We start from the raw sequence: 72,089 nt of genomic DNA on the forward strand, positions 1-72,089 counted from the left end.
CACCCTAACCAGCACATCCCTGAACACTGTGGGTAATTTAGCATGGCCAATCCACCCTAACCTACACATCCCTGAACACTGTGGGTAATTTAGCATGGCCAATCCACCCTAACCAGCACATCCCTGAACACTGTGGGTAATTTAGCATGGTCAATCCACCCTAACCAGCACATCCCTGAACACTGTGGGTAATTTCCCATGGTCAATCCACCATAACCTGCACATCCCTGAATACAGTGGGTAATTTCCAATGGCCAATCCACCCTAACCTGCACATCCCTGAACACTGTGGGTAATTTCCAATGGCCAATCCACCCTAACCTGCACATCCCTGAACACTGTGGGTAATTTCCCATGGCCAATCCACCCTAACCAGCACATCCCTGAACACTGTGGGTAATTTAGCATGGTCAATCCACCCTAACCTGCACATCCTTGAACACTGTAGGTAATTTCCCATGGCCAATCCACCCTAACCTGCACATCCCTGAACACTGTGGGTAATTTAGCATGGTCAATCCACACTAACCTACACATCCCTGAACACTGTCGTTAATTTCCCATGGCCAGTCCACCCTAACCTGCACATCCCTGAACACTGAGGGTAATTTCCCATGGTCAATCCACCCTAACCTACAAATCCCTGAACACTGTGGATAATTTAGCAAGGCTAATCCACCCTAACCTGCACATCCCTGAACCCTGTGGGAAATTTTCCAAGGTCACTCCACCCTAACCTGCACATCCCTGAACGCTGTGGGTAATTTCCCATGGTCAATCCACCCTAACCTGCACATCCCTGAGCACTGTGGGTAATTTCCCATGGCCAACCCACCCTGACCTGCACATTCCTGAACACAGTGTGTAATTTAGCATGGCCAATCCACCCTAACCTGCACATGCCTGAACACTGAGGATAATTTAGCATGGTAAATCCACACTAACCTACACATCCCTGAACACTGTCGTTAATTTCCCATGGCCAATCCACCCTAACCTGCACATCCCTGAACACTGTGGGTAATTTAGCATGGCCAATCCACCCTAACCTGCACATGCCTGAACACTGTGGGTAATTGAGCATGGCCAATTCACCCGAACCTGCGCATCCCTGAACACTGTGGGTAATTTAGCATGGTCAATCCTCCCTAACCTGCACATCCCTGAACACTGTAGGTAATTTATCATAGTCAATCCACCCTAACCTGCACATCCCTGAACACTGTGGGTAATTTAGCATTGTCAATCCACCCTAACCTGCACATCCCTGAACACTGAGGGTAATATAGCATGGTCAATCCACCCTAACCTGCATATCCCTGAACAATGTAGGTAATTTCCCATGGCCAATCCACCCTAACCTGCGCATCCCTGAGCACTATGGGGAGTTTAGCATGGCCAATCCACGTTAACCTGCACATTGCTGAATATTATGGATAATTTTGCATCGTCAATCCACCCTAACCGACACATCCCTGAACACTGTGGGTAATTTCCAATGGCCAATCCAACCAAACCTGCAAATCCCTGAGCACTCTGGGTAATTTAGCATGGCCAATAACCCTAACCTGAACATCCCTGAACACTGTCGGTAATTTAGCATGGCCAATCCACGGTAACGTGCACATCCCTGAACACTGTGGGTAATTTAGCATGGTCAATCCACCCTAACCTGCACATCCCTGAACACTGCAGGTAATTTAGCATGGTCAATCCACAATAACCTGCATATCCCCTGAACACTGTGGGTAATATAACATGGTCAATCCACCCTAACCTGCACATCCCTGAATACTGTGGGTAATTTAGCATGACCGATCCACCCTAACCAACACATCCCTGAACACTGTGGGTAATTTCCCATGGCCAATCCACCCTAACCTGCACATCCCTGACCACTGACGGTAATATAGCATGGTCAATCCAACCTAACCTGCACATCCCTGAACACTGTCGGTAATTTACCACAGTAAATCCACCCTAACCTGCACATCCCTGAACACAGTGGGTAATTTCCCATGGCCAATCCACCCGACCCTGCATATCCCTGAACACTGTGGGAAATTTAGCACGGCCAATCCACCCGACCCTGCATATCCCTGAACACTGTGGGAAATTTAGCATGGCCAATCCACCCTAACCTGCACATCCCTGAACACTGTAGGTAATTTAGCATGGCCAGTCCACCCTAACCTGCACATCCCTGAACACTGAGGGTAATATAGCACAGTCAATCCACCCTAACCTGCACATCCCTGAACACTGAGGGTAATTTATCATGGCCAATCCACCCTAACCGACACATCCCTGAACACTGTGGGTAATTTTGCATCGCCAATCCACCCTAACCGACACATCCCTGAACACTGTGGGTAATTTACCACAGTCAATCCACCCTAACCTGCACATCCCTGAACACTGTGGGTAATTTAGCATGGCCAATCCACCCTAACCTGCACATCCCTGAGCACTGTGGGTAATTTATCATGGCCAATCCACCCTAACCAGCACATCCCTGAACACTGTAGGTAATTTAGCATGGCCAATCCATCCTAACCAGCACATCCCTGCGCACTGTGGGTAATTTAAAATGGCCAATCCACCCTAATCTGCACATCCCTGAACACTGTAGGTAATTTCCCATGGCCAATCCATCCTAACCTACACATCCCTGAACACTGTGGATAATTTAGCATGTTCAATCCACCCACACCTGCACATCCCTGAGCACTGTGGGTAATTTCCCATGGCCAATCCACCCTAACCTACACATCCCTGAACACTTTGGGTAATTTCCCATGGTCAATCCACCCAAACCTGCAAATCCCTGAACACTGTGGGTAATTTCCCATGGCCAATCCATCCTAACATACACATCCCTGAACACTGTGGATAATTTCCCATGGTCAATCCACCCAAACCTGCACATACCTGAACACTATGGGTAATTTAGCACGGCCAATCCACCCTAACCTGCACATCCCTGAACACTGTGGGTAATTTCCCATGGCCAATCCACCCTAACCTGCACATCCCTGAACACTGTGGATAATTTCCCATGGCCAATCCACCCTAACCTGCACATCCCTGAACACTGTGGGTAATTTCCCATGGCCAATCCACCCTAACCTGCACATCCCTGAACACTATGGGTAATTTCCCATGGCCAATCCACCCTAACCTGCACATGCCTGAACACTGTGGGTAATTGAGCATGGCCAATTAACCCGAACCTGCACATCCCTGAACACTGTGGGTAATTTAGCATGGTCAATCCACCCTAACCTGCGCATCCCTGAGCACTATGGGGAGTTTAGCATGGCCAATCCACGTTAACCTGCACATCGCTGAACATTATGGATAATTTTGCATCGCCAATCCACCCTAACCGACACATCCCTGAACACTGTGGGTAATTTCCAATGGCCAATCCAACCAAACCTGCAAATCCCTGAGCACTCTGGGTAATTTAGCATGGCCAATCACCCTAACCTGAACATCCCTGAACACTGTCGGTAATTTAGCATGGCCAATCCACGGTAACGTGCACATCCCTGAACACTGTGGGTAATTTAGCATGGTCAATCCACCCTAACCTGCACATCCCTGAACACTGCAGGTAATTTAGCATGGCTAACCCACCCTAACCTGCACATCCCTGAACACTGTAGGTAATTTAGCATGGTCAATCCACAATAACCTGCACATCCCCTCAACACTGTGGGTAATTTAGCATGGCCAATCCACCCTAACCTGCACATCCCTGAATACTGTGGGTAATTTAGCATTGTCAATCCACCCTAACCTGCACATACCTGAACACTGAGGGTAATATAGCATGGTCAATCCACCCTAACCTGCACATCCCTGAACACTGTGGGTAATTTCCCATGGCCAATCCACCCTAACCTGCACATCCCTGAGCACTATGGGGAAGTTAGCATGGCCAATCCACGTTAACCTGCATATCGCTGAACATTGTGGATAATTTTGCATCGCCAATCCACCCTAACCTGCACATCCCTGAACACTGTGGGTAATTTAGCACAGTCAATCTACACTAACCTGCACATCCCTGAACACTGTAGGCAATTTAGCAGCGCCAATCCACCCTAACCTGCACATCCCTGAACTCTGTGGGTAATTTCCCATGGTCAATCCAGAATAACCTGCACATCCCCTGAACACTGTGGGTAATTTAGCATGGCCAATCCACCATAACCTGCACATCCCTGAACACTGTGGGTAATTTCCCATGGCCAATTCACTCTAACCGACACATCCCTGAACACTGTGGGTAATTTAGCATGGTCAATCCTCCCTAACCTGCACATCCCTGAACACTGTAGGTAATTTAGCATGGTCAATCCACCCTAACCTGCACATCCCTGAACACTGAGGGTAATTTAGCATGGTCAATCCACCCTAACCTGCACATCCCTGAACACTGAGGGTAATATAGCATGGCCAATCCACCCTAACCTGCACATCCCTGAACACTCTAGGTAATTTACCACAGTCAATCCACCCTAACCTGCACATTCCTGAACACAGTGTGTAATTTAGCACAGTCAATCCACCCAAACCTACACATCCCTGATCACAGAGAGTAATTTCCCATGGCCAATCCACCCTAACCTGCACATCCCTGAACACTGTGGGTAATTTCCCATGGCCACTCCACCCTAACCTGCACATCCCTGAACACTGTGGGTAATTTCCCATGGCCAATCCACCCTTACCTGCACATCCCTGAACACTGTGGGTAATTTCCCATGGCCAATCCACCCTAACCTACACATCCCTGAACACTGTGGGTAATTTCCCATGGCCAATCCACCCTAACCTGCACATCCCTGAACACTGTGGGTAATTTCCCATGGCCAATCCACCCTAACCTGCACATCCCTGAACATAGAACATAGAACATAGAAGAATACAGCGCAGTACAGGCCCTTCAGCCCTCGATGTTGCGCCGATCAAAGCCCACCTAACCTACACTAACCCACTATCCTCCATATACCTATCCAATGCCCGCTTAAATACCCATAAAGAGGGAGAGTCCACTACTGCTACTGGCAGGGCATTCCATGAACTTACGACTCGCTGAGTGAAGAACCTACCCCTAACATCAGTCCTATATCTACCCCCCCTTAATTTAAAGCTATGCCCCCTTGTAATAGCTGACTCCATACGTGGAAAAAGGTTCTCACTGTCAACCCTATCTAACCCCCTAATCATCTTGTACACCTCTATCAAATCACCCCTAAACCTTCTTTTCTCCAATGAAAACAACCCCAAGTGCCTCAGCCTTTCCTCATAGGATTTTCCTACCATACCAGGCAACATCCTGGTAAACTTCCTCTGCACCCGTTCCAGTGCCTCCACATCCTTCCTATAGTATGGCGACCAAAACTGCACACAATATTCCAGATGCGGCCGCACCAGAGTCTTATACAACTGCAGCATGACCTCAGGACTCCGGAACTCAATTCCTCTACCAATAAAAGCCAGTACGCCATATGCCTTCTTCACTGCACTATTTACCTGGGTGGCAACTTTCAGAGATCTGTGTACATGGACACCAAGATCCCTCTGCTCTTCCACACTACCAAGTAGTCTACCATTAGCCCAGTAATCCATCTTTTTATTACTCTTACCAAAGTGAATCACTTCACACTTAGCTACATTGAACTCCATTTGCCACCTTTCTGCCCAGCTCTGCAGCTTCTCTATATCCCGCTGTAACCTGCCACATCCTTCCTCACTGTCTACAACTCCTCCGACTTTCGTATCATCCGCAAACTTGCTCACCCAACCTTCTAACCCCTCCTCCAGGTCATTTATAAAAATGACAAACAGCAATGGTCCGAAAACAGATCCTTGCGGAACACCGCTAGTGACGGCACTCCAAGATGAACCTTTACCATCAACTACTACCCTCTGTCTTCTTCCAGCCAGCCAATTCCTAATCCAAACCTCCAACTCACCCTCTATGCCATATCTCCGTATTTTTTGCAGTAGCCTACCATGGGGAACCTTATCAAACGCCTTACTAAAATCCATATACACCACATCTACCGCTTTCCCCTCATCTACCTCCTTAGTCACCTTCTCAAAGAATTCAATAAGGTTTGTGAGGCACGACCTGCCCTTCACAAAACCATGCTGACTATCCTTGATCACACTGTGGGTAATTTCCCATGGTCAATCCACCCTAACCTGCACATCCCTGAACACTGTAGGTAATTTAGCATGGTCAATCCACAATAACCTGCACATCCCCTGAACACTGTGGGTAACATAACATGGTCAATCCACCCTAACCTGCACATCCCTGAAAACTGTGGGTAATTTCCCATGGTCAATCCACCCTAACCTGCACATCCCTGAACACTGTAGGTAAGTTAGCATGGTCAATCCACAATAACCTGCACATCCCCTGAACACTGTGGGTAACATAACATGGTCAATCCACCCTAACCTACACATCCCTGAACACTGTGGGTAATTTAGCATGGCCAATCCACCTGAACCTGCACATCCCTGAGCACTGTGGGTAATTTCCCATGGTCAATCCACAATAACCTGCACATCCCCTGAACACTGTGGGTAATATAACATGGTTAATGCACCCTAAGCTGCACATCCCTGAACACTGTGGGTAATTTAGCATGGTCAATCCACCCTAACCTGCACATCCCTGAACACTGAGGGTAATATAGCATGGCCAATCCACCCTAACCTGCACATCCCTGAGCACTGTGGGTAATTTCCCATGGCCAATCCACCCTAACCTGCACATCCCTGAACACTGTGGGCAATTTAGCACGGCCAATCCACCCTAACCAGCACATCCCTGAGCACTGTGGGTAATTTAAAGTGGCCAATCCACCCTAACTGCACATCAGTGGACAGTGTGGGAAATTTAGCACGGCCAATCCATCCTAACCTACACATCCCTGAACACTGTGAGTAATTTCCCATGGCCAATCCACCCTAACCTGCACATCCCTGAACACAGTGGGTAATTTAGCATGGTCAATCCACCCTAACCTGCACATACCTGAAGACTGTAGGTAATTTAGCATGGCTAATCCACCCTTACCTACACATCCCTGAACACTGTGGATAATTTCCCATGGCCAATCCACCCTAACCTGCACATCCCTGAACACTGTCGGTAATTTAGCATGGCCAATTCACCCTAACCTGCACATCCCTGAACACTGTCGGTAATTTAGCACAGTCAATCCACCCTAACCTGAACATCCCTGAACCCTGTGGGAAATTTCCCATGGCCAATCCACCCTAACCTGCACATCCCTGAACATTGTCGGTAATTTAGCATGGCCAATTCACCCTAACCTGCACATCCCTGAAGACTGTAGGTAATTTCCCATGGCCAATCCACCCTAACCTTCACATCCCTGAACACTGTGGGTAATTTCCCATGGCCAATCCACCCTAACCTTCACATCCCTGAACACTGTGGATAATTTCCCATGGCCAATCCACCCTAACCTGCACATCCCTGAACACAGTGTGTAATTTAGCACAGCCAATCCACCCAAACCTACACATCCCTGATCACAGAGAGTAATTTCCCATGGCCAATCCACCCTAACCTGCACATCCCTGAACACTGTGGGTAATTTCCCATGGCCAATCCACCCTAACCTGCACATCCCTGAACACTGTGGGTAATTTCCCATGGCCAATCCACCCTAACCTGCACATCCCTGAACACTGTGGGTAATTTAGCATGGCCAATCCACCCTAACCCGCACATCCCTGAACACTGTGGGTAATTTCCCATGGCCAATCCACCCTAACCTGCACATGCCTGAACACTGTGGGTAATTGAGCATGGCCAATTCACCCGAACCTGCACATCCCTGAACACTGTGGGTAATTTAGCATGGTCAATCCTCCCTAACCTGCACATCCCTGAACACTGTAGGTAATTTATCATAGTAAATCCACCCTAACCTGCACATCCCTGAACACTGTGGGTAATTTAGCATGGTCAATCCACCCTAACCTGCACATCCCTGAACACTGAGGGTAATATAGCATGGTCAATCCACCCTAACCTGCGCATCCCTGAGCACTATGGGGAGTTTAGCATTGCCAATCCACGTTAACCTGCACATCGCTGAACATTATGGATAATTTTGCATCGCCAATCCACCCTAACCGACACATCCCTGAACACTGTGGGTAATTTCCAATGGCCAATCCAACCAAACCTGCAAATCCCTGAGCACTCGTGGTAATTTAGCATGGCCAATCACCCTAACCTGAACATCCCTGAACACTGTCGGTAACTTAGCATGGCCAATCCACGTTAACGTGCACATCCCTGAACACTGTGGATAATTTAGCATGGTCAATCCACCCTAACCTGCACATCCCTGAACACTGTGGGTAATTTAGCATGGTCAATCCACGATAACCTGCACATCCCCTGAACACTGTGGGTAATTTAGCATGGCCAATCCACCCTAACCTGCACATCCCTGAATACTGTGGGTAATTTAGCATTGTCAATCCACCCTAACCTGCACATACCTGAACACTGAGGGTAATATAGCATGGTCAATCCACCCTAACCTGCACATCCCTGAACACTGTGGGTAATTTCCCATGGCCAATCCACCCTAACCTGCACATCCCTGAGCACTATGGGGAAGTTAGCATGGCCAATCCACGTTAACCTGCATATCGCTGAACATTGTGGATAATTTTGCATCGCCAATCCACCCTAACCTGCACATCCCTGAACACTGTGGGTAATTTAGCACAGTCAATCCACACTAAACTGCACATCCCTGAACACTGTGGGAAATTTAGCAGCGCCAATCCACCCTAACCTGCACATCCCTGAACTCTGTGGGTAATTTCCCATAGTCAATCCAGAATAACCTGCACATCCCTGAACACTGTGGGTAATTTAGCATGGCCAATTCACCCTAACCGACATATCCCTGAACACTGTGGGTAATTTAGCATGGTCAATCCTCCCTAACTTGCACATCCCTGAACACTGTAGGTAATTTAGCATGGTCAATCCACCCTAACCTGCACATCCCTGAACACTGAGGGTAATTTAGCATGGCCAATCCACCCTGACCTGCACATCCCTGAACACTGAGGGTAATATAGCATGGCCAATCCACCCTAACCTGCACATCCCTGAACACTGTAGGTAATTTACCACAGTCAATCCACCCTAACCTACACATCCCTGAACACTGTGGGTAATTTCCCATGGCCAATCCACCCAAACCTGCACATCCCTGAGCACTGTGGGTAATTTCCCATGGCCAATCCACCCTAACCTGCACATCCCTGAACACTGTAGGTAATTTACCACAGTCAATCCACCCTAACCTACACATCCCTGAACACTGTGGGTAATTTCCCATGGCCAATCCACCCTAACCTGCACATCCCTGAACACTGTAGGTAATTAGCATGACCAATCCACCCTAACCTGCACATCCCTGAACAGTGTGGGTAATTTCCCATGGCCAATCCACCCTAACCGACACATCCCTGAACACTGTGGGTAATTTAGCATGGTCAATCCACAATAACCTGCACATTCCTGAACACTGTGGGTAATTTAGCATGGTCAATCCTCAATAACCTGCACATCCCTGAACACTGTGGGTAATTTCCCATGGCCAATCCACCCTAACCTGCACATCCCTGAACACTGTGGGTAATTTAGCATGGTCAGTCCACCCTAACCTGCACATCCCTGAACACTTAGGGTAATATCGCATGGTCAATCCACCCTAACCTGCGCATCCCTGAACCCTGTGGGCAATTTCCCATGGCGAATACACCCTAACCTGCACATCCCTGAACACTGTGGGTAATTTAGCACGGCCAATCCACCCTAATCTACACATCCCTGAACACTGTGGGCAATTTAGCAGCGCCAATCCACCCTAACCTGCACATCCCTGAACTCTGTGGGTAATTTCCCATGGTCAATCCAGAATAACCTGCACATCCCCTGAACACTGTGGGTAATTTAGCATGGCCAATCCACCCTAACCTGCACATCCCTGAACACTGTGGGTAATTTAGCATGGCCAATTCACCCTAACCGACACATCCCTGAACACTGTGGGTAATTTAGCATGGTCAATCGTCCCTAACCTGCACATCCCTGAACACTGTAGGTAATTTAGCATGGTCAATCCACCCTAACCTGCACATCCCTGAACACTGAGGGTAATATAGCATGGCCAATCCACCCTAACCTGCACATCCCTGAACACTGTGGGTAATTTAGCATGGCCAATCCACACTAACCTGCACATCCCTGAACACTGTATGTAATTTAGCATGGTCAATCCACCCTAACCTGCACATCCCTGAACACTGTGGGTAATTTCCCATGGCCAATCCACCCTAACCTGCACATCCCTGAACACTGTAGGTAATTTACCACAGTCAATCCACCCTTACCTACACATCCCTGAACACTGTGGGTAATTTAGCATGGTCAATCCACCCTAACCTGCACATCCCTGAACACTGAGGGTAATACAGCATGGCCAATCCACACTAACCTGCACATCCCTGAACACTGTAGGTAATTTCCCATGGCCAATCCACCCTAACCTGCACATCCCTGAACACTGTGGGCAATTTAGCATGGCCAATCCACCCTAACCAGCACATTCCTGAGCACTGTGGGTAATTTAAAGTGGCCAATCCACCCTAACTGCACATCAGTGGACAGTGTGGGAAATTTAGCACGGCCAATCCACCCTAACCTGCACATCCCTGAACACTGTGGGTAATTTCCCATGGCCAATCCACCCGAACCTGCACATCCCTGAACACTGTGTGTTATTTAGCATGGTCAATCCACCCTAACCTGCACATACCTGAAGACTGTAGGTAATTTAGCATGGCTAACCCACCCTTACCTACACATCCCTGAACACTGTGGATAATTTCCCATGGCCAATCCACCCTAACCTGCACATCCCTGAACACTGTCGGTAATTTAGCACAGTCAATCCACCCTAACCTGAACATCCCTGAACCCTGTGGGAAATTTCCCATGGCCAATTCACCCTAACCAGCACATCCCTGAGCACTGTGGGTAATTTAGCATGGTCAATCCACCCTAACCTACACATCCCTGAACACTGTGGGTAATTTCCCATGGTCAATCCACCCTAACCTGCCCATCCCTGAACACTGTGGGTAATTTAGCATGGCCAATCCACCCTAACCAGCACATCCCTGAACACTGTGAGTAATTTCCCATGGGCAATCCACCCTAACCTGCCCATCCCTGAACACTGTGGGTAATTTAGCATGGCAAATCCACCCTAACCTGCACATCCCTGAACACAGTGGGTCATTTCCCATGGCCAATCCACCCTTACCTACACATCCCTGAACACTGTGGATAATTTCCCATGGCCAATCCACCCTAACCTGCACATCCCTGAACACTGTCGGTAATTTAGCATGGCCAATTCACCCTAACCTGCACATCCCTGAACACTGTCGGTAATTTAGCACAGTCAATCCACCCTAACCTGAACATCCCTGAACCCTGTGGGAAATTTCCCATGGCCAATCCACCCTAACCTGCACATCCCTGAACATTGTCGGTAATTTAGCATGGCCAATTCACCCTAACCTGCACATCCCTGAAGACTGTAGGTAATTTCCCATGGCCAATCCACCCTAACCTTCACATCCCTGAACACTGTGGGTAATTTCCCATGGCCAATCCACCCTAACCTTCACATCCCTGAACACTGTGGATAATTTCCCATGGCCAATCCACCCTAACCTGCACATCCCTGAACACAGTGTGTAATTTAGCACAGCCAATCCACCCAAACCTACACATCCCTGATCACAGAGAGTAATTTCCCATGGCCAATCCACCCTAACCTGCACATCCCTGAACACTGTGGGTAATTTCCCATGGCCAATCCACCCTAACCTGCACATCCCTGAACACTGTGGGTAATTTCCCATGGCCAATCCACCCTAACCTGCACATCCCTGAACACTGTGGGTAATTTAGCATGGCCAATCCACCCTAACCCGCACATCCCTGAACACTGTGGGTAATTTCCCATGGCCAATCCACCCTAACCTGCACATGCCTGAACACTGTGGGTAATTGAGCATGGCCAATTCACCCGAACCTGCACATCCCTGAACACTGTGGGTAATTTAGCATGGTCAATCCTCCCTAACCTGCACATCCCTGAACACTGTAGGTAATTTATCATAGTAAATCCACCCTAACCTGCACATCCCTGAACACTGTGGGTAATTTAGCATGGTCAATCCACCCTAACCTGCACATCCCTGAACACTGAGGGTAATATAGCATGGTCAATCCACCCTAACCTGCGCATCCCTGAGCACTATGGGGAGTTTAGCATGGCCAATCCACGTTAACCTGCACATCGCTGAACATTATGGATAATTTTGCATCGCCAATCCACCCTAACCGACACATCCCTGAACACTGTGGGTAATTTCCAATGGCCAATCCAACCAAACCTGCAAATCCCTGAGCACTCGTGGTAATTTAGCATGGCCAATCACCCTAACCTGAACATCCCTGAACACTGTCGGTAACTTAGCATGGCCAATCCACGTTAACGTGCACATCCCTGAACACTGTGGATAATTTACCACAGTCAATCCACCCTAACCTGCACATTCCTGAACACAGTGTGTAATTTAGCACAGTCAATCCACCCAAACCTACACATCCCTGATCACAGAGAGTAATTTCCCATGGCCAATCCACCCTAACCTGCACATCCCTGAACACTGTGGGTAATTTCCCATGGCCACTCCACCCTAACCTGCACATCCCTGAACACTGTGGGTAATTTCCCATGGCCAATCCACCCTTACCTGCACATCCCTGAACACTGTGGGTAATTTCCCATGGCCAATCCACCCTAACCTACACATCCCTGAACACTGTGGGTAATTTCCCATGGCCAATCCACCCTAACCTGCACATCCCTGAACACTGTGGGTAATTTCCCATGGCCAATCCACCCTAACCTGCACATCCCTGAACATAGAACATAGAACATAGAAGAATACAGCGCAGTACAGGCCCTTCAGCCCTCGATGTTGCGCCGATCAAAGCCCACCTAACCTACACTAACCCACTATCCTCCATATACCTATCCAATGCCCGCTTAAATACCCATAAAGAGGGAGAGTCCACTACTGCTACTGGCAGGGCATTCCATGAACTTACGACTCGCTGAGTGAAGAACCTACCCCTAACATCAGTCCTATATCTACCCCCCCTTAATTTAAAGCTATGCCCCCTTGTAATAGCTGACTCCATACGTGGAAAAAGGTTCTCACTGTCAACCCTATCTAACCCCCTAATCATCTTGTACACCTCTATCAAATCACCCCTAAACCTTCTTTTCTCCAATGAAAACAACCCCAAGTGCCTCAGCCTATCCTCATAGGATTTTCCTACCATACCAGGCAACATCCTGGTAAACTTCCTCTGCACCCGTTCCAGTGCCTCCACATCCTTCCTATAGTATGGCGACCAAAACTGCACACAATATTCCAGATGCGGCCGCACCAGAGTCTTATACAACTGCAGCATGACCTCAGGACTCCGGAACTCAATTCCTCTACCAATAAAAGCCAGTACGCCATATGCCTTCTTCACTGCACTATTTACCTGGGTGGCAACTTTCAGAGATCTGTGTACATGGACACCAAGATCCCTCTGCTCTTCCACACTACCAAGTAGTCTACCATTAGCCCAGTAATCCATCTTTTTATTACTCTTACCAAAGTGAATCACTTCACACTTAGCTACATTGAACTCCATTTGCCACCTTTCTGCCCAGCTCTGCAGCTTCTCTATATCCCGCTGTAACCTGCCACATCCTTCCTCACTGTCTACAACTCCTCCGACTTTCGTATCATCCGCAAACTTGCTCACCCAACCTTCTAACCCCTCCTCCAGGTCATTTATAAAAATGACAAACAGCAATGGTCCGAAAACAGATCCTTGCGGAACACCGCTAGTGACGGCACTCCAAGATGAACCTTTACCATCAACTACTACCCTCTGTCTTCTTCCAGCCAGCCAATTCCTAATCCAAACCTCCAACTCACCCTCTATGCCATATCTCCGTATTTTTTGCAGTAGCCTACCATGGGGAACCTTATCAAACGCCTTACTAAAATCCATATACACCACATCTACCGCTTTCCCCTCATCTACCTCCTTAGTCACCTTCTCAAAGAATTCAATAAGGTTTGTGAGGCACGACCTGCCCTTCACAAAACCATGCTGACTATCCTTGATCACACTGTGGGTAATTTCCCATGGTCAATCCACCCTAACCTGCACATCCCTGAACACTGTAGGTAATTTAGCATGGTCAATCCACAATAACCTGCACATCCCCTGAACACTGTGGGTAACATAACATGGTCAATCCACCCTAACCTGCACATCCCTGAACACTGTGGGTAATTTCCCATGGTCAATCCACCCTAACCTGCACATCCCTGAACACTGTAGGTAAGTTAGCATGGTCAATCCACAATAACCTGCACATCCCCTGAACACTGTGGGTAACATAACATGGTCAATCCACCCTAACCTACACATCCCTGAACACTGTGGGTAATTTAGCATGGCCAATCCACCCGAACCTGCACATCCCTGAGCACTGTGGGTAATTTCCCATGGTCAATCCACAATAACCTGCACATCCCCTGAACACTGTGGGTAATATAACATGGTTAATGCACCCTAAGCTGCACATCCCTGAACACTGTGGGTAATTTAGCATGGTCAATCCACCCTAACCTGCACATCCCTGAACACTGAGGGTAATATAGCATGGCCAATCCACCCTAACCTGCACATCCCTGAGCACTGTGGGTAATTTCCCATGGCCAATCCACCCTAACCTGCACATCCCTGAACACTGTGGGCAATTTAGCACGGCCAATCCACCCTAACCAGCACATCCCTGAGCACTGTGGGTAATTTAAAGTGGCCAATCCACCCTAACTGCACATCAGTGGACAGTGTGGGAAATTTAGCACGGCCAATCCATCCTAACCTACACATCCCTGAACACTGTGAGTAATTTCCCATGGCCAATCCACCCTAACCTGCACATCCCTGAACACAGTGGGTAATTTAGCATGGTCAATCCACCCTAACCTGCACATACCTGAAGACTGTAGGTAATTTAGCATGGCTAATCCACCCTTACCTACACATCCCTGAACACTGTGGATAATTTCCCATGGCCAATCCACCCTAACCTGCACATCCCTGAACACTGTCGGTAATTTAGCATGGCCAATTCACCCTAACCTGCACATCCCTGAACACTGTCGGTAATTTAGCACAGTCAATCCACCCTAACCTGAACATCCCTGAACCCTGTGGGAAATTTCCCATGGCCAATCCACCCTAACCTGCACATCCCTGAACATTGTCGGTAATTTAGCATGGCCAATTCACCCTAACCTGCACATCCCTGAAGACTGTAGGTAATTTCCCATGGCCAATCCACCCTAACCTTCACATCCCTGAACACTGTGGGTAATTTCCCATGGCCAATCCACCCTAACCTTCACATCCCTGAACACTGTGGATAATTTCCCATGGCCAATCCACCCTAACCTGCACATCCCTGAACACAGTGTGTAATTTAGCACAGCCAATCCACCCAAACCTACACATCCCTGATCACAGAGAGTAATTTCCCATGGCCAATCCACCCTAACCTGCACATCCCTGAACACTGTGGGTAATTTCCCATGGCCAATCCACCCTAACCTGCACATCCCTGAACACTGTGGGTAATTTCCCATGGCCAATCCACCCTAACCTGCACATCCCTGAACACTGTGGGTAATTTAGCATGGCCAATCCACCCTAACCCGCACATCCCTGAACACTGTGGGTAATTTCCCATGGCCAATCCACCCTAACCTGCACATGCCTGAACACTGTGGGTAATTGAGCATGGCCAATTCACCCGAACCTGCACATCCCTGAACACTGTGGGTAATTTAGCATGGTCAATCCTCCCTAACCTGCACATCCCTGAACACTGTAGGTAATTTATCATAGTAAATCCACCCTAACCTGCACATCCCTGAACACTGTGGGTAATTTAGCATGGTCAATCCACCCTAACCTGCACATCCCTGAACACTGAGGGTAATATAGCATGGTCAATCCACCCTAACCTGCGCATCCCTGAGCACTATGGGGAGTTTAGCATGGCCAATCCACGTTAACCTGCACATCGCTGAACATTATGGATAATTTTGCATCGCCAATCCACCCTAACCGACACATCCCTGAACACTGTGGGTAATTTCCAATGGCCAATCCAACCAAACCTGCAAATCCCTGAGCACTCGTGGTAATTTAGCATGGCCAATCACCCTAACCTGAACATCCCTGAACACTGTCGGTAACTTAGCATGGCCAATCCACGTTAACGTGCACATCCCTGAACACTGTGGATAATTTAGCATGGTCAATCCACCCTAACCTGCACATCCCTGAACACTGTGGGTAATTTAGCATGGCCAATCCACCCTAACCTGCACATCCCTGAACACTGTAGGTAATTTAGCATGGTCAATCCACGATAACCTGCACATCCCCTGAACACTGTGGGTAATTTAGCATGGCCAATCCACCCTAACCTGCACATCCCTGAATACTGTGGGTAATTTAGCATTGTCAATCCACCCTAACCTGCACATACCTGAACACTGAGGGTAATATAGCATGGTCAATCCACCCTAACCTGCACATCCCTGAACACTGTGGGTAATTTCCCATGGCCAATCCACCCTAACCTGCACATCCCTGAGCACTATGGGGAAGTTAGCATGGCCAATCCACGTTAACCTGCATATCGCTGAACATTGTGGATAATTTTGCATCGCCAATCCACCCTAACCTGCACATCCCTGAACACTGTGGGTAATTTAGCACAGTCAATCCACACTAAACTGCACATCCCTGAACACTGTGGGAAATTTAGCAGCGCCAATCCACCCTAACCTGCACATCCCTGAACTCTGTGGGTAATTTCCCATAGTCAATCCAGAATAACCTGCACATCCCTGAACACTGTGGGTAATTTAGCATGGCCAATTCACCCTAACCGACATATCCCTGAACACTGTGGGTAATTTAGCATGGTCAATCCTCCCTAACCTGCACATCCCTGAACACTGTAGGTAATTTAGCATGGTCAATCCACCCTAACCTGCACATCCCTGAACACTGAGGGTAATTTAGCATGGCCAATCCACCCTGACCTGCACATCCCTGAACACTGAGGGTAATATAGCATGGCCAATCCACCCTAACCTGCACATCCCTGAACACTGTAGGTAATTTACCACAGTCAATCCACCCTAACCTACACATCCCTGAACACTGTGGGTAATTTCCCATGGCCAATCCACCCAAACCTGCACATCCCTGAGCACTGTGGGTAATTTCCCATGGCCAATCCACCCTAACCTGCACATCCCTGAACACTGTAGGTAATTTACCACAGTCAATCCACCCTAACCTACACATCCCTGAACACTGTGGGTAATTTCCCATGGCCAATCCACCCTAACCTGCACATCCCTGAACACTGTAGGTAATTAGCATGACCAATCCACCCTAACCTGCACATCCCTGAACAGTGTGGGTAATTTCCCATGGCCAATCCACCCTAACCGACACATCCCTGAACACTGTGGGTAATTTAGCATGGTCAATCCACAATAACCTGCACATTCCTGAACACTGTGGGTAATTTAGCATGGTCAATCCTCAATAACCTGCACATCCCTGAACACTGTGGGTAATTTCCCATGGCCAATCCACCCTAACCTGCACATCCCTGAACACTGTGGGTAATTTAGCATGGTCAGTCCACCCTAACCTGCACATCCCTGAACACTTAGGGTAATATCGCATGGTCAATCCACCCTAACCTGCGCATCCCTGAACCCTGTGGGCAATTTCCCATGGCGAATACACCCTAACCTGCACATCCCTGAACACTGTGGGTAATTTAGCACGGCCAATCCACCCTAATCTACACATCCCTGAACACTGTGGGCAATTTAGCAGCGCCAATCCACCCTAACCTGCACATCCCTGAACTCTGTGGGTAATTTCCCATGGTCAATCCAGAATAACCTGCACATCCCCTGAACTCTGTGGGTAATTTAGCATGGTCAATCCAGAATAACCTGCACATCCCCTGAACACTGTGGGTAATTTAGCATGGCCAATCCACCCTAACCTGCACATCCCTGAACACTGTGGGTAATTTAGCATGGCCAATTCACCCTAACCGACACATCCCTGAACACTGTGGGTAATTTAGCATGGTCAATCGTCCCTAACCTGCACATCCCTGAACACTGTAGGTAATTTAGCATGGTCAATCCACCCTAACCTGCACATCCCTGAACACTGAGGGTAATATAGCATGGCCAATCCACCCTAACCTGCACATCCCTGAACACTGTGGGTAATTTAGCATGGCCAATCCACACTAACCTGCACATCCCTGAACACTGTATGTAATTTAGCATGGTCAATCCACCCTAACCTGCACATCCCTGAACACTGTGGGTAATTTCCCATGGCCAATCCACCCTAACCTGCACATCCCTGAACACTGTAGGTAATTTACCACAGTCAATCCACCCTTACCTACACATCCCTGAACACTGTGGGTAATTTAGCATGGTCAATCCACCCTAACCTGCACATCCCTGAACACTGAGGGTAATACAGCATGGCCAATCCACACTAACCTGCACATCCCTGAACACTGTAGGTAATTTCCCATGGCCAATCCACCCTAACCTGCACATCCCTGAACACTGTGGGCAATTTAGCATGGCCAATCCACCCTAACCAGCACATTCCTGAGCACTGTGGGTAATTTAAAGTGGCCAATCCACCCTAACTGCACATCAGTGGACAGTGTGGGAAATTTAGCACGGCCAATCCACCCTAACCTGCACATCCCTGAACACTGTGGGTAATTTCCCATGGCCAATCCACCCGAACCTGCACATCCCTGAACACTGTGTGTTATTTAGCATGGTCAATCCACCCTAACCTGCACATACCTGAAGACTGTAGGTAATTTAGCATGGCTAACCCACCCTTACCTACACATCCCTGAACACTGTGGATAATTTCCCATGGCCAATCCACCCTAACCTGCACATCCCTGAACACTGTCGGTAATTTAGCACAGTCAATCCACCCTAACCTGAACATCCCTGAACCCTGTGGGAAATTTCCCATGGCCAATTCACCCTAACCAGCACATCCCTGAGCACTGTGGGTAATTTAGCATGGTCAATCCACCCTAACCTACACATCCCTGAACACTGTGGGTAATTTCCCATGGTCAATCCACCCTAACCTGCCCATCCCTGAACACTGTGGGTAATTTAGCATGGCCAATCCACCCTAACCAGCACATCCCTGAACACTGTGAGTAATTTCCCATGGGCAATCCACCCTAACCTGCCCATCCCTGAACACTGTGGGTAATTTAGCATGGCAAATCCACCCTAACCTGCACATCCCTGAACACAGTGGGTCATTTCCCATGGCCAATCCACCCTAACCTGCACATCCCTGAACACAATGTGTAATTTAGCATGGCCAATCTACCCTAACCTGCACATCCCTGAACACAGTGTGTAATTTCCCATGGCCAATCTACCCTAACCTGCACATCCCTGAACACTGTGCGTAATTTCCCATGCCCAATCCACCATAACCTGCACATCCCTGAACACTGTAGGTAATTTCCCATGGCCAATCCACCCTAACCTGCACATCCCTGATCACTGTGGGTAATTTCCCATGGCCAATCCACCCTAACCAGCACATCCCTGAGCACTGTGGGTAATTTAAAATGGCCAATCCACCCTAACTGCACATCAGTGGACAGTGTGTAATTTCCCATGGCCAATCTACCCTAACCTGCACATCCCTGAACACTGTGCGTAATTTCCCATGCCCAATCCACCATAACCTGCACATCCCTGAACACTGTAGGTAATTTCCCATGGCCAATCCACCCTAACCTGCACATCCCTGAACACTGTGGGTAATTTCGCATGGCCAATCCACCGTAACCTGCACGTCCCTGAGCACTCTGGGTAATTTAGCATGGCCAATCCACCCTAACCTGCACATCCCTGAACACTGTGGGTATTTTAGCATGGCCAATCCACCCTAACCTGCACATCCCTGAACACTGTGGGTAATTTCCCATGGCCAATCCACTCTAACCAGCACATCCCTGAACACTGTGGGTAATTTCCCATGGTCAATCAACCCTAACCTGCACATCCCTGAACACTGTAGGTAATTTAGCATGGTCAATCCACAATAACCTGCACATCCCTGAACACTGTGGGTAACATCACATGGTCAATCCACCCTAACCTGCACATCCCTGAACACTGTAGGTAATTTCCCATGCCCAATCCACCCTAACCTGCACATCCCTGAGCACTGTGGGTAATTTCCCATGGTCAATCCACAATAACCTGCACATCCCCTGAACACTGTGGGTAATATAACATGGTTAATGCACCCTAAACTGCACATCCCTGAACACTGTGGGTAATTTCCCATGGCCAATCCACACTAACCTGCACATCCCTGAACACTGTGGGTAATTTAGCATGGTCAATCCACCCTAACCTGCACATCCCTGAACACTGTGGGCAATTTAGCATGGCCAATCCACCCGAACCAGCACATCCCTGAGCACTGTGGGTAATTTAAAATGGCCAATCCACCCCAACTGCACATCAGTGGACAGTGTGTGAAATTTAGCACGACCAATCCATCATAACCTACACATCCCTGAACACTGTGGGAAATTTAGCATGGTCTATCCACCCTAACCTGCACATCCCTAAACACTGTGGTTAATTTCCCATGGCCAATCCACCCTAACCTGCACATCCATGAACACTGTGGGTAATTTCCCATGGTGAATCCACCCTAACCTACACATCCCTGAACACTGTGGGTAATTTCCCATGGTCAATCCACCCTAACCTACACATCCCTGAACACTGTGGGTAATTTCCCATGGCCAATCCACCATAACCTGCACATCCCTGAACACTGTGGGTAATTTAGCATGGTCAATCCACCCTAACCTGCACATTCCTGAACACTGTGGGTAATTTAGCATTGTCAATCCACCCTAGACTACACATCCCTGAACACTGAGGGTAATATAGCATGGTCAATCCACCCTAACCTGCACATCCCTGAACACTGTGGGTAATTTCCCATGGCCAATCCAACCTAACCTGCACATCCCTGAGCACTATGGGGAAGTTAGCATGGCCAATCCACGTTAACCTGCACATCGCTGAACATTGTGGATAATTTTGCATCGCCAATCCACCCTAACCTGCACATCCCTGAACACGGTGGGGAATTTAGCATGGTCAATCCACCCGAACCTGCACATCGCTGAACATTGTGGATAATTTTGCATCGCCAATCCACCCTAACCGACACTTCCCTGAGCACTGTGGGTAATTTTGCACAGTCAATCCACACTAACCTGCACATCCCTGAACACTGTGGGCAATTTAGCAGCGCCAATCCACCCTAACCTGCACATCCCTGAACACTGTGGGGAATTTCACATGGTCAATCCACAATAACTGCACATCCCCTGAACAACGTGGGTAATTTATCATGGCCAATCCACCCTAACCTGCACATCCCTGAACACTGTGGGTAATTTATCATGGCCAATCCACCCTAACCTGCACATCCCTGAACACTGGGTAATTTATCATGGCCAATTCACCCTAACCGACACATCCCTGAACACTGTGGGTAATTTAGCATGGTCAATCCACACTAACCTGCACATCCCTGAACACTGTGGGTAATTTAGCACAGTCAATTGACCCTAACCTGTACATCCCTGAACACTGTGGGTAATTTAGCATGGTCAATCCACCCTAACCTGCACATCCCTGAACACTGAGGGTAATATAGCATGGTCAATCCACCCTAACCTGCACATCCCTGAACACTGTGGGTAATTTCCCATGGTCAATCCACCCTAACCTGCGCATCCCTGAACACTGTGGTTAATTTCCCATGGCCAATCCACCCTAACCTGCACATCTCTGAACACTGTGGGTAATTTCCCATGGCCAATCCACCCTAACCTGCACATCCCTGAACACTGTGGGTAATTTAGAACGGCCAATCCACCCTAACCAGCACATCCCTGAGCACTGTGGGTTATTTAAAATGGCCAATCCACCCTAACTGCATATCACTGGGCAGTGTGGGAAATTTAGCACGGCCAATCCATCCGAACCTACACATCCCTGAACACTGTGGATATTTTTGCATGGTCAATCCACCCTATCCTGCACATCCCTGAACACTGTGGGTAATTTCCCATGGTCAATCCACCCTAAGCTTCACATCCCTGAACACTGTGGGTAATTTCCCATGGCTAATCCACCCTTACCTACACATCCCTGAACACTGTGGATAATTTCCCATGGCCAATCCACGCTAACCTGCACTTCCCTGAACACTGAGTGTTATTTAGCATGGTCAATCCACCCTAACCTGCACATCCCTGAACCCTGTGGGAAATTTCACATGGCCAATCCACCCTAACCTGCAGATCCCTGAACACTGTGGGTAATTTAGCATGGCCAATCCACCCTAACCTGCACATCCCTGAACACTGTAGGTAATTTCCCATGGCCAATCCACCCTAACCTGCACATCCCTGAACACTGTGGGTAATTTAGCACGGCCAAAACACCCTATCCTGCACGTCCCTGAACACTGAGGGTAATTTCCCATGGTCAATCCACCCTCACCTACACATCCCTGAACACTGTGGGTAATTTCCCATGGCCAATCCACCCTAACCTGCACATCCCTGAACACTGTGGGTAATTTCCCATGGCGAATCCACCCTAACCTGCACATCCCTAAGCACTCTGGCTAATTTCCAATGGCCAATCCACCCTAACCTGCACATCCCTGAACACTGTGGGTAATTTAGCATGGTCAATCCACCCTAACCTGCGCATCCCTGAACACTGAGGGTAATATAGCACGGTCAATCCACCCTAACCTGCGCATCCCTGAACACTGTGGGCAATTTAGCACGGCCAATCCACCCTAACCAGCATAACCCTGAGCATTGTGGGTAATTTAAAATGGCCAATCCACCCTAACCTACACATCCCTGAACACTGTGGGTAATTTCCCATGGTCAATCCACCCAAACCTGCACATCCCTGAACACTGTGGGTAATTTCCCTTGGGCAATCCACCCTAACCTGCGCATCCCTGAACACTGTGGGTAATTTCCCATGGCCAATCCACCCTAACCTGCACATCCCTGAACACTGTGGGCTATTTCCCATGGCAAATCCACCCTAACCTGCACATCCCTGAACACTGTGTGTAATTTAGCATGGCCAATCCATCCTAACCTGCACATCCCTGAACACTGTCGGTCATTTAGCATGACCAATCCACCCTAAACTTCACATCCCTGAACACTGTGGGTAATTTAGCACAGTCAGTCCACCCTAACCTGTCCATCCCTGAACACTGTGGGTAATTTAACATGGTCATCCACCCTAACCTGCACATCCCTGAACACAGTGGATAATTTAGCATGGCCATTCCACCCTATTCTGCACATCCCTGAACACTGTGGATAATTTTGCATCGCCAATCCACCCTAACCGACACATCCCTGAACACTGTGGGTAATTTAGAACAGTCAATCCACACTAACTTGCACATCCCTGAACACTGTGGGCAGTTTAGCAGCGCCAATCCACCCTAACCTGCACATCCCTGAACACTGTGGGGAATTTCCCATGGTCAATCCACAATAACCTGCACATCCCCTGAACACCGTGGGTAATTTAGCATGGCCAATCCACCCTAACCTGCACATCCCTGAACACTGTGGGTAATTTAGCATGGCCAATTCACCCTAACCGACACATCCCTGAACACTGTGGGTAATTTAGCACAGTCAGTCCTCCCTAACCTGCACATCCCTGAACACTGTGGGTAATTTAGCACAGTCAATCCACCCTAACCTGCACATCCCTGAACACTGTGGGTAATTTAGCATGGTCAATCCACCCTAACCTGCACATCCCTGAACACTGAGGGTAATATAGCATGGTCAATCCACCCTAACCTGCACGTCCCTGAACACTCTGGGTAATTTAAAATTGCCAATCCACGCTAACCTGCATATCCCTGAACAGTGTGGGTAATTTAGCATGGTCAATCCACCCTAACCTGCATATCCCTGAACACTGTGGGTAATTTAGCATGGTCAATCCACCCTAACCTGCACATCCCTGAACACTGAGGGTAATATAGCATGGTCAATCCACCCTAACCTGCACATCCCTGAACACTCTGGGTAATTTAAAATTGCCAATCCACGTTAACCTGCACATCGCTGAACATTGTGGCTAATTTTGCATCGCCAATCCACCCTAACCTGCACATCCCTGAACAAGGGGGGGAATTTAGCATGGCCAATCCACCCGAACCTGCACATTGCTGAACATTGTGGATAATTTTGCATCGCCAATCCACCCTAACCGACACATCCCTGAACACTGTGGGTAATTTGGCACAGTCAATCCACACTAACCTGCACATCCCTGAACACTGTAGGAAATTTAGCATGGTCAATCCACCCTAACCTGCGCATCCCTGAACACTGTGGGCAATTTACCACGGCCAATCGACCCTAACCAGCACATCCCTGAGCACTGTGGGTAATTTGTCATGGTCAATACACCCTAACTTGCACAGCCCTGAACACTGTGGGTAATTTAGCTTGGCCAATCCATCCTAACCTGCACATCCCTGAACACAGTCGGTCATTTAACATGAACAATCCACCCTAAACTTCACATCCCTGAACACTGTGGGTAATTTAGCACAGTCAGTCCACCCTAACCAGCACATCCCTGAACACTGTGGGTAATTTCCCATGGTCAATCCACCCTAACCTGCACATCCCTGAACACTGTAGGTAATTTAGCATGGTCAATCCACAATAACCTGCACATCCCTGAACTCTGTGGGTAACATAACATGGTCAATCAACCCTAACCTGCACATCCCTGAACACTGTAGGTAATTTCCCATGGCCAATCCACCCTAACCTGCACATCCCTGAGCACTGTGGGTAATTTCCCATGGTCAATCCACAATAATCTGCACATCCCCTGAACACTGTGGGTAATATAACATGGTTAATGCACCCTAAACTGCACATCCCTGAACACTGTGGGTAATTTCCCATGACCAATCCACACTAACCTGCACATCCCTGAACACTGTGGGTAATTTAGCATGGTCAATCCACCCTAACCTGCACATCCCTGAACACTGTGGGCAATTTAACATGGCCAATCCACCCGAACCAGCACATCCCTGAGCACTGTGGGTAATTTAAAATGGCCAATCCACCCCAACTGCACATCAGTGGACAGTGTGTGAAATTTAGCACGACCAATCCATCATAACCTACACATCCCTGAACACTGTGGGTAATTTAGCATGGTCTATCCACCCTAACCTGCACATCCCTAAACACTGTGGTTAATTTCCCATGGCCAATCCACCCTAACCTGCACATCCATGAACACTGTGGGTAATTTCCCATGGTCAATCCACCCTAACCTACACATCCCTGAACACTGTGGGTAATTTCCCATGGTCAATCCACCCTAACCTACACATCCCTGAACACTGTAGGTAATTTCCCATGGCCAATCCACCATAACCTGCACATCCCTGAACACTGTGGGTAATTTAGCATGGTCAATCCACCCTAACCTGCACATCCCTGAACACTGTGGGTAATTTAGCATTGTCAATCCACCCTAAACTACACATCCCTGAACACTGAGGGTAATATAGCATGGTCAATCCACCCTAACCTGCACATCCCTGAACACTGTCGGTAATTTCCCTTGGCCAATCCAACCTAACCTGCACATCCCTGAGCACTATGGGGAAGTTAGCATGGCCAATCCACGTTAACCTGCACATCGCTGAACATTGTGGATAATTTTGCATCGCCAATCCACCCTAACCTGCACATCCCTGAACACGGTGGGGAATTTAGCATGGCCAATCCACCCGAACCTGCACATCGCTGAACATTGTGGATAATTTTGCATCGCCAATCCACCCTAACCGACACTTCCCTGAGCACTGTGGGTAATTTTGCACAGTCAATCCACACTTACCTGCACATCCCTGAACACTGTGGGCAATTTAGCAGCGCCAATCCACCCTAACCTGCACATCCCTGAACACTGTGGGGAATTTCACATGGTCAATCCACAATAACTGCACATCCCCTGAACAACGTGGGTAATTTATCATGGCCAATCCACCCTAACCTGCACATCCCTGAACACTGGGTAATTTATCATGGCCAATTCACCCTAACCGACACATCCCTGAACACTGTGGGTAATTTTGCATGGTCAATCCACACTAACCTGCACATCCCTGAACACTGTGGGTAATTTAGCACAGTCAATTGACCCTAACCTGTACATCCCTGAACACTGTGGGTAATTTAGCATGGTCAATCCACCCTAACCTGCACATCCCTGAACACTGAGGGTAATATAGCATGGTCAATCCACCCTAACCCGCACATCCCTGAACACTGTGGTTAATTTCCCATGGCCAATCCACCCGAACCTGCACATCTCTGAACACTGTGGTTAATTTCCCATGGCCAATCCACCCTAACCTGCACATCTCTGAACACTGTGGGTAATTTCCCATGGCCAATCCATCCGAACCTACACATCCCTGAACACTGTGAGTAATTTCCCATGGTCAATCCACCCTAAGCTTCACATCCCTGAACACTGTGGGGAATTTTTCATGGCCAATCCACCCTAACCTCCACATCCCTGAACACTGTGGGTAATTTAGCATGGCCAATCCACGCTAACCTGCACATCCCTGAACACTGTGGGTAATTTAGCATGGTCAATCCACCCTCACCTACACATCCCTGAACACTGTGGATAATTTCCCATGGCCAATCCACCCTAACCTGCACATCCCTGAACACTGTGGGTAATTTCCCATGGCGAATCCACCCTAACCTGCACATCCCTAAGCACTCTGGCTAATTTCCAATGGCCAATCCACCCTAACCTGCACATCCCTGAACACTGTGGGTAATTTAGCATGGTCAATCCACCCTAACCTGCACATCCCTGAACACTGAGGGTAATATAGCACGGTCAATCCACCCTAACCTGCGCATCCCTGAACACTGTGGGCAATTTAGCACGGCCAATCCACCCTAACCTGCGCATCCCTGAACACTGTGGGCAATTTAGCACGGCCAATCCACCCTAACCAGCATAACCCTGAGCATTGTGGGTAATTTAAAATGGCCAATCCACCCGAACCTACACATCCCTGAGCACTGTGGGTAATTTCCCATGGCCAATCCACCCTAACCTGCACATCCCTGAGCACTGTGGGTAATTTCCCATGGCCAATCCACCCTAACCTGTGCATCCCTGAACACTGTGGGTAATTTCCCATGGCCAATCCACCCTAACCTGCACATCCCTGAACACTGTGGGTAATTTCCCTTGGGCAATCCACCCTAACCTGTGCATCCCTGAACACTGTGGGTAATTTCCCATGGCCAATCCACCCTAACCTGCACATCCCTGAACACTGTGGGCTATTTCCCATGGCAAATCCACCCTAACCTGCACATCCCTGAACACTGTGTGTAATTTAGCATGGCCAATCCATCCTAACCTGCACATCCCTGAACACTGTCGGTCATTTAGCATGACCAATCCACCCTAAACTTCACATCCCTGAACACTGTGGGTAATTTAGCACAGTCAGTCCACCCTAACCTGTCCATCCCTGAACACTGTGGGTAATTTAACATGGTCATCCACCCTAACCTGCACATCCCTGAACACAGTGGATAATTTAGCATGGCCATTCCACCCTATTCTGCACATCCCTGAACACTGTGGATAATTTTGCATGGCCAATCCACCCTTACCTACACATCCCTGAACACTGTGGGTAATTTAGCATGGCCAATCCACCCTAACCTGCACTTCCCTGAACATTGTGGTTAATTTTGCATGGCCAATCCACCCTAACCTACACATCCCTGAACACTGTGTGTAGTTTCCCATGATCAATCCACCCTAACATGTACATCCCTGAACACTGTGGGCAATTTCCCATTGCCAATCCACCTTAACCTGCACATCCCTAAACGCTGTGGATAGTTTTGCATGGACAATCAACACTATCCTACACATCCCAGAACACTGTGGGTAATTTCCCATGGTCAGTCCACCCTAACCTGAACATCCCAGTGCACTGTGGGTAATTTCCCATTGTCCATCCAACAAAACATCCACATCCCTGAACACTGTGGGTAATTTCCCATGGCCAATCCACCCTAACCTGCACATCCCTGAACATTGTGTGTAATTTCCCATGGCCAATCCACCCTAACCTGCACATCCCTGAGCACTATGGGGAAGTTAGCATGGCCAATCCACGTTAACCTGCACATCGCTGAACATTGTGGATAATTTTGCATCGCCAATCCACCCTAACCTGCACATCCCTGAACATTGTGGATAATTTTGCATCACCAATCCACCCTAACCTGCACATCCCTGAACACGGTGGGTAATTTATCATGGCCAATCCACCCGAACCTGCACATCGCTGAACATTGTGGATAATTTTGCATCGCCAATCCACCCTAACCGACACATCCCTGAACACTGTGGGTAATTTAGAACAGTCAATCCACACTAACTTGCACATCCCTGAACACTGTGGGCACTTTAGCAGCGCCAATCCACCCTAACCTGCACATCCCTGAACACTGTGGGGAATTTCCCATGGTCAATCCACAATAACCTGCACATCCCCTGAACACCGTGGGTAATTTAGCATGGCCAATCCACCCTAACCTGCACATCCCTGAACACTGTGGGTAATTTCCCAAGGCCAATCCACCCTAACCTGCACATCCCTGAACACTGTGGGTAATTTAGCATGGCCAATTCACCCTAACCGACACATCCCTGAACACTGTGGGTAATTTAGCATGGTCAGTCCTCCCTAACCTGCACATCCCTGAACACTGTGGGTAATTTAGCACAGTCAATCCACCCTAACCTGCACATCCCTGAACACTGTGGGTAATTTAGCATGGTCAATCCACCCTAACCTGCACATCCCTGAACACTGAGGGTAATATAGCATGGTCAATCCACCCTAACCTGCACGTCCCTGAACACTCTGGGTAATTTAAAATTGCCAATCCACGCTAACCTGCATATCCCTGAACACTGTGGGTAATTTAGCATGGTCAATCCACCCTAACCTGCATATCCCTGAACACTGTGGGTAATTTAGCATGGTCAATCCACCCTAACCTGCATATCCCTGAACACTGAGGGTAATATAGCATGGTCAATCCACCCTAACCTGCACATCCCTGAACACTCTGGGTAATTTAAAATTGCCAATCCACGTTAACCTGCACATCGCTGAACATTGTGGCTAATTTTGCATCGCCAATCCACCCTAACCTGCACATCCCTGAACACGGTGGGGAATTTAGCATGGCCAATCCACCCGAACCTGCACATCGCTGAACATTGTGGATAATTTTGCATCGCCAATCTACCCTAACCGACACATCCCTGAACACTGTGGGTAATTTGGCACAGTCAATCCACACTAACCTGCACATCCCTGAACACTGTGGGTAATTTAGCATGGTCAATCCACCCTAACCTGCGCATCCCTGAACACTGAGGGTAATATAGCATGGTCAATCCACCCTAACCTGCGCATCCCTGAACACTGTGGTTAATTTCCCATGGCCAATCCACCCTAACCTGCACATCCCTGAACACTGTGGGCAATTTAGCACGGCCAATCGACCCTAACCAGCACATCCCTGAGCACTGTGGGTAATTTGTCATGGTCAATACACCCTAACGTGCACAGCCCTGAACACTGTGGGTAATTTAGCTTGGCCAATCCATCCTAACCTGCACATCCCTGAACACTGTGGGCAATTTCCCATGGCCAATTCACCATAACCTGCACATCCCTGAACACTGTGGGTAATTTCCCATTTCCAATCCACCCTTACCTGCACATCCCTGAACACTGTGGGTAATTTAGCACAGTCAATCCACCCTAACCTGCACGTCCCTGAACACTCTGGGTAATTTAAAATTGCCAATCCACGCTAACCTGCATATCCCTGAACACTGTGGGTAATTTAGCATGGTCAATCCACCCTAACCTGCATATCCCTGAACACTGTGGGTAATTTAGCATGGTCAATCCACCCTAACCTGCATATCCCTGAACACTGAGGGTAATATAGCATGGTCAATCCACCCTAACCTGCACATCCCTGAACACTCTGGGTAATTTAAAATTGCCAATCCACGTTAACCTGCACATCGCTGAACATCGTGGCTAATTTTGCATCGCCAATCCACCCTAACCTGCACATCCCTGAACAAGGGGGGGAATTTAGCATGGCCAATCCACCCGAACCTGCACATCGCTGAACATTGTGGATAATTTTGCATCGCCAATCTACCCTAACCGACACATCCCTGAACACTGTGGGTAATTTGGCACAGTCAATCCACACTAACCTGCACATCCCTGAACACTGTGGGTAATTTAGCATGGTCAATCCACCCTAACCTGCGCATCCCTGAACACTGAGGGTAATATAGCATGGTCAATCCACCCTAACCTGCGCATCCCTGAACACTGTGGTTAATTTCCCATGGCCAATCCACCCTAACCTGCACATCCCTGAACACTGTGGGCAATTTAGCACGGCCAATCGACCCTAACCAGCACATCCCTGAGCACTGTGGGTAATTTGTCATGGTCAATACACCCTAACGTGCACAGCCCTGAACACTGTGGGTAATTTAGCTTGGCCAATCCATCCTAACCTGCACATCCCTGAACACTGTGGGCAATTTCCCATGGCCAATTCACCATAACCTGCACATCCCTGAACACTGTGGGTAATTTCCCATTTCCAATCCACCCTTACCTGCACATCCCTGAACACTGTGGGTAATTTAGCACAGTCAATCCACCCTAACCTGCACGTCCCTGAACACTCTGGGTAATTTAAAATTGCCAATCCACGCTAACCTACACATCCCTGAACACTGTGGGCAAGTTCCCATGGTCAATCCTCCCTAACCTGCACATCCCTGAGCACTGTAGGTAATTTAGCACAGTCAATCCACACTAACCTGCACATCCCTGAACACTGTGGGTAATTTAGCATGGTCAATCCACCCTAACCTGCACATCCCTGAACACTGAGGGTAATATAGCATGGTCAATCCACCCTAACCTGCACATCCCTGAACACTGTGGGTAATTTAAAATTGCCAATCCACGCTAACCTGCATATCCCTGAACACTGTGGGTAATTTAGCATGGTCAATCCACCCTAACCTGCACATCCCTGAACACTGTAGGTAATTTCCCATGGCCAATCCACCCTAACCTGCACATCCCTGAGCACTATGGGGAAGTTAGCATGGCCAATCCACGTTAACCTGCATATCGCTGAACATTGTGGGTAATTTTGCATGGCCAATCCACCCTAACCGACACATCCCTGAACACTGTCGGTCATTTAGCACAGTCAATCCACCCTAACCTACACATCCCTGCGCAATGTGGGACATTTCCCATGGCCAATCCACCATAACCTGCACATCCCTGAACACTGTGGATAATTTTTAATGGCCAATCCAGCCTAAACTGCACATCCCTGAACACTGTGGGTAATTTCCCATGGCCAATTCACCCTAACCTGCACTTCCCTGAACACTGTGGGTAATTTCCCATGGTTAATCCACCCTAACCTACACATCCCTGAGCACTGTGGGACATTTCCCATGGCCAATCCACCATAACCTGCACATCCCTGAACACTGTGGGAAATTTAACATGGTCAGTCCTCCCTAACCTGCACATCCCTGAACACTGTAGGTAATTTAGCACAGTCAATCCACCCTAACCTGCACATCCCTGAACACTGTGGGTAATTTAGCATGGTCAATCCACCCTAACCTGCACATCCCTGAACACTGTGGGTAATTTAGCATGGTCAATCCACCCTAACCTGCACATCCCTGAACACTCTGGGTAATTTAAAATTGCAAATCCACGCTAACCTGCATATCCCTGAACACTGTGGGTAATTTAGCATGGTCAATCCACCCTAACCTGCACATCCCTGAACACTGTAGGTAATTTCCCATGGCCAATCCACCCTAACCTGCACATCCCTGAGCACTATGGGGAAGTTAGCATGGCCAATCCACGTTAACCTGCACATCGCTGAACATTGTGGCTAATTTTGCATCGCCAATCCACCCTAACCTGCACAGCCCTGAACACGGTGGGGAATTTAGCATGGCCAATCCACCCGAACCTGCACATCGCTGAACATTGTGGATAATTTTGCATCGCCAATCCACCCTAACCGACACATCCCTGAACACTGTGGGTAATTTGGCACAGTCAATCCACACTAACCTGCACATCCCTGAACACTGTGGGTAATTTAGCATGGCCAATCCACCCTAACCAGCACATCCCTGAACACTGTGGGTAATTTAGCATGGTCAATCCACCCTAACCTACACAACCCTTAACACTGTGGGTAATTTTGCATGGCCAATCCACCCTAACCGACACATCCCTGAACACTGTGGGTAATTTATCATGGCCAATCCACCCTAACCTGCACATCCCTGAACACTGTGGGCAAGTTCCCATGGTCAATCCACCATAACCTGCACATCCCTGAACACTGTGGTAAATTTAACATGGTCAATCCACCCTAACCTGCACATCCCTGAACTGTGGATAATTTTTAATGGCCAATCCAGCCTAAACTGCACATCCCTGAACACTGTCGGTCATTTAGCACAGTCAATCCTCCCTAACCTGCACATCCCTGAACACTGTAGGTAATTTAGCACTGTCAATCCACCCTAACCTGCACATCCCTGAACACTGTGGGTAATTTAGCATGGTCAATCCACCCTAACCTGCACATCCCTGAACACTGTGGGTAATATAGCATGGTCAATCCACCCTAACCTGCACATCCCTGAACACTCTGGGTAATTTAAAATTGCCAATCCACGCTAACCTGCATATCCCTGAACACTGTGGGTAATTTAGCATGGTCAATCCACCCTAACCTGCATATCCCTGAACACTGTGGGTAATTTAGCATGGTCAATCCACCCTAACCTGCACATCCCAGAACACTCTGGGTAATTTAAAATTGCCAATCCACGTTAACCTGCACATCGCTGAACATTGTGGCTAATTTTGCATCGCCAATCCACCCTAACCTGCACATCCCTGAACACTGTGGGCAATTTAGCACGGCCAATCCAACCGAACCAGCATAACCCTGAGCACTGTGGGTAATTTAAAATGGCCAATCCACCCTAACCTACACATCCCTGAACACTGTGGGTAATTTCCCATGGTCAATCCACCCAAACCTACACATCCCTGAACACTGTGCGTAATTTCCCTTGGGCAATCCACCCTAACCTGCGCATCCCTGAACACTGTGGGTAATTTCCCATGGCCAATCCACCCTAACCTGCACATCCCTGAACACTGTGGGCTATTTCCCATGGCAAATCCACCCTAACCTGCACATCCCTGAACACTGTGTGTAATTTGGCATGGCCAATCCATCCTAACCTGCACATCCCTGAACACTGTCGGTAATTTAGCATGACCAATCCACCCTAAACTTCACATCCCCGAACACTGTGGGTAATTTAGCACAGTCAGTCCACCCTAACCTGTCCATCCCTGAACACTGTGGGTAATTTAACATGGTCATCCACCCTAACCTGCACATCCCTGAACACAGTGGATAATTTAGCATGGCCATTCCACCCTATTCTGCACATCCCTGAACACTGTGGATAATTTTGCATGGCCAATCCACCCTTACCTACACATCCCTGAACACTGTGGGTAATTTAGCATGGCCAATCCACCCTAACCTGCACTTCCCTGAACATTGTGGTTAATTTTGCATGGCCAATCCACCCTAACATGTACATCCCTGAACACTGTGGGCAATTTCCCATTGCCAATCCACCTTAACCTGCACATCCCTAAACGCTGTGGATAGTTTTGCATGGACAATCAACACTATCCTACACATCCCAGAACACTGTGGGTAATTTCCCATGGTCAGTCCACCCTAACCTGAACATCCCAGTGCACTGTGGGTAATTTCCCATGGTCCATCCAACAAAACCTCCACATCCCTGAACACTGTGGGTAATTTAGCATGGTCAATCCACCCTAACCTGCACATCCCTGAACACTCTGGGTAATTTAGCATGGTCAATCCACCCTAACCTGCACATCCCTGAACACTCTGGGTAATTTAAAATTGCCAATCCACGCTAACCTGCATATCCCTGAACACTGTGGGTAATTTAGAATGGTCAATCCACCCTAACCTGCACATCCCTGAACACTGAGGGTAATATAGCATGGTCAATCCACCCTAACCTGCACATCCCTGAGCACTATGGGGAGTTTAGCATGGCCAATCCACCCGAACCTGCACATCGCTGAACATTGTGGATAATTTTGCATTGCCAATCCACCCTAACCGACACATCCCTGAACACTGTGGGACATTTCCCATGGCCAATCCACCATAACCTGCACATCCCTGAACACTGTGGGAAATTTAACATGGTCAATCCACCCTAACCTGCACATCCCTGAACACTGTGGATAATTTTTAATGGCCAATCCAGCCTAAACTGCACATCCCTGAACACTGTGGGTAATTTCCCATGGCCAATTCACCCTAACCTGCACGTCCCTGAGCACTGAGGGTAATTTAGCGCGGTCAATCCACCCTAACCTGCACATCCCTGAGCAATGTGGGTAATTTCCCATGGCCAATCGACCCTAACCTACACATCCCTGAACACTGTGGGTAATGTAGCATGGTCAATCCACCCTAACCGGCACATCCCTGAACACTGTGGGTAATTTCCTATGGCCAATCCACCCAAACCTGCACATCCCTGAACACTGTGGTAATTTAGCACAGTCAATCCACCCTAACCAGCACATACCTCAACACTGAGGGTAAATTAGCATGGCCAATCCACGCTAACCTGCACATCCCTGAACACTGTGGGTAATTTAGCGCGGCTAATCCACCCTAACCGGCACATCCCTAAACACTGTGGGTAATTTCCCATGGCCAATCCACCCTAAACTGCACATCCCTAAACTCTGTGGGTAATTTAGCATGGTCAATCCACCCTAACCTACACGACCCTTAACACTGTGGGTAATTTCCCATGACCAATCCACCCTAACCTGCACATCTCTGAACACTGTGGGTAATTTCCCATGGCCAATCCACTCTAACCTGCACATCCGTGAACACTATGGGTAATTTCCCATGGCCAATCCAGCCTAACCTACACATCCCTGAACACTGTAGGTAATTTCCCATGGCCAATCCACATAAGCTGCACATCCCTGAACTCTGTGGGTTATTTCCAATGGTCAATCCACGCTAACCAACACATCCCTTAACACTGGAGGTAATTTAGCATGGCCAATCCACCCTAACCTGCACATCCCTGAACACTGTGGGTAATTTAGCATGGCCAATCCACCCTTACCTGCACATCCCTGAACACTGTGGGTGATATAGCATGGCCAATCCACCCTAAACTGCAAATCCCTGAACATTGTGGGTAATTTGGCATGGCCAATCCAACCTAACCTTCACATCCCTGAACACTGTGGGTAATTTATCATGGCCAATCCAACCTAACCTGCACATCACTGAACACTGTGGGTAATTTAGCACAGTCAATCCACCCTAACCTGCACATCACTGAACACTGGGGGTAATTAAGCCCGGTCAATCCACCCTAACCTGCACATCCGTGAACACTGTGGGTAATTTATCATGACGAATCCACCCTAACCTGCACATCCCTGAACACTGTGGGTAATTTAGCATGGCCAATCCACCCTAACCTGCAGATCCCTGAACACTGTGGGTAATTTCCCATAGTCAATCCACCCTAACCTGCACATCCCTGAACACTGTGGGGAATTTATCATGGCCAATCCACCCTAACCTCCACATCCCTGAACACTGTGGGTAATTTAGCACAGTGAATCTATCCTCACCTGCACATCCGTGAACACTGTGGGTAATTTATTATGGCCAATCCAACCTAACCTGCACATTCCTGAACATTGTAGGTAATTTAGCATCGCCAATTCACCCTAACCTACACATCCCTGAACACTATGGGCAATTCCCCATGGCCAATCCACCCTAACCTGCACATCCCTGAACACTGTGGGTAATTTATTATGGCCAATCCACCCTAACCTGCACATCCCTGAACACTGTGGGTAATTTCCCACAGTCAATCCACCCTAACCTGCACATCCCTGAACACTGTGGGTAATTTCCCATGGCCAATCCACCCTAACCTGCACATCCCTGAACACTGTAGGTAATTTCCCATGGTTAATCCACCCTAACCTACACATCCCTGAGCACTGTGGGACATTTCCCATGGCCAATCCACCATAACCTGAACATCCCTGAACACTGTGGGAAATTTAGCATGGTCAGTCCTCCCTAACCTGCACATCCCTGAACACTGTACGTAATTTAGCACAGTCAATCCATCCCAACCTGCACATCCCTGAACACTGTGGGTAATTTAGCATGGTCAATCCACCCTAACCTGCACATCCCTGAACACTGAGGGTAATATAGCATGGTCAATCCACCCTAACCTGCACATCCCTGAACACTCTGGGTAATTTAAAATTGCCAATCCACGCTAACCTGCATATCCCTGAACACTGTGGGTAATTTAGCACAGTCAATCCATCCCAACCTGCACATCCCTGAACACTGTGGGTAATTTCCCATGGCCAATCCACCCTAACCTGCACATCCCTGAACACTGTAGGTAATTTCCCATGGCCAATCCACCCTAACCTGCACATCCCTGAGCACTATGGGGAAGTTAGCATGGCCAATCCACGTGAACCTGCACATCGCTGAACATTGTGGCTAATTTTGCATTGCCAATCCACCCTAACCTGCACATCCCTGAACACGGTGGGGAATTTAGCATGGCCAATACACCCGAACCTGCACATCGCTGAACATTGTGGATAATTTTGCATCGCCATTCCACCCTAACCGACACATCCCTGAACACTGTGGGTAATTTGGCACAGTCAATCCACACTAACCTGCACATCCCTGAACACTCTGGGTAATTTAGCATGGCCAATCCACCCTAACCAGCACATCCCTGAACACTGTGGGTAATTTAGCACAGTCAATCCACCCGAACCTGCACATCCCTGAACACTGTGGGTAATTTAGCATGGTCAATCCACCCTAACCTGCACATCCCTGAACACTCTGGGTAATTTAGCATGGTCAATCCACAATAGCCTGCACATCCCTGAACACTGTGTGTAATTTAGCATGGTCAATCCACCCTAACCTGCACATCCCTGAACACTGTGGGTAATTTATCATGGTCAATCCACCCTAACCTGCACATCCCTGATCACTCGGGGTAATTTAAAATTGCCAATCCACGCTAACCTGCATATCCCTGAACACTGTGGGTAATTTAGCATGGTCAATCCACCCTAACCTGCACATCCCTGAACACTGTAGGTAATTTCCCATGGCCAATCCACCCTAACCTGCACATCCCTGAGCACTATGGGGAAGTTAGCATGGCCCATCCACGTTAACCTGCACATCGCTGAACATTGTGGCTAATTTTGCATCGCCAATCCACCCTAACCGACACATCCCTGAACACTGTGGGTAATTTGGCACAGTCAATCCACACTAACCTGCACATCCCTGAACACTGTGGGTAATTTATCATGGCCAATCCACCCTAACCTGCACATCCCTGAACACTGTGGGCAAGTTCCCATGGTCAATCCACCCTAACCTGCACATCCCTGAACACTATGGGTAATTTCCCATGGTCAATCCACCCTAACCTGCACATCCCTGAATACAGTGGGTAATTTCCCATGCCCAATCCACCCTAACCTGCACATCCCTGAACACTGTGGGTAATTTATCATGGCCAATCCAACCTAATCTGCACATCCCTGAACACTGTGGGTAATTTAGCATGGTCAATCCACCAGAACCTGCACATCCCTGAATACAGTGGGTAATTTCCCATGGTCAATCCACCCTAATCTGCACATCACTGAACACTGTGGGTAATTTCCCATGCCCAATCCACCCTAACCTGCACATCCCTGAATACTGTGGGTCATTTATCATGGCGAATCCAACCTAACCTGCACTTCCCTGAACACTGTGGGTAATTTAGCATGGTCACTCCACCATAACCTGCACATCCCTGAACACTGTGGGTAATTTATCATGGCCAATCCACCCTAACCTGCAGATCCCTGAACACTGTGGGTAATTTCCCATAGTCAATCCACCCTAACCTGCACATCCCTGAACACTGTGGGTAATTTAGCACGGTCAATCCACCCTAACCTGCACACCCCTGAGCACTGTGGGTAATTTCCCATGGCCAATCCACCCTAACCTGCACATCCCTGAACACTGTGGGTAATTTATTATGGCCAATCCAACCTAACCTGCACATCCCTGAACATTGTAGGTAATTTAGCATGGCCAATTCACCCTAACCTGCTCATACCTGAACATTATGGGCAATTTCCCATTGCCAATCCACCCTAACCTGCACATCCCTGAACACTGAGGGTAATTTAGCACGGTCAATCCACCCTAACCTACACATCCCTCAGCACTGTGGGTAATTTATCACGGCCAATCCACCCTAACCTCCACATCCCTTAACACTGTGGGTAATTTGGCATTGCCAATCCACCCTAACCTGCACACCCCTGAACATTGTAGGTAATTTAGCATGGTCAATCCACCCTAACCTGCTCATACCTGAACACTATGGGCAATTTCACATGTCAATCCACCATAACCTGCACATCCCTGAACACTGTGGGTAATTTCCCATAGTCAATCCACCCTAACCTGCACATCCCTGAAAACTGTGGGCATTTAAGCCCGGCAAATCCACCCTAAACTGCACATCCCTGAACACTGAAGGTAATTTAGCACGGCCAATCCACAATAACCTGCACATCCCTGAACACTGTGGGTAATTTAGCATGGCCAAACCACCCTAAACTGCACATCCCTGAACACTGTGGGTAATTTCCCATGGCCAATCCACCCTAACCTGCACATCCCTGAACACTGTGGGTAATTTCCCATGGCCAATCCACCCTAACCTGCACATCCCTGAACACTGTGGGTAATTTAGCATGGTCAATCCACGCTAACCTGCACATCCCTGAACACTGTGGGTAATTTTGCACAGTCAATCCACAATACCCTACACATCCCTGAACACTGTGGGTAATTTAGCAAGGCCAATCCACCCTAACCTGCACATCCCTGAACACTGTGGGTAATTTATCACAGTCAATCCACCCTAACTTGCACAACCCTGAACACTGTGGGTAATTTCCCATGGTCAATCCACCCTAACCTGCACATCCCTGAACACTGAGGGAAATTTAACATGGTCAATCCACCCGAACCTGCACATCCCTGAACACTGTGGGTAATTTCCCATGGCCAATCCACCCAAACCTGCACATCCTGAACACTGTGGGTAATTTCCCATGGCCAATCCACCCAAACCTGCACATCCCTGAACACTGTGGTAATTTAGCACAGTCAATCCACCCTAACCAGCACATACCTCAACACTGAGGGTAAATTAGCGCGGCTAATCCACCCTAACCGGCACATCCCTGAACACTGTGGGTAATTTCCCATGGCCAATCCACCCTAAACTGCACATCCCTAAACACTGTGGGTAATTTAGCACAGTCAATCCACCCTAACCTGCACATCCCTGAACACTGAGGATAATTTAGCATGGCCAATCCAACCTACCCTGCACATTCCTGAACACTGTGGGTAAATTAGCGCGTCCAATCCACCCTAACCTGCACATCCCCGAACACTGTGGGTAATTTAGCATGGTCAATCCACCCTAACCTACACAACCCTTAACACTGTGGGTAATTTTGCATGGCCAATCCACCCTAACCGACACATCCCTGAACACTGTGGGTAATTTCCCATGGCCAATCCACCCGAACGTACACATCCCTTAACACTGTGGGTAATTTCCCATGGCCAATCCACCCTAACCTACACATCCCTGAACACTGCAGGTAATTTCCCATGGCCAATCCACCCGAACCTGCACATCCCTGAACACTGTGGGTAATTTCCCATGGCCAATCCACCCTATCCTGCACATCCCTGAGCACTGTGGGTAATTTAGCACGGCCAATCCATCCTAACCAGCACATCCCTGAGCACTGTGGGTAATTTTAAATGGCCAATCCACCCTAATTTGCACATCCCTGAACACTGCAGGTAATTTCCCATGGCCAAACCATCCTAACCTACACATCCCTGAACACTGTGGATTATTTCCCATGGTCATTCCACCCAAACCTGCACATCCCTGAACACTGTGGGTAATTTAGCATGGTCAATCCACCCTAACCTACACATCCCTGAACACTGTGGATAATTTAGCAAGGCTAATCCACCCTAACCTGCACATCCCTGAACCCTGTGGGAAATTTTCCAAGGTCACTCCACCCTAACCTGCACATCCCTGAACACTGTGGGTAATTTAGCACAGTCAATCCACCCTAACCTGCACATCCCTGAAGACTGTGGGTAATTTCCCATGGCCAATATACCCTAACCTGTACATCCCTGAACACTGTGGGTAATTTCCCATGGCCAATCCACCCTAACCTGCACATCCCTGAACACTGTGGGTAATTTAGCACGGCCAATCGACCCTAACCTGCACATCCCTGAACACTGAGGGTAATATAGCACGGTCAATCCACCCTAACCTGCGCATCCCTGAACACTGTGGGCAATTTAGCACGGCCAATCCACCCTAACCTGCGCATCCCTGAACACTGTGGGCAATTTAGCACGGCCAATCCACCCTAACCAGCATAACCCTGAGCATTGTGGGTAATTTAAAATGGCCAATCCACCCTAACCTACACAGCCCTGAACACTGTGGGTAATTTCCCATGGTCAATCCACCCAAACCTGCACATCCCTGAACACTGTGGGTAATTTCCCTTGGGCAATCCACCCTAACCTGCGCATCCCTGAACACTGTGGGTAATTTCCCATGGCCAATCCACCCTAACCTGCACATCCCTGAACACTGTGGGCTATTTCCCATGGCAAATCCACCCTAACCTGCACATCCCTGAACACTGTGTGTAATTTAGCATGGCCAATCCATCCTAACCTGCACATCCCTGAACACTGTCGGTCATTTAGCATGACCAATCCACCCTAAACTTCACATCCCTGAACACTGTGGGTAATTTAGCACAGTCAGTCCACCCTAACCTGTCCATCCCTGAACACTGTGGGTAATTTAACATGGTCATCCACCCTAACCTGCACATCCCTGAACACAGTGGATAATTTAGCATGGCCATTCCACCCTATTCTGCACATCCCTGAACACTGTGGATAATTTTGCATGGCCAATCCACCCTTACCTACACATCCCTGAACACTGTGGGTAATTTAGCATGGCCAATCCACCCTAACCTGCACTTCCCTGAACATTGTGGTTAATTTTGCATGGCCAATCCACCCTAACCTACACATCCCTGAACACTGTGTGTAGTTTCCCATGATCAATCCACCCTAACATGTACATCCCTGAACACTGTGGGCAATTTCCCATTGCCAATCCACCTTAACCTGCACATCCCTAAACGCTGTGGATAGTTTTGCATGGACAATCAACACTATCCTACACATCCCAGAACACTGTGGGTAATTTCCCATGGTCAGTCCACCCTAACCTGAACATCCCAGTGCACTGTGGGTAATTTCCCATTGTCCATCCAACAAAACATCCACATCCCTGAACACTGTGGGTAATTTATCATGGCCAATCCACCCTAACCTGCACATCCCTGAACATTGTGTGTAATTTAGCATGGCCAATCCACCCTAATCTGCACATCCCTGAACACTGTAGGTAATTTCCCATGGCCAATCCACCCTAACCTGCACATCCCTGAGCACTATGGGGAAGTTAGCATGGCCAATCCACGTTAACCTGCACATCGCTGAACATTGTGGATAATTTTGCATCGCCAATCCACCCTAACCTGCACATCCCTGAACATTGTGGATAATTTTGCATCACCAATCCACCCTAACCTGCACATCCCTGAACACGGTGGGTAATTTATCATGGCCAATCCACCCGAACCTGCACATCGCTGAACATTGTGGATAATTTTGCATCGCCAATCCACCCTAACCGACACATCCCTGAACACTGTGGGTAATTTAGAACAGTCAATCCACACTAACTTGCACATCCCTGAACACTGTGGGCACTTTAGCAGCGCCAATCCACCCTAACCTGCACATCCCTGAACACTGTGGGGAATTTCCCATGGTCAATCCACAATAACCTGCAAATCCCCTGAACACCGTGGGTAATTTAGCATGGCCAATCCACCCTAACCTGCACATCCCTGAACACTGTGGGTAATTTCCCAAGGCCAATCCACCCTAACCTGCACATCCCTGAACACTGTGGGTAATTTAGCATGGCCAATTCACCCTAACCGACACATCCCTGAACACTGTGGGTAATTTAGCATGGTCAGTCCTCCCTAACCTGCACATCCCTGAACACTGTGGGTAATTTAGCACAGTCAATCCACCCTAACCTGCACATCCCTGAACACTGTGGGTAATTTAGCATGGTCAATCCACCCTAACCTGCACATCCCTGAACACTGAGGGTAATATAGCATGGTCAATCCACCCTAACCTGCACGTCCCTGAACACTCTGGGTAATTTAAAATTGCCAATCCACGCTAACCTGCATATCCCTGAACACTGTGGGTAATTTAGCATGGTCAATCCACCCTAACCTGCATATCCCTGAACACTGTGGGTAATTTAGCATGGTCAATCCACCCTAACCTGCACATCCCTGAACACTGAGGGTAATATAGCATGGTCAATCCACCCTAACCTGCACATCCCTGAACACTCTGGGTAATTTAAAATTGCCAATCCACGTTAACCTGCACATCGCTGAACATTGTGGCTAATTTTGCATCGCCAATCCACCCTAACCTGCACATCCCTGAACAAGGGGGGGAATTTAGCATGGCCAATCCACCCGAACCTGCACATCGCTGAACATTGTGGATAATTTTGCATCGCCAATCTACCCTAACCGACACATCCCTGAACACTGTGGGTAATTTGGCACAGTCAATCCACACTAACCTGCACATCCCTGAACACTGTGGGTAATTTAGCATGGTCAATCCACCCTAACCTGCGCATCCCTGAACACTGAGGGTAATATAGCATGGTCAATCCACCCTAACCTGCGCATCCCTGAACACTGTGGTTAATTTCCCATGGCCAATCCACCCTAACCTGCACATCCCTGAACACTGTGGGCAATTTAGCACGGCCAATCGACCCTAACCAGCACATCCCTGAGCACTGTGGGTAATTTGTCATGGTCAATACACCCTAACTTGCACAGCCCTGAACACTGTGGGTAATTTAGCTTGGCCAATCCATCCTAACCTGCACATCCCTGAACACTGTGGGCAATTTCCCATGGCCAATTCACCATAACCTGCACATCCCTGAACACTGTGGGTAATTTCCCATTTCCAATCCACCCTTACCTGCACATCCCTGAACACTGTGGGTAATTTAGCACAGTCAATCCACCCTAACCTGCACATCCCTGAACACTGTGGGTAATTTCCCATGGTCAATCCACCATAACCTGCACATCCCTGAACACTGTGGGTAATTTCCCATGGTAATCCACCCTAACCTACACATCCCTGAGCACTGTGGGAAATTTCCCATGGCCAATCCACCATAACCTGAACATCCCTGAACACTGTGGGAAATTTAGCATGGTCAGTCCTCCCTAACCTGCACATCCCTGAGCACTGTAGGTAATTTAGCACAGTCAATCCACACTAACCTGCACATCCCTGAACACTGTGGGTAATTTAGCATGGTCAATCCACCCTAACCTGCACATCCCTGAACACTGAGGGTAATATAGCATGGTCAATCCACCCTAACCTGCACATCCCTGAACACTCTGGGTAATTTAAAATTGCCAATCCACGCTAACCTGCATATCCCTGAACACTGTGGGTAATTTAGCACAGTCAATCCACCCTAACCTGCACATTCCTGAACACTGTGGGTAATTTTTAATGGCCAATCCAGCCTAAACTGCACATCCCTGAACACTGTGGATAATTTTTAATGGCCAATCCAGCCTAAACTGCACATCCCTGAACACTGTGGGTAATTTCCCATGGCCAGTCCACCCTAACCGACACATCCCTGAACACTGTCGGTCATTTAGCACAGTCAATCCACCCTAACCTACACATCCCTGAACACTGTGGATAATTTTTAATGGCCAATCCAGCCTAAACTGCACATCCCTGAACACTGTGGGTAATTTCCCATGGCCAATTCACCCTAACCTGCACTTCCCTGAACACTGTGGGTAATTTCCCATGGTTAATCCACCCTAACCTACACATCCCTGAGCACTGTGGGACATTTCCCATGGCCAATCCACCATAACCTGCACATCCCTGAACACTGTGGGAAATTTAACATGGTCAGTCCTCCCTAACCTGCACATCCCTGAACACTGTAGGTAATTTAGCACAGTCAATCCACCCTAACCTGCACATCCCTGAACACTGTGGGTAATTTAGCATGGTCAATCCACCCTAACCTGCACATCCCTGAACACTGTGGGTAATTTAGCATGGTCAATCCACCCTAACCTGCACATCCCTGAACACTCTGAGTAATTTAAAATTGCAAATCCACGCTAACCTGCATATCCCTGAACACTGTGGGTAATTTAGCATGGTCAATCCACCCTAACCTGCACATCCCTGAACACTGTAGGTAATTTCCCATGGCCAATCCACCCTAACCTGCACATCCCTGAGCACTATGGGGAAGTTAGCATGGCCAATCCACGTTAACCTGCACATCGCTGAACATTGTGGCTAATTTTGCATCGCCAATCCACCCTAACCTGCACAGCCCTGAACACGGTGGGGAATTTAGCATGGCCAATCCACCCGAACCTGCACATCGCTGAACATTGTGGATAATTTTGCATCGCCAATCCACCCTAACCGACACATCCCTGAACACTGTGGGTAATTTGGCACAGTCAATCCACACTAACCTGCACATCCCTGAACACTGTGGGTAATTTAGCATGGCCAATCCACCCTAACCAGCACATCCCTGAACACTGTGGGTAATTTAGCATGGTCAATCCACCCTAACCTACACAACCCTTAACACTGTGGGTAATTTTGCATGGCCAATCCACCCTAACCGACACATCCCTGAACACTGTGGGTAATTTATCATGGCCAATCCACCCTAACCTGCACATCCCTGAACACTGTGGGCAAGTTCCCATGGTCAATCCACCATAACCTGCACATCCCTGAACACTGTGGTAAATTTAACATGGTCAATCCACCCTAACCTGCACATCCCTGAACTGTGGATAATTTTTAATGGCCAATCCAGCCTAAACTGCACATCCCTGAACACTGTCGGTCATTTAGCACAGTCAATCCTCCCTAACCTGCACATCCCTGAACACTGTAGGTAATTTAGCACAGTCAATCCACCCTAACCTGCACATCCCTGAACACTGTGGGTAATTTAGCATGGTCAATCCACCCTAACCTGCACATCCCTGAACACTGTGGGTAATATAGCATGGTCAATCCACCCTAACCTGCACATCCCTGAACACTCTGGGTAATTTAAAATTGCCAATCCACGCTAACCTGCATATCCCTGAACACTGTGGGTAATTTAGCATGGTCAATCCACCCTAACCTGCATATCCCTGAACACTGTGGGTAATTTAGCATGGTCAATCCACCCTAACCTGCACATCCCAGAACACTCTGGGTAATTTAAAATTGCCAATCCACGTTAACCTGCACATCGCTGAACATTGTGGCTAATTTTGCATCGCCAATCCACCCTAACCTGCACATCCCTGAACACTGTGGGCAATTTAGCACGGCCAATCCAACCGAACCAGCATAACCCTGAGCACTGTGGGTAATTTAAAATGGCCAATCCACCCTAACCTACACATCCCTGAACACTGTGGGTAATTTCCCATGGTCAATCCACCCAAACCTACACATCCCTGAACACTGTGCGTAATTTCCCTTGGGCAATCCACCCTAACCTGCGCATCCCTGAACACTGTGGGTAATTTATTATGGCCAATCCACCCTAACCTGCACACCCCTGAGCGCTCTGGGTAATTTATCATGGCCAATCCACCCTAACCTGCACATCCCTGAACAGTGTGGGTAATTTAGCACAGTCAATCCATTCTAACCTGCACATCCCTGAACACAGTGTGTAATTTATTATGGCCACTCCACCCTAACCAGCACATCCCTGAACACTGAGGGTAATTTAGCACGGCCAATCCACCCGAACCTGCACATCCCTGAACACTGTGTGCAATTTCCCATGGTCAATCCACCATAACCTGCACATCCCTGAACACTGTGGGTAATTTCCCATCGTCAATCCACCCTAACCTGCACATCCCTAAACACTGTGGGTAATTTCCCATGGCCAATCCACCCTAACCTGCACATCCCTGAACACTGTGGGTAATTTAGCATGGTCAATCCACCCTAACCTGCACATCCCTGAACACTGTGGGTAATTTCCCATGGCCAATCCACCCTAACCTGCACATCCCTGAACACTGTGGGTAATTTAGCATGGTCAATCCACGCTAACCTGCACATCCCTGAACACTGTGGGTAATTTTGCACAGTCAATCCACAATACCCTACACATCCCTGAACACTGTGGGTAATTTAGCAAGGCCAATCCACCCTAACCAGCACATCCCTGAACACTGTGGGTAATTTATCACAGTCAATCCACCCTAACTTGCACAACCCTGAACACTGTGGGTAATTTCCATTGGTCAATCCACCCTAACCTGCACATCCCTGAACACTGTGGGTAATTTCCCATGGTCAATCCACCCTAACCTGCACATCCCTGAACACTGTGGGTAATTTATTATGGCCAATCCACCCTAACCTGCACACCCCTGAGCGCTCTGGGTAATTTATCATGGCCAATCCACCCTAACCTGCACATCCCTGAACAGTGTGGGTAATTTAGCACAGTCAATCCATTCTAACCTGCACATCCCTGAACACAGTGTGTAATTTATTATGGCCACTCCACCCTAACCAGCACATCCCTGAACACTGAGGGTAATTTAGCACGGCCAATCCACCCGAACCTGCACATCCCTGAACACTGTGTGCAATTTCCCATGGTCAATCCACCATAACCTGCACATCCCTGAACACTGTGGGTAATTTCCCATCGTCAATCCACCCTAACCTGCACATCCCTAAACACTGTGGGTAATTTAGCATGGTCAATCCACCCTAACCTGCACATCCCTGAGCACTGTGGGTAATTTATCATGGCCAATCCACAGTTACCTCCACATCCCTGAACACTGTGGGTAATTTAGCACAGTCAATCCACCCTAAATTGCACAACCCTGAACACTGGGCGTAATTTTCCATGGCCAATCCACCCTAACCTGCACATCCCTGAGCACTGTGGGTAATTTATAATAGCCAATCCACCCTAACTCCACATCCCTGAACACTGTGGGTAATTTAGCATGGCCAATCCACCCTAACCTGCACATCCCTGAACACTGTGGGTAATTTCCCATGGCCAATCCACCCTAACCTGCACATCCCTGAACACTGTGTGTAATTTGCCATAGTCAATCCACCCTAACCTGCACATCCCTGAACAATGTGGGTAATTTATCATGGCCAATCCACCCCAACCACCATATACCAGAACACTGTGGGTAATTTAGCACGGTCAATCCACCCTAACCTGCACATCCCTGAGCACTGTGGGTAATTTATCATGGCCAATCCACCCTAACCTGCACATCGCTGAACAGTGGGGGAATTTAGCACAGTCAATCCATCCTAACCTGCACATCCCTGAACACTGTGGGTAATTTAGTATAGCCAATCCACCCTAACCTGCACATCCCTGAACACTGTGGGTAATTTATCATGGCCAATCCACCCTAACCTGCACATCTCTGAACACTGTGGGTAATTTCCCATGGTCAATCCACCATAACCGGCACATCCCTGAACACTGTGGGTAAATTCCCATGGTCAATCCACCATAACCTGCACATCCCTGAACACTGTGGGTAATTTCCCATAGTCAATCCACCCTAACCTGCACATCCCTGAGCACTGTGGGTAATTTATCATGGCCAATCCACCCTAACCTGCACATCCCTGAACACTGTGGGTAATTTCCCATGGTCAATCCACCATAACCTGCACATCCCTAAACACTGTGGGTAATTTCCCATAGTCAATCCACCCTAAACTGCACATCCCTGAGCGCTGTGGATAATTTATCATGGCCAATCCACCCTAACCTGCACATCCCTGAACACTGTGTGTTTTATATTATTATGGCCAATCCACCCTAACCTGCACATCCCTGAACACTGTGGGTAATTTGCCAAAGTCAATCCACCATAACCTGCACATCCCTGAACACTGTGGGTAATTTAGCATGGTCAATCCACCCTAACCTGCACCTCCCTGAGCACTGTGGGTAATTTATCATGGCCAATCCACCATAACCTGCACATCCCTGAACACTGTGTGTAATTTCCCATGGTCAATCCACCATAACCTGCACATCCCTGAACACTGTGGGTAATTTGCCAAAGTCAATCCACCATAACCTGCACATCCCTGAACACTGTGGGTAATTTAGCATGGTCAATCCACCCTAACCTGCACCTCCCTGAGCACTGTGGGTAATTTATCATGGCCAATCCACCCTAACCTCTTCATCCCTGAACACTGTGGGTAATTTAGCACAGTCAATCCACCCTAAATTGCACAACCCTGAACTCTGGGCGTAATTTTCCATGGCCAATCCACCCTTACCTGCACATCCCTTAACACTGTGGGTAATTTAGCACAGTCAATCCACAATAACCTGCACATCCCTGAACACTGAGGGTAATTTAGCATGGCCAATCCACCCTAAACTGCACATCCCTGAACAATGTGGGTAATTTAGCATGGTCAATCCACCCTAACCTGCACATCCCTGAACATTGTGGGTAATTTAGCATGGTCAATCCACCCTAACCTGCACATACCTGAACACTGTAGGTAATTTAGCATGGCCAATCCACCCGAAACTGCAAATCCCTAAACACGGTGGGTAATTTAGCATGGTGAATTCACCCGAACCTGCACATCCCTGAACAGTGTGGGTAATTTCCCATGGCCAATCCACCCTAACCTGCACATCCCTGAACACTGTGGGTAATTTGGCTTGGCCAATCCACCCTAACCTATACATCCCTGAACACTGTGGGAAATTTCCCATGGCCAATCCACCCCAACCTGCGCATCCCTAAACACCGTGTGTAATTTAGCATGGTCAATCCACCCTAACCTACACATCCCTGAACACTGTGGGTAATTTGACATGGCCAATCCACCATAACCTGCACATCCCTGAATACAGTGGGTAATTTCCCATGGCCAATCCACCCAAATCTGCACATCCCTGAACGCTGTGGGTAATTTCCCATGCCCAATCCCCCTAACCTGCACATCCCTGAACACTGTGGGTAATTTCCCATGGCCAATCCAACCTAACCTGCACATCCCTGAACACTGTGGGTAATTTAGCACAGTCAATCCACCCTGACCTTCACATCCCTGAACACTGTGGGCAATTTAGCAAGGCCAATCCACCCTAAACTGCACAACCCTGAACAATGTGGGTAATTTAGCACAGTCAATCCACCCTAACTTGCACAACCCTGAACACTGTGGGTAATTTCCCATGGTCAATCCACCCTAACCTGCACATCCCTGAACACTGTGGGTAATTTATTATGGCCAATCCACCCTACCCTGCACATCCCTGAACACTGTGGGTAATTTAGCATGGCCAATCCACCCTAAACTGCACATCCCTGAACACTGTGCGTAATTTAGCACGGTCAATCCACCCTAAACTGCACATCCCTGAACAGTGAGGGTAATTTCTCATGGCCAATCTACCCTCACCGGCACATCCCTGAACACTGTGGGCAATTTAGCACGACCAATCCACCCTAACCAGCACATCCTTGAGCACTGTGGGTAATTTAAAATGGCCAATCCACCCTAACCTACACATCCCTGAACACTGTAGGTAATTTCCCATGGCCAATTCACCCTAACCTGCACATCCCTGAACACTGTGTGTAATTTGCCATAGTCAATCCACCCTAACCTGCACATCCCTGAACAATGTGGGTAATTTATCATGGCCAATCCACCCTAACCTGCACATCCCTGAACACTGACGGTAATTTAGCACGGCCAATCCACCCTAAACTGCACATCCCTGAACTCTGTGGGTAATTTATTATAGCCAATCCACCCGAACCTGCACATCCCTGAACACTGACGGTAATTTAGCACGGCCAATCCACCCTAAACTGCACATCCCTGAACACTGTGGGTAATTTCCCATGGTCAATCCACCCTAACCTGCACATCCCTGAACACTGTGGGTAATTTGCCATGGTCAATCCACCCTAACCTGCACATCCCTGAACACTGTAGGTAATTTCCCATGGCCAATCCACCCTAACCTGCACATCCCTGAACACTGTGGGTAATTTCCCATGGTCAATCCACCCTAACCTGCACATCCCTGAGCACTGTGGGTAATTTATCATGTCCAATCCACCCTAACCTGCACATTCCTGAACACTGTGGTAATTTATCATGGCCAATCCACCCTAACCTGCACATCCCTGAACACTGTGGGTAATTTCCCATGGTCAATCCACCATAACCTGCACATCCCTGAACACTGTGGGTAATTTGCCAAAGTCAATCCACCATAACCTGCACATCCCTGAACACTGTGGGTAATTTAGCATGGTCAATCCACCCTAACCTGCACCTCCCTGAGCACTGTGGGTAATTTATCATGGCCAATCCACCCTAACCTCTTCATCCCTGAACACTGTGGGTAATTTAGCACAGTCAATCCACCCTAAATTGCACAACCCTGAACTCTGGGCGTAATTTTCCATGGCCAATCCACCCTTACCTGCACATCCCTTAACACTGTGGGTAATTTAGCACAGTCAATCCACAATAACCTGCACATCCCTGAACACTGAGGGTAATTTAGCATGGCCAATCCACCCTAAACTGCACATCCCTGAACAATGTGGGTAATTTAGCATGGTCAATCCACCCTAACCTGCACATCCCTGAACATTGTGGGTAATTTAGCATGGTCAATCCACCCTAACCTGCACATACCTGAACACTGTAGGTAATTTAGCATGGCCAATCCACCCGAAACTGCAAATCCCTAAACACGGTGGGTAATTTAGCATGGTGAATTCACCCGAACCTGCACATCCCTGAACAGTGTGGGTAATTTCCCATGGCCAATCCACCCTAACCTGCACATCCCTGAACACTGTGGGTAATTTGGCTTGGCCAATCCACCCTAACCTATACATCCCTGAACACTGTGGGAAATTTCCCATGGCCAATCCACCCCAACCTGCGCATCCCTAAACACCGTGTGTAATTTAGCATGGTCAATCCACCCTAACCTGCACATCCCTGAGCACTGTGGGTAATTTATCATGTCCAATCCACCCTAACCTGCACATTCCTGAACACTGTGGTAATTTATCATGGCCAATCCACCCTAACCTGCACATCCCTGAACACTGTGGGTAATTTCCCATGGTCAATCCACCATAACCTGCACATCCCTAAACACTGTGGGTAATTTCCCATAGTCAATCCACCCTAACCTGCACATCCCTGAGCACTGTGGGTAATTTATAATGGCCAATCCACCCTAACCTGCACATCCCTGAATACTGTGGGTAATGAATCATGGCCAATCCACCCTAACCTGCACATCCCTGAACACTGAGGGTAATTTAGCATGGTCAATCCACCCTAACCTGCACATCCCTGAACACTGTAGGTAATTTCCCATGGCCAATCCACCCTAACCTGCACATCCCTGAACACTGTGGGTAATTTCCCATGGTCAATCCACCATAACCTGCACATCCCTAAACACTGTGGGTAATTTCCCATAGTCAATCCACCCTAACCTGCACATCCCTGAACATTGTGGGTAATTTAGCACGGCCAATCCACCCTAACCTGCACATCCCTGAACACTGTGGGTAATTTAGCACAGTCAATCCATCCTAACCTGCACATCCCTGAACACTGTGTGTAATTTATTATGGCCAATCCACCCTAACCTGCACATCCCTGAACACTGAGGGTAATTTAGCACGGCCAATCCACCATAACCTGCACATCCCTGAACACTGTGTGTAATTTCCCATGGTCAATCCACCATAACCTGCACATCCCTGAACACTGTGGGTAATTTGCCATAGTCAATCCACCCTAACCTGCACATCCCTGAACACTGTGGGTAATTTAGCATGGTCAATCCACCCTAACCTGCACATCCCTGAGCACTGTGGGTAATTTATCATGGCCAATCCACCCTAACCTCCACATCCCTGAACACTGTGGGTAATTTAGCACAGTCAATCCACCCTAAATTGCACAACCCTGAACACTGGGCGTAATTTTCCATGGCCGATCCACCCTTACCTGCACATCCCTTAACACTGTGGGTAATTTAGCACAGTCAATCCACAATAACCTGCACATCCCTGAACACTGTGGGTAATTTCCCATAGTCAATCCACCCTAACCTGCACATCCCTGAACATTGTGGGTAATTTAGCATGGTCAATCCACCCTAACCTGCACATCCCTGAACATTGTGGGTAATTTAGCATGGTCAATCCACCCTAACCTGCACATCCCTGAACACTGTAGGTAATTTAGCATGGCCAATCCACCCAAAACTGCAAATCCCTAAACACGGTGGGTAATTTAGCACGGTGAATTCACCCGAACCTGCACATCCCTGAACAGTGTGGGTAATTTCCCATGGCCAATCCACCCGAACCTGCACATCCATGATCACTGTGGGTAATTTGGCATGGCCAATCCACCCTAACCTGCACATCCCTCAACACTGTAGGTAATTTGGCTTGGCCAATCCACCCTAACCTATACATCCCTGAACACTGTGGGAAATTTCCCATGGCCAATCCACCCCAACCTGCGCATCCCTAAACACCGTGTGTAATTTAGCATGGTCAATCCACCCTAACCTACACATTCCTGAACACTGTGGGTAATTTGACATGGCCAATCCACCATAACCTGCACATCCCTGAATACAGTGGGTAATTTCCCATGGCCAATCCACCCAAATCTGCACATCCCTGAACGCTGTGGGTAATTTCCCATGCCCAATCCCCCTAACCTGCACATCCCTGAACACTGTGGGTAATTTCCCATGGCCAATCCAACAACCTGCACATCCCTGAACACTGTGGGTAATTTAGCACAGTCAATCCACCCTGACCTTCACATCCCTGAACACTGTGGGCAATTTAGCACAGTCAATCCACCCTAACTTGCACAACCCTGAACACTGTGGGTAATTTGCCATGGTCAATCCACCCTAACCTGCACATCCCTGAACACTGTGGGTAATTTATTATGGCCAATCCATCCTAACCTGCACATCCCTGAACACTGTGGGTAATTTAGCATGGTCAATCCACCCTAACCTGCACATCCCTGAACAGTGAGGGTAATTTCCCATGGCCAATCCACCCTCACCGGCACATCCCTGAACACTGTGGGGAATTTAGCACGGCCAATCCACCCTAACCAGCACATCCTTGAGCACTGTGGGTAATTTAAAATGGCCAATTCATCCTAACCTACACATCCCTGAACACTGTGGGTAATTTCCCATGGCCAATTCACCCTAACCTGCACATCCCTGAACACTGTGTGTAATTTGCCATAGTCAATCCACCCTAACCTGCACATCCCTGAACACTGTGGGTAATTTATTATAGCCAATCCACCCGAACCTGCACATCCCTGCACACTGACGGTAATTTAGCACCGCCAATCCACCCTAACCTGCACATCCCTGAACACTGTGGGTAATTTCCCATGGTCAATCCACCCTAACCTGCACATCCCTGAACACTGTGGGTAATTTCCCATGGTCAATTCACCATAACCTGCACATCCCTGAACACTGTGGGTTATTTCCCATAGTCAATCCACCCTAACCTGCACATCCCTGAGCACTGTGGGTAATTTATCATGGCCAATCCACCCTAACCTGCACATCCCTGAACACTGTGGGTAATTTCCCATGGTCAATCCACCATAACCTGCACATCCCTAAACACTGTGGGTAATTTCCCATAGTCAATCCACCCTAACCTGCACATCCCTGAGCACTGTGGGTAATTTATAATGGCCAATCCACCCTAACCTGCACATCCCTGAATACTGTGGGTAATGTATCATGGCCAATCCACCCTAACCTGCACATCCCTGAACACTGAGGGTAATTTAGCATGGTCAATCCACCCTAACCTGCACATCCCTGAACACTGTAGGTAATTTCCCATGGCCAATCCACCCTAACCTGCACATCCCTGAACACTGTGGGTAATTTCCCTTGGTCAATCCACCCTAACCTGCACATCCCTGAACACTGTGGGTAATTTAGCATGGTCAATCCACCATAACCTGCACATCCCTGAACACTGTGGGTAATTTCCCATGGTCAATCCACCATAACCTGCACATCCCTGAACACTGTGGGTAATTTCCCATGGTCAATCCACCCTAACTTGCACAACCCTGCACACTGTGGGTAATTTCTCATGGCCAATCCACCCTAACCTCCACATCCCTGAACACTGTGGGTAATTTAGCACAGTCAATCCACCCTAACTTGCACAACCCTGAACACTGGGCGTAATTTTCCATGGCCAATCCACCCTTACCTGCACATCCCTAAACACTGTGGGTAATTTAGCATGGCCATTTCACCCTAACCTGCACATTCCTGAACACTGAGGGTAATTTAGCACGGTCAACCCAACCGAACCTGCACATCCCTGAGCACTGTGGGTAATTTATCATGGCCAATCCACCCTAACCTCCACATCCCTTAACACTGTGGGTAATTTGGCATTGCCAATCCACCCTAACCTGCACATCCCCGAACATTGTAGGTAATTTAGCATGGCCAATCCACCCTAACCAGCACATCCCTGAGCACTGTGGGTAATTTAGCATGGCCAATCCACCCTAACCAGCACATCCCTGAGCACTGTGGGTAATTTATCATGGCCAATCCACCCTAACCTGCACATCCCTGAACATTGTAGGTAATTTAGGATGGTCAATCCACCCTAACCTGCACATACCTGAACAGTGTCGGTAATTTTGCACAGTCAATCCATCCTAACCTGCACATCCCTGAACACTGTGCGTAATTTATTATGGCCAATCCACCCGAACTTGCACATCCCTGAACACTGAGGGTAATTTATCATGGCCAATCCACCCTAAACTGCACATCCCTGAACACTGTGGGGAATTTAGCACAGTCAATCCACGATAACCTGCACATCCCTGAACACTGTGGGTAATTTCCCTTGGTCAATCCACTCTAACCTGCACATCCCTGAACACGGTGGGTAATTTCCCATGCCCAATCCACCCTAACCTGCACATCCCTGAACACTGTGGGCAATTTCCATTGGTCAATCCACCCTAACCTGCACATCCCTGAAAACTGTGGGCAATTAAGCCCGGCCAATCCACCCTAAACTGCACATCCCTGAACACTGAGGGTAATTTAGCACAGTCAATCCACCCTAACCTGCACATTCCTGAACACTGTGGGTAATTTAGCACGGTCAATCGACCCTAACCTGCACATCCCGAACACTGTGGGTAATTTCGCATGGCCAATCCACCCTAACCTGCACATCCCTGAACACTGTGGGTAATTTAGCATGGCCAATCCACCCGAAACTGCAAATCCCTAAACACGGTGGGTAATTTAGCACGGTGAATTCACCCTAACATGCACATCCCTGAACACTGTGGGTAATTTCCCATGGCCAATCCACCCTAACCCGCACATCCCTGATCCCTGTGGGTAATTTGGCTTGGCCAATCCACCCTAACCTACACATCCCTGAACACTGTGGGAAATTTCCCATGGCCAATCCACCCCAACCTGCACATCCCTGAACACTGTGGGTAATTTGGCTTGGCCAATCCACCCTAACCTACACATCCCTGAACACTGTGGGAAATTTCCCATGGCCAATCCACCCCAACCTGCGCTACCCTAAACACCGTGTGTAATTTAGCATGGTCAATCCGCCCTAACCTACACATCCCTGAATACTGTGGGTAATTTAGCATGGCCAATCCACCATAACCTGCACATCCCTGAATACAGTGGGTAATTTCCCATGGCCAATTCACCTAACCTGCACATCCCTGAACACTGTGGGTAATTTCCCATGCCCAATCCACCTATCCTGCACATCCCTGAACACTGTGGGTAATTTCCCATGCCCAATCCACCTAACCTGCACATCCCTGGACACTGTGGGTAATTTCCCATGCCCAATCCACCTAACCTGCACATCCCTGAATACAGTGGGTAATTTCCCATGCCCAATCCAACCTAACCTGCACATCCCTGAACACTGTGGGTAATTTAGCACAGTCAATCCACAATACCCTGCACATCTCTGAACACTGTGGGCAATTTAGCAAGGCCAATCCACCCTAAACTGCACATCCCTGAACACTGTGGGTAATTTAGCACAGTCAATCCACCCTAACTTGCACAACCCTGAACACTGTGGGTAATTTCCCATGGTCAATCCACCCTAACCTGCGCATCTCTGAACACTGTGGGTAATTTCCCATGGTCAATCCACCCTAACCTGCACATCCCTGAACACTGTGGGTAATTTATTATAGCCAATCCACCCTAACCTGCACATCCCTGAATACTGTGGGTAATTTAGCATGGTCAATCCACCATAACCTGCACATCCCTGAACACTGTGGGTAATTTCCCATGGTCAATCCACCCTAACCTGCACATCCCTGAACACTTTGCGTAATTTAGCATGGTCAATCCACCATAACCTGCACATCCCTGAACACTCTGGGTCATTTCCCATGGTCAATCCACCATAACCTGCACATCCCTGAACACTGTGGGTAATTTCCCATAGTCAATCCACTCTAACCTGCACATCCCTGAGACCTGTGGGTAATTTATCATGGACAATCCACCCTAAACTGCACATCCCTGAACACTGTGGGTAATTTCCCATGGCCAATCCACCCTAACCTGCACATCCCTGAACACTGTGGGTAATTTAGCACGGCCAATCCACCCTAAACTGCACATCCCTGAACACTGAGGGTAATTTCCCATGGTCAATCCACCCTAAACTGCACATCCCTGAACACTGTGGGTAATTTCCCATGGTCAATCCACCATAACCTGCACATCCCTGAACACTGTGGGTAATTTAGCATGGTCAATCCACCCTAACCTGCACATCCCTGAACACTGTGGGTAATTTAGCATGGTCAATCCACCCTAACCTGCACATCCCTGAACACTGTGGGTAATTTAGCATGGTCAATCCACCCTAACCTGCACATCCCTGAACACTGTGGGTAATTTAGCACAGTCAATCTACACTAACCTGCACATCCCTGAACACTGTGGGTAATTTCCCATGGTCAATCCACGGTAACCTGCACATCCCTGAACACTGTGGGTAATTTCCCTTGGTCAATCCACCCTAACCTGCACATCCCTGAACACTGTGGGTAATTTAGCATGGCCAATTCACCCTAACCTGCACATCCCTGAACGCTGTGGGTAATTTCCCATGCCCAATCCACCTAACCTGCACATCCCTGAACACTGTGGGTAATTTCCCATGGCCAATCCAACCTAACCTGCACATCCCTGAACACTGTGGGTAATTTAGCACAGTCAATCCACCCTAACCTTCACATCCCTGAAAACTGTGGGCAATTTAGCAAGGGCAATCCACCCTAAACTGCACATCCGTGAACACTGTGGGTAATTTAGCACAGTCAATCCACCCTAACTTGCACATCCCTGAACACTGTGGGTAATTTAGCACGGTCAATCCACCTTCACCTGCACACCCCTGAACACTGTGGGTAATTTCCCATGGCCAATCCACCCTAACCAGCACATCCCTGAGCAGTGGGTAATTTAAAATGGCCAATCCACCCTAACCTACACATCCCTGAACACTGTGGGTAATTTCCCATGGCCAATTCACCCTAACCTGCACATCCTTGAACACTGTGGGTAATTTAGAATGATCAATCCACCATAACCAGCACATCCCTGAATACAGTGGGTAATTTCCCATGGCCAATCCACCCTAACCTACACATCCCTGAACACTGTGGGTAATTTGCCATAGTCAATCCACCCTAACCTGCACATCCCTGAACAATGTGGGTAATTTATTATGGCCAATCCACCCTAACCTGCACATCGCTGAACACTGTGGGTAATTTAGCACAGTCAATCCATCCTAACCTGCACATCCCTGAACACTGTGGGTAATTTATTATGGCCAATCCACCCTAACCTGCACATCCCTGAACAGTGTGGGTAATTTAGCACAGTCAATCCATCCCAACCTGCACATCCCTGAACACTGTGTGTAATTTATTATGGCCAATCCACCCTAACCTGCACATCCCTGAACACTGAAGGTAATTTAGCACGGCCAATCCACCCTAAACTGCACATCCCTGAACACTGTGGGGAATTTAGCATGGTCAATCCACGATAACCTGCACATCCCTGAACACTGTGGGTAATTTCCCTTGGTCAATCCACCCTAATCTGCACATCCCTGAACACTGTGGGTAATTTAGCACAGTCAATCCACCCTAACTTGCACAACCCTGAACACTGGGCGTAATTTTCCATGGCCAATCCACCCTTACCTGCACATCCCTTTACACTGTGGGTAATTTAGCATGGCCAATTCACCCTAACCTGCACATTCCTGAACACTGTGGGTAATTTAGCATAGACAATCCACCCTAACCTGCACATACCTGAACATTGTAGGTAATTTAGCATGGTCAATCCACCCTAACCTGCACATACCTGAACACTATGGGCAATTTCCCATGTCAATCCACCATAACCTGCACATCCCTGAGCACTGTGGGTAATTTATCATGGCCAATCCTCCCTAACCTGCACATCCCTGAACAGTGTGGGTAATTTAGCACAGTCAATCCATCCTAACCTGCAGATCCCTGAACACTGTGTGTAATTTATTATGGCCAATCCACCCTAACCTGCACATCCCTGAACACTGTGGGTAATTTAGCACGGCCAATCCACCCTAACCTGCACATCCCTGAACACTGTAGGTAATTTATCATGGCCAATCCACCGTAACCTCCACATCCCTGAACACTGTGGGTAATTTAGCACAGTCAATCCACCCTAACTTGCACAACCCTGAACACTGGGCGTAATTTTCCATGGTCAATCCACCCTAACCTGCACATCCCTTAACACTGTGGGTAATTTAGCATGGCCAATTCACCCTAACCTGCACATCCCTGAACACTGGGCGTAATTTTCCATGGCCAATCCACCCATACCTGCACATCCCTTAACACTGTGGGTAATTTCCCATGACCAATCCACCCTAACCTGCACATCCCTGAACACTGTGGGTAATTTCCCATGTCAATCCACCATAACCTGCACATCCCTGAATACTGTGGGTAATTTCCATTGGTCAATCCACCCTAACCTGCACATCCCTGAACACTGTGGGTAATTTCCCATGGCCAATCCACCCTAAACTGCTCATCCCTGAACACTGAGGGTAATTTAGCATGGTCAATCCACCCTAACCTGCACATCCCTGAACACTGTGGGTAATTTAGCATGGTCAATCCACCCTAACCTGCACAACCCTTAACACTGTGGGTAATTTCCCATGACCAATCCACCCTAACCTGCACATCCCTGAACACTGTGGGTAATTTCCCATGTCAATCCACCATAACCTGCACATCCCTGAATACTGTGGGTAATTTCCATTGGTCAATCCACCCTAACCTGCACATCCCTGAACACTGTGGGTAATTTCCCATGGCCAATCCACCCTAAACTGCTCATCCCTGAACACTGAGGGTAATTTAGCATGGTCAATCCACCCTAACCTGCACATCCCTCAACACTGTGGGTAATTTAGCATGGTCAATCCACCCTAACCTGCACAACCCTTAAGACTGTGGGTAATTTCCCATAGTCAATCCACCCTAACCTACACATCCCTGAACACTGTGGGTAATTTCCCATGGCCAATCCACCATAACCTGCACATCCCTGAATACAGTGGGTAATTTCCCCTGGCCAATCCACCCAAATCTGCACATCCCTGAACGCTGTGGGTAATTTCCCATGCCCAATCCACCTTACCTGCACAACCCTGAACACTGTGGGTAATTTCCCATGGCCAATCCAACCTAACCTGCACATCACTGAACACTGTGGGTAATTTAGCACAGTCAATCCACCCTAACCTTCACATCCCTGAAAACTGTGGGCAATTTAGCTCTGCCAATCCACCCTAAACTGCGCATCCCTGAACACTGTGGGTAATTTAGCACAGTCAATCCACCCTAACTTGCACAACCCTGAACACTGTGGGTAATTTCCCATGGTCAATCCACCCTAACCTGCACATCCCTGAACACTGTGGATAATTTCCCATGGTCAATCCACCCTAACCTGCACATCCCTGAACACTGTGGGTAATTTCGCACGGTCAATCCACCCTAACCTGCACATCCCTGAACACTGTGGGTAATTTAGCATGGTCAATCCACCCTAACCTGCACATCCCTGAACACTGTGGGTAATTTAGCACGGTCAATCCACCCTAACCAGCACATCCCTGAACACTGTGGGTAATTTCCCATGGCCAATTCACCCTAACCTGCACATCCTTGAACACTGTGCGTAATTTGCCATAGTCAATCCACCCTAACCTGCACATCCCTGAACAATGTGGGTAATTTATCATGGCCAATCCACCCTAACCACCACATACCAGAACACTGTGGGTAATTTATCATGGCCAATCCACCCGAACCTGCACATCGCTGAAAACTGTGGGTAATTTAGCACAGTCAATCCATCCTAACCTGCACATCCCTGAACACTGTGGGTAATTTATTATGGCCAATCCACCCTAACCTGCACGTCCCTGAACACTGAGGGTAATTTCCGATGGTCAATCCACCATAACCTGCACATCCCTGAACACTGTGGGTAATTTCCCATGGCCAATCCACCCTAACCTGCACATCCCTGAACGCTGTGGGTAATTTCCCATGGTCAATCCACCATAACCTGCACATCCCTGAACAATGTGGGTAATTTATCATGGCCAATCCACCCTAACCTGCACATCCCTGAACACTGTGGGTAATTTATCATGGCCAATCCACCCTAACCTGCACATCCCTGAACACTGTGGGGAATTTCCCTTGGTCAATCCACCCTAACCTGCACATACCTGAACATTGTAGGTAATTTAGCATGGTCAATCCACCCTAACCTGCACATACCTGAACACTATGGGCAATTTCCCATGTCAATCCACCATAAACTGCACATCCCTGAACACTGTGGGTAATTTCCCATGGCCAATCCACCCTCACCTGCACATCCCTGAACACTGTGGGCAATTTAGCACGGCCAATCCACCCTAACCAGCACATCCCTGAGCAGTGGGTAATTTAAAATGGCCAATCCACCCTAACCTACACATCCCTGAACACTGTGGGTAATTTCCCATGGCCAATTCACCCTAACCTGCACATCCTTGAACACTGTGGGTAATTTAGAATGATCAATCCACCATAACCAGCACATCCCTGAATACAGTGGGTAATTTCCCATGGCCAATCCACCCTAACCTACACATCCCTGAACACTGTGGGTAATTTGCCATAGTCAATCCACCCTAACCTGCACATCCCTGAACAATGTGGGTAATTTATTATGGCCAATCCACCCTAACCTGCACATCCCTGAACAGTGTGGGTAATTTAGCACAGTCAATCCATCCCAACCTGCACATCCCTGAACACTGTGTGTAATTTATTACGGCCAATCCACCCTAACCTGCACATCCCTGAACACTGAAGGTAATTTAGCACGGCCAATCCACCCTAAACTGCACATCCCTGAACACTGTGGGGAATTTAGCATGGTCAATCCACGATAACCTGCACATCCCTGAACACTGTGGGTAATTTCCCTTGGTCAATCCACCCTAATCTGCACATCCCTGAACACTGTGGGTAATTTAGCACAGTCAATCCACCCTAACTTGCACAACCCTGAACACTGGGCGTAATTTTCCATGGCCAATCCACCCTTACCTGCACATCCCTTTACACTGTGGGTAATTTAGCATGGCCAATTCACCCTAACCTGCACATTCCTGAACACTGTGGGTAATTTAGCATAGACAATCCACCCTAACCTGCACATACCTGAACATTGTAGGTAATTTAGCATAGTCAATCCACCATAACCTGCACATCCCTGAGCACTGTGGGTAATTTATCATGGCCAATCCTCCCTAACCTGCACATCCCTGAACAGTGTGGGTAATTTATTATGGCCAATCCACCCTAACCTGCACATCCCTGAACACTGTGGGTAATTTAGCACGGCCAATCCACCCTAACCTGCACATCCCTGAACACTGTAGGTAATTTATCATGGCCAATCCGCCCTAACCTCCACATCCCTGAACACTGTGGGTAATTTAGCACAGTCAATCCACCCTAACTTGCACAACCCTGAACACTGGGCGTAATTTTCCATGGTCAATCCACCCTAACCTGCACATCCCTTAACACTGTGGGTAATTTAGCATGGCCAATTCACCCTAACCTGCACATCCCTGAACACTGGGCGTAATTTTCCATGGCCAATCCACCCATACCTGCACATCCCTTAACACTTGGGTAATTTAGCATGGTCAATCCATCCTAACCTGCACATCCCTGAACACTGTGGGTAATTTCCCATGACCAATCCACCCTAACCTGCACATCCCTGAACACTGTGGGTAATTTCCCATGTCAATCCACCATAACCTGCACATCCCTGAATACTGTGGGTAATTTCCATTGGTCAATCCACCCTAACCTGCACATCCCTGAACACTGTGGGTAATTTCCCATGGCCAATCCACCCTAAACTGCTCATCCCTGAACACTGAGGGTAATTTAGCATGGTCAATCCACCCTAACCTGCTCATCCCTGAACACTGAGGGTAATTTAGCATGGTCAATCCACCCTAACCTGCACAACCCTTAACACTGTGGGTAATTTCCCATGACCAATCCACCCTAACCTGCACATCCCTGAACACTGTGGGTAATTTCCCATGTCAATCCACCATAACCTGCACATCCCTGAATACTGTGGGTAATTTCCATTGGTCAATCCACCCTAACCTGCACATCCCTGAACACTGTGGGTAATTTCCCATGGCCAATCCACCCTAAACTGCTCATCCCTGAACACTGAGGGTAATTTAGCATGGTCAATCCACCCTAACCTGCACATCCCTCAACACTGTGGGTAATTTAGCATGGTCAATCCACCCTAACCTGCACAACCCTTAAGACTGTGGGTAATTTCCCATGGTCAATCCACCATAACCTGCACATCCCTGAACACTGTGGGTAATTTCCCATGGTCAATCCACCCTAACCTGCACATCCCTGAGCACTGTGGGTAATTTAGCACAGTCAATCCACCCTAACCTTCACATCCCTGAAAACTGTGGGCAATTTAGCTCTGCCAATCCACCCTAAACTGCGCATCCCTGAACACTGTGGGTAATTTAGCACAGTCAATCCACCCTAACTTGCACAACCCTGAACACTGTGGGTAATTTCCCATGGTCAATCCACCCTAACCTGCACATCCCTGAACACTGTGGATAATTTCCCATGGTCAATCCACCCTAACCTGCACATCCCTGAACACTGTGGGTAATTTCGCACGGTCAATCCACCCTAACCTGCACATCCCTGAACACTGTGGGTAATTTAGCATGGTCAATCCACCCTAACCTGCACATCCCTGAACACTGTGGGTAATTTAGCACGGTCAATCCACCTTAACCTGCACATCCCTGGACAGTGAGGGTAATTTCCCATGGCCAATCCACCCTCACCTGCACATCCCTGAACACTGTGGGCAATTTAGCACGGCCAATCCACCCTAACCAGCACATCCCTGAACACTGTGGGTAATTTCCCATGGCCAATTCACCCTAACCTGCACATCCTTGAACACTGTGGGTAATTTGCCATAGTCAATCCACCCTAACCTGCACATCCCTGAACAATGTGGGTAATTTATCATGGCCAATCCACCCTAACCACCACATACCAGAACACTGTGGGTAATTTATCATGGCCAATCCACCCGAACCTGCACATCGCTGAACACTGTGGGTAATTTAGCACAGTCAATCCATCCTAACCTGCACATCCCTGAACACTGTGGGTAATTTATTATGGCCAATCCACCCTAACCTGCACGTCCCTGAACACTGAGGGTAATTTCCGATGGTCAATCCACCATAACCTGCACATCCCTGAACACTGTGGGTAATTTCCCATGGCCAATCCACCCTAACCTGCACATCCCTGAACGCTGTGGGTAATTTCCCATGGTCAATCCACCATAACCTGCACATCCCTGAACGCTGTGGGTAATTTCCCATGGTCAATCCACCATAACCTGCACATCCCTGAACACTGTGGGTAATTTATCATGGCCAATCCACCCTAACCTGCACATCCCTGAACACTGTGGGTAATTTATCATGGCCAATCCACCCTAACCTGCACATCCCTGAACAGTGTGGGTAATTTAGCACAGTCAATCCATCCTAACCTGCACATCCCTGAACACTGTGTGTAATTTATTATGGCCAATCCACCCTAACCTGCACATCCCTGAACACTGAAGGTAATTTAGCATGGCCAATCCACCCTAAACTGGACATCCCTGAACACTGTGGGGAATTTAGCATGGTCAATCCACGATAACCTGCACATCCCTGAACACTGTGGGTAATTTCCCTTGGTCAATCCACCCTAACCTGCACATCCCTGAACACTGTGGGTAATTTAGCATGGCCAATCCACCCTAACCTGCACATACCTGAACATTGTAGGTAATTTAGCATGGTCAATCCACCCTAACCTGCACATACCTGAACACTATGGGCAATTTCCCATGTCAATCCACCATAAACTGCACATCCCTGAACACTGTGGGTAATTTCCCATGTCAATCCACCATAACCTGCACATCCCTGAATACTGTGGGTAAATTCCCTTAGTCAATCCACCCTAACCTGCACATCCCTGAAAAATGTGGGCAATTAAGCCCGGCCAATCCACCCTAAACTGCACATCCCTGAACACTGAGGGTAATTTAGCACGGCCAATCCACAATAACCTGCACATCCCTGAACACTGTGGGTAAATTAGCATGGCCAAACCACCCTAAACTGCACATCCCTGAACACTGTGGGTAATTTCCCATGGCCAATCCACCCTAACCTGCACATCCCTGACCACTGTGGGTAATTTAGCATGGTCAATCCACCCTAACCTGCACAACCCTTAACACTGTGGGTAATTTCCCATAGTCAATCCACCCTAACCTGCACATCCCTGAACACTGTGGGTAATTTAGCACAGTCAATCCAGAATACCCTGCACATCCCTGAACACTGTGGGCAATTTAGCACAGTCAATCCACCCTAACTTGCACAACCCTGAACACTGTGGGTAATTTCCCATGGTCAATCCACCCTAAACTGCACATCCCTGAACACTGTGGGTAATTTAGCACAGTCAATCCACCCTAACTTGCACAACCCTGTACACTGTGGGTAATTTCCCATGGTCAATCCATCCTAATCTGCACATCTCTGAACACTGTGGGTAATTTAGCACAGTCAATTCATCCTAACCTGCACATCCCTGAACACTGTGGGTAATTTAGCACAGTCAATTCATCGTAACCTGTACATCCCTGAACAATGTAGGTAATTTATTATGGCCAATCCACCCTAACCTGCACATCCCTGAACACTGTGTGTAATTTAGCACGGTCAATCCACCCTAACTTGCACAACCCTGAACACTGTGGGTAATTTCCCATGGCCAATCCACCCTAACCTGCACATCCCTTAACACTGTGGGTAATTTAGCATGGCCAATTCACCCTAACCTGCACATTCCTGAACACTGTGGGTAATTTCCCATGGTCAATCGACCCTAACCTGCACATCCCGAACACTGTGGGTAATTTATCATGGCCAATCCACCCTAACGTCCACATCCCTTAACACTGTGGGTAATTTCGCATGGCCAATCCACCCTAACCTGCACATCCCTGAACACTGTGGGTAATTTGGCTTGGCCAATCCACCCTAACCTACACATCCCTGAACACTGTGGGAAATTTCCCATGGCCAATCCACCCCAACCTGCGCTTCCCTAAACACCGTGTGTAATTTAGCATGGTGAATCCACCCTAACCTACACATCCCTGAACACTGTTGGTAATTTTACATGGCCAATCCACCATAACCTGCACATCCCTGAATACAGTGGGTAATTTCCCATGGCCAATCCACCCAAATCTGCACATCCCTGAACGCTGTGGGTAATTTCCCATGCCCAATCCACCTAACCTGCACCTCCCTGAACACTGTGGGTAATTTCCCATGGCCAATCCAACCTAACCTGCACATCCCTGAACACTGTGGGTAATTTAGCACAGTCAATCCACAATACCCTGCACATCCCTGAAAACTGTGGGCAATTTATCATGGCCAATCCACCCTAACCACCACATACCAGAACACTGTGGGTAATTTATCATGGCCAATCCACCCGAACCTGCACATCGCTGAACACTGTGGGTAATTTAGCACAGTCAATCCATCCTAACCTGCACATCCCTGAACACTGTGGGTAATTTATTATGGCCAATCCACCCTAACCTGCACGTCCCTGAACACTGAGGGTAATTTCCGATGGTCAATCCACCATAACCTGCACATCCCTGAACACTGTGGGTAATTTCCCATGGCCAATCCACCCTAACCTGCACATCCCTGAACGCTGTGGGTAATTTCCCATGGTCAATCCACCATAACCTGCACATCCCTGAACGCTGTGGGTAATTTCCCATGGTCAATCCACCATAACCTGCACATCCCTGAACACTGTGGGTAATTTATCATGGCCAATCCACCCTAACCTGCACATCCCTGAACACTGTGGGTAATTTATCATGGCCAATCCACCCTAACCTGCACATCCCTGAACAGTGTGGGTAATTTAGCACAGTCAATCCATCCTAACCTGCACATCCCTGAACACTGTGTGTAATTTATTATGGCCAATCCACCCTAACCTGCACATCCCTGAACACTGAAGGTAATTTAGCATGGCCAATCCACCCTAAACTGGACATCCCTGAACACTGTGGGGAATTTAGCATGGTCAATCCACGATAACCTGCACATCCCTGAACACTGTGGGTAATTTAGCACAGTCAATCCACAATACCCTGCACATCCCTGAAAACTGTGGGCAATTTAGCAAGGCCAATCCACCCTAAACTGCACATCCCTGAACACTGTGGGTAATTTAGCACAGTCAATCCACCCTAACTTGCACAACCCTGAACACTGTGGATAATTTCCCATGGTCAATCCACCCTAACCTGCGCATCCCTGAACACTGTGGGTAATTTCCCATGGTCAATCCACCCTAACCAGCACATCCCTGAGCACTGTCGGTAATTTAAAATGGCCAATCCACCCTAACCTACACATCCCTGAATACAGTGGGTAATTTCCCATGGCCAATCCACCCTAACCTGCACATCCCTGAACACTGTGGGTAATTTGCCATAGTCAATCCACCCTAACCTGCACATCCGTGAGCACTGTGGGTAATTTATCATGGCCAATCCACCCTAACCTGCACATCGCTGAACAGTGTGGGTAATATAGCACAGTCAATCCATCCTAACCTGCACATCCCTGAACACTGAGGGTAATTTAGCTCTGCCAATCCACCCTAAACTGCACATCCCTGAACACTGTGGGTAATTTCCCATGGTTAATCCACGATAACCTGCACATCCCTGAACACTGTGGGTAATTTCCCATGGTCAATCCACCCTAACCTGCACATCCCTGAACACTGTGGGTAATTTCCCATGGTCAATCCAACCTAACCTGCACATCCCTGAACACTGTGGGTAATTTATTATGGCCAATCCACCCTAACCTGCACATCCCTGAACACTGAGGGTAATTTAGCACGGCCAATCCACCCTAAACTGCACATCCCTGAACACTTTGGGTAATTTAGCATGGTCAATCCACCATAACCTGCACATCCCTGAACACTGTGGGTAATTTCCCATGGTCAATCCACCCTAACCTGCACATCCCTGAGCACTGTGGGTAATTTATCATGGCCAATCCACCCTAACCTGCACATCCCTGAACACTGTGGGTAATTTATCATGGCCCATCCACCCTAACCTGCACATCCCTGAACAGTGTGGGTAATTTTGCACAGTCAATCCATCCTAACCTGCACATACCTGAACACTGTGCGTAATTTATTATGGCCAATCCACCCTAACCTGCACATCCCTGAACACTGAGGGTAATTTAGCACGGCCAATCCACCCTAAACTGCACATCCCTGAACACTGAGGGTAATTTAGCATGGTCAATCCACCCTAAACTGCACATCCCTGAACACTGTGGGTAATTTCCCATGGTCAATCCACCATAACCTGCACATCCCTGAACACTGTGGGTAATTTAGCACAGTCAATCCGCGATAACCTGCACATCCCTGAACACTGTGGGTAATTTCCCTTGGTCAATCCACTCTAACCTGCTCATCCCTGAACACTGTGGGTAATTTATCATGGTCAATCCACCCTAACCTGCACATCCCTGAGCACTGTGGGTAATTTATCATGGCCAATCCACCATAACCTGCACATCCCTGAACACTGTGGGTAATTTCCCATAGTCAATCAACCCTAACCTGCACATCCCTAAACACTGTGTGTAATTTAGCATGGTCAATCCACCCTAACCTGCACATCCCTGAGCACTGTGGGTAATTTATCATGGCCAATCCACCCTAACCTCCACATCCCTTAACACTGTGGGTAATTTCGCATAGCCAATCCACCATAACCTGCACATCCCTGAACAGTGTGGGTAATTTGGCATAGCCAATCGACCCTAACCTGCATATCCCTGAACATTGTAGGCAATTAAGCCCGGCCAATCCACCCTAAACTGCACATCCCTGAACACTGAGGGTAATTTAGCACGGCCAATCCACAATAACCTGCACATCCCTGAACACTGTGGGTAATTTAGCATGGCCAAACCACCCTAAACTGCACATCCCTGAACACTGTGGGTAATTTCCCATGGCCAATCCACCCTAACCTGCACATCCCTGAACACTGTGGGTAATTTAGCATGGTAAATCCACCCTAACCTGCACAACCCTTAACACTGTGGGTAATTTCCCATAGTCAATCCACCCTAACCTGCACATCCCTGAACACTGTGGGTAATTTAGCATGGTCAATCCACCCTAACCTGCACATCCCTGAGCACTGTGGGTAATTTCCCATGGCCAATCCAACCTAACCTGCACATCCCTGAACACTGTGGGTAATTTAGCACAGGCAATCCACAATACCCTGTACATCCCTGAACACTGTGGGCAATTTAGCAAGGCCAATCCACCCTAAACTGCACATCCCTGAACACTGTGGGTAATTTAGCACAGTCAATCCACCCTAACCTGCACATCCCTGAACTCTGTGGGTAATTTCCCATGGTCAATCCACCCTAACCTGCACATCCCTGAACATTGTGGGTAATTTCCCATGGTCAATCCACCCTAACCTGCACATCCCTGAACACTGTGGGTAATTTATTATGGCCAATCCACCCTAACCTGCACATCCCTGAACAATTTATGCAATTTCCCATGGCCAATCCATCCTAACCTGCACATCCCTGAGCACTGTGGGTAATTTATCATGGCCAATGCAACCTAACCTGCACATCCCTGAACACTGTGTGTAATTTAGCACAGTCAATCCACAATAACCTGCACATCCCTGAACACTGTGGGTAATTTAGCAAGGCCAATTCACCCTAACTTGCACAACCCTGAACACTGTGGGTAATTTCCCATGGTCAATCCTCCCTAACCTGCACATCCCTGAACACTGTGGGTAATTTGGCTTGGCCAATTCACCCTAACCTACACATCCCTGCACACTGTGGGAAATTTCCCATGGCCAATCCACCCTAACCTGCACATCCCTGAACACTGTGGGTAATTTCCCATGGTCAATCCACCCTAACCTACACATCCCTGAATACTGTGGGTAATTTAGCATGGTCAATCCACCCTAACCTGCACATCCCTGATCACTGTGGGTAATTTCCCATGGTCAATCCACCATAACCTGCACATCCCTGATTACAGTGGGTAATTTCCCATGGTCAATCCACCCTAACCTACACATCCCTGAATACTGTGGGTAATTTAGCATGGTCAATCCACCATAACCTGCACATCCCTGAATACAGTGGGTAATTTCCCATGGTCAATCCACCCTAACCTGCCCATCCCTGAACACTGTGGGTAATTTAGCATGGTCAATCCACCATAACCTGCACATCCCTGAACACTGTGGGTAATTTCCCATGGCCAATCCACCCTAACCTGCACATCCCTGAACACTGTGGGTAATTTCCCATGCCCAATCCAACCTAACCTGCACATCCCTGAACACTGTGGGTAATTTAGCACAGTCAATCCACAATAACCTGCTCAGCCCTGAACACTGTGGGTAATTTAGCACAGTCAATCCTGCCTAATTTGCACAACCCTGAACTCTGTGGGTAATTTCCCATGGTCAATCCTCGCTAACCTGCACATCCCTGAACACTGTGGGTAATTTGGCATGGCCAATCCATCCTAACCTGCACATCCCCGAACACTGTGGGTAATTTAGCATGGCCAATCCATCCTAAACTGCACATCCCTGAACACTGTGGGTAATTTCCCATGGTCAATCCACCCTAACCTGCACATCTCTGAACAGTGAGGGTAATTTCCCATGGCCAATCCACCCTCACCTGCACATCCCTGAACACTGTGGGCAATTTAGCACGGCCAATCCACCCTAACCAG

Source organism: Chiloscyllium punctatum, chromosome 34 (genome assembly GCF_047496795.1).
Source record: "Chiloscyllium punctatum isolate Juve2018m chromosome 34, sChiPun1.3, whole genome shotgun sequence".
Lineage (NCBI taxonomy): Eukaryota > Metazoa > Chordata > Chondrichthyes > Orectolobiformes > Hemiscylliidae > Chiloscyllium > Chiloscyllium punctatum.